The sequence below is a fragment of the Plecotus auritus genome, assembly GCF_963455305.1.
Source record: "Plecotus auritus genome assembly, chromosome: 1".
Classification (NCBI taxonomy): Eukaryota; Metazoa; Chordata; class Mammalia; order Chiroptera; family Vespertilionidae; genus Plecotus; species Plecotus auritus.
Window position 1 is genome coordinate 25,519,130 of NC_137770.1, and position 72,089 is coordinate 25,591,218.

Genomic DNA, 72,089 nt, shown 5'->3' on the forward strand with positions numbered 1-72,089 from the left:
CAGAGCTGCAGCAGGGGAAGGAAACTGATTCTTAAAGAAGAGAATAAGAATAGGGTTTATGTCAGCTTAGAAACCAAGGGACTCAAAAGCACCCAGTGTGAAAAGCATAAGGACTTTGTCCTGGACTAGCAGACAGACCCTGCCTGACAGACTGCCCACACTTGTGAAAACTGGCTTCAGGGGGCCTTGGGTTTGGGAGGAGACCCAGACTGAGCCGCGGGAAGCACAGGGAGTGGCGACTGCTTCTGCTTGTCTGCCCAGCTATTATGTCCTGTTATGGCTGAGCCTGAAATCACTCAGCAGCCACACGTTTCAGATTGAGGTAACTCCTCGCTGCCTTAAAGGTCAGGAAAGTCGCTGTGCTGACACAGGCCCATCTTCCCCTGCCAGTCTGCCCCACATCGACTCTTGAGTCATCACATCTGGATGACTAGGCTGATAAAAACAAGGTTTCATGGCGTGAGTTGAACTTGTGGGGGGGGGGGGGGGAGAGTTGGGAGGCAGGGCAGAGTGGTGGAGCAGGAAGAACACTGTACTTGGGGCCTGAGGATCTGGGTTCAAGTCCCTGCTCTGTGAACGTGCGCATGCTGTGTTGATTTTTTTGGGTCTCAAGATGAAATTATATAATGCAAGACCAGCTGCTTAACACGGTACCAGGAACATATTAGCACTAGGTGCTCGATGAAAGTGACCGTGCAGGACCCACACTGAGGCAGAAGCCTTGGCTGGGAGGTGATCAACCCTGATCTTCTCAGTAAAGTGTCTTCAGAGGTTGCCTGTTGATCCCTGCACCTGTGGAGATGTGCATCCTGGTCATTTATTCCACAAATATTTCTTCAGAGCTGTGCTCTGGGGTAGGTGCCAGATTACATCTAGGGGTCCGTTCTCTGTATCCAAGCGTCTTCTGCCAAAACACGTATTGATTGGCTGTCAGAAGTAGAACTCAACTGTCTTGGTCTCTCTTAAACTGGAAAGTGGGGTGGAGCCTGGAGGAGGCAGAAGGTAGAGAAAGGTTTGTCTCCACATTTCTCTGCCTTGTCACTAGGTGGCAGCACCAACTGGGAGCTGCTGTGTCCACCATCCTGGCAGTAGGGCACTCAAGCTTGGTCTATTGCTCCAGCTTAGGCAAGCCAGCAAAGGCAAGTTTGAGTCCTGTCTCTGAGGTGTGACCTCAGGCAAACCCTTCAACCTCTTTTTTCCTTTAATATGTTTTTATTTATTTATTTTTGTTGTTGTTGTTGTTGTTAACCCTCACCAGAGGATATTTTTCCATTGATTTTTAGAGAGAGTGGAAGGGAGAGGGAGAGACATAGAGAGAAAAATATCAATGTGAGAGAGAATCATCGATCGGTGCCTTCTGCGTGCCTTCTACTGGGGATCAAGCCCACAACCCGGGCATGTCCCCTTACTAGGTATTGAACCATGACCTCCTGATTCATGAGTCGATGTTCAACGATGGAACCACACAGGCTGGGCCTTTTCAACCTCTTTATATGTAAAATGGGGGTAATAATAGTTCCTAACGTAATAGTGAACAGATGATGATGTAAAAGTTTGATAAAAGGCAGCCACTGTCATCCCTGCCCCCAGCAAGATTACTGTACGGCATAGTCCCCTCACTCTTTCAGACTTCACCCTCATCTTGCACTTTTTGTCCCCTTTTTCAAGGTGTCCCTGATGCTTATTTAAAGTGAGCACTAGAGCTGGAGGGGTGGCTCAGTTGGTTGGAGCATTGTCCTCCCTACCCCTCCCCATGCCTCAACCCCCGCCCATATACAAAAAGGTTGCAGATTCGATTCCTGATCAGGGCACATTCAGAGGCAACACAATGTTTCTCTCTCACATCAATGTTTCTCTCCCTCTCCCTCCCCACCCTCCTTTTCTCTCTCTCTGATATCAATTTAAAAAACAAACCAACCATATTCTGGGTGAGAATTAAAAAAATAATGAGCACTAGATAAAAATTTCGGGGTCGGGGAGTGGGAAGGCAGAGGGAAAGTCCAAAGTATGATGTTTTTAGAACAGACCCAACTTTTCCCCTTCCTTCCCTGCTTCTACCCCTGTCTTCCTCTTCATTTTCTTTCTTCTGCCCTGGGATGGTCATTTTTATTTACAAATGTATATTAGCCACCTGCTCTGTGCAAAGCACTTGGCTAGGCAGGAGAGATGGGGAACAAAGGGAGAGGAGAGCAGAAAGACACACAGTGGAGAGAACCCCTCCCTCAGAGCTCTCACTGTCCTGTAGGCACTGAGCCGATATCCAGGCGTGGTGCACCCAGTGCAATTGAACTGGTTGTTAAAAAAGTTAAGTATTTACGTTCTGGCTGGTCACTAGCCCCCTCCCTAGTGCCCCTCCATGCTTCAATGCAGAGCATGCCTTGACCCTGCTTCAGCTCCAACACCCATTCTGATGGGCCAGTGCCTGCCCTGAATTTCAATATTTCTCTCTCTCTCTCTCTCTCTCTCTCTCTCTCTCTCTCTCTCTCTCTCTCTCTCTCACACACACACACACACACACACACACACACACCCCACAGCAGGTTGGCTGGGCTCCACACAGAATGGACTAAAGGGGATAGAGAGAGCAGCCTGGAGGCTGAGCTCACACTCCCAGTGATGGTTTTCAAATTTAGATGGAGCCTGGGGTTTTTGCCAGAAGCAGTAGTGGGTCCTCCTCAGGTCAGGCACAGCAGAGGCTGGTGCAGTGCTGGCGGAATGCCCAGTTTCCGATGGGACACAGGGCATCCAGAACCCTCTCAGAAAGCAGTCCACTCCCGTTGGCCCTCGAGAATTAGGGTCCAGTAGCCTCCCAACGTCCCCTTCCTGGAAAAACCCGGTATCATTCATCATTCCTGGGTTTTCGGTTCTTAATGAAACTTACTCTGACTGACTTACGGGGAAGTGACTTTGTTGGAAGGATATTGTGTCCTCACAGGACCCAAAGGAAGGCTGGAGAATAAGGCAGGAGCGAGGGCAGTTCTCTACCACAGGAGTTCCCTGCTCAGGGCTCCCAGTTGGAGTGGAGCTCCTACCATGTTTGCTCTACTTGATGCAGGCTTTTCGGAAGTCTGGGGACTCGATGGTCCAGTCTGCGACCCACTAGGGGTCTTGGCTTCTCAAAGGAAAAAATTCAAACTGAACCAGCATGGAGTTTAAAGGAAAAGTGAGTTCGTTAGTGAAGCAGTGAGATAGAGAATGGGCTGTTCCATAGACAGAGCAGCCCCACTTTAGCAGAATTTGCTTCCTTTATCGAGGTTCATTTACTTGGGGCTGGTGGGGAGTAGGGTATTCAATAAGGGGGAGGAATATTCAGGATCTTTTCAGGAAAGAAGTGGAGATTTCTCAGAGGAGCTCTGGTAAGGAAGGGGGTCTTACTATCTTCTTGACATTTCTGTAGTTGCTTCACCACACACCCTATCTCATACTCAAGAGTCAAATTCCAAGGAAAGAGTCTGATTGGCTCAGCCTGGGTCACATGATTGTACATTGTACCACATAAGGCAAGGCACCTGATTGACAGCTCTACACATGAGAAAGAGGCAATTCTTGAAAAGGAAATTAGGGTGCTTTATCAAAAGAAAAAGTGGATTCTGGGTGGTGAGAAATGACCCCCTCTAATCACCAGCATCCCAGTTCTAGGTCACAGTTCAGTGAACCTTGACTTTAGCCCCCAGGGATTAGACCCAGACAGAACTAGACCCCCATCCCAAAAGTACTATAAACTTCCTAGGGCCCACCAGATCTATTCAGTCAGCCCTGGTTCCTCAGGATTTGGGGCTCCTACCACCTGGGGAAAAACAGTGGGACACAAACATCTGAGGGAGCCATAGATAACTTTAACCTGAAGTAGACAGTTTACTCTAAGAAGTCCTCCCTCCCTCCCTCCCTCCCTCCCTCCCTCCCTCCCTCCCTCCCTCCCTCCCTTCCTTCCTCCCTCCCTCCCTCCCTCCCTCCCTTCCTTCCTTCCTTCCTTCCTTCCTTCCTTCCTTCCTTCCTTCCTTCCTTCCTCAATCCCTTCCATGGGCCATGGACCATGTGCTAGTAGACAATTGATAAGCATTTGATATAAATAATGCTGACTTCCCTTGAGAAGATGTGCTAATGGGGGTGGGACCTGGTACTGATATGACTCTCTAATGTTACTTCTCCAACAGCACAGCTATGAAGAGCTGATCTCCAGGAATGGGGACCTGCAAATGGTTTGGAAAGTTTAGTGTCAGTATTTTAAAATGCCACAAGATAGGGAAATGAGGTATGATATTTTCACTCGTCATGCCGGAATGTTCTCTAGAAAAGCAAAAAGGAGAAATTCCAGGGATGCTCCTGGGCTTTCAAACTTTAGTATTTACACTTTGTATTTGCTAGGCTTTAAAATATACATATATGCACTTTTAAACAAAAGAATAATGTAACTGGTCTTGGTTTGGGCCAACACAGATTTTATTCATCTCTTTATTACCCTCTTCCTCCTGTCTTCTGTGAACATTAAAAAGCAACAACGTACACATCAGAGCAAATGTTTACATACTGGGTAAGTTAACAAAAGTGGTGTTTCCTAAGGTACTGTAGTTTTTAGCATATGTTTCTTTAAATCAATTCACTTTTTTATGAAAGTGTATTTACTTGTAAAGGAACATGAATAGCATTTGTTAATCTAAAAATAAAAAGGCCTTGACCTAGCCGGTTTGGCTTAGTGGATAGAGCATTGGCCTGCGGACCAAAGGGTCCCGGTTTTGATTCTGGTCAAGGGCACGTACCTCCATTGCAGGCTCCACCCTGGCTGGGCTCTGGTTGGAGCATGTGCAGGAGGCAGCCAATTGATGTGTTTTTCTCACATTGATGTTTCTCTGTCTTGCCCTCTCTCTTCCACTCTCCCTAAAAATCAATGGAAAAATATCCTCTGGTGTGAGTTAACAAAACAAAAATGTTTAGATCTCCCCGGCCAAAAAAAAAAAAAAGCCTTTCAAAGTATGAGAGACAAAAAAAGGTTTGAGATCAATAAGAATAACTATTCAGCCCTGGCCAGTGTTTCTCACTGGTTGTTAGAGCATTGGACAGTGCACCAAAAGGTCTCAGGTTCAATTCCCAATCAAGGGTTTCCAGTTCGCTCAGAGACCCTGGTTGGGGCGAGTGTGGGAGGCAACCAGTTGTTGTATCTCTCTCACATCGGTATTTCTCTCACTCACTCTCTCTCCCTCCCTCCTTCTCTCCCTTCCACTCTCTCTGAAAAGCAATGTAGAAAATATCCTCAGGTGAGGATTAACAAAAAACAAACAAACAGAATAGCTATTCTGGAATCATTGATTCAGGCAGAAGCCCAAATAATGTTCTGATTAGGAAACAAAGGTGATGGATATTTATGAGAAAGGGAAGGGGAACAATTAATCCATAGAAAAAAGGCATTGCCCTGGCTGGTTTGGCTCAGTGGATAGAGCGTTGGCCTCCGGACTGAAGGGTCCCAAGTTCGATTCCGGTCAAGGGCACATGCCTGGGTTGCGGGCTCGATCCCCAGTGGGGGACATGTGGGAGGCAGCCGATCAATGATTCTCTCTCATCATTGAGGTTTCTATCTCTCTCTCCCTCTCCTTTCCTCTCTGAAATCAATAAAAATATTTTTAAAAAGATAAAAGAAAAAAGGCATTTCTATTGGTGCAGATAACATAACATAGTGATGCTCATTCCAAACAATGTTTTTAATTTTCAGTCCAGTAGTCATCTGTCCAGTAGCCATAATATATGCTTTCTTGTTATCTTTGCAAACAGTATTTTTGGGACACAAGTTTGCTTAGGCTCTGTCCAAAGTTTATTTTGCCCTGTTTTAACATTCCATGAAGTATATGATGTACCAGGCTGTTTCTCTGGCATGGCAGTTCTGGCTCCATTTTAAAGTGTTTTTGTTTATATTATTGTTTACACATTGTACAAAGTGGAAAACCCCTACGCTTATTGGAGTAAATATATACCAACTAAATTAAATAACTATTATGCAAGTATCGCCTAAAGTCATCCTGCATCTGTGGCAACTGAGTTGGATTTTTTGTTTGTTTGTTTGTTAATCCTCAGCCAAGGATATTTTTTCCATTGAGAGAGTGGAAGGAAGGGAGGGGGGAAGGGAGAGAGAAAGCAACACTGATGTGAGAGAGACACATCGATTGGTTGCCTCCTGCACAGGCCCCGACCTGGGTCAGGGATCAAACCTACAACCCAGGTACCTGCCCTTGACTGGGAATTGAACCCGCAACCTTTTGGTGCACAGGCCCATGCTCTATCCACAGAACAACACCAGCCAGGGTTGGTGGTGATTGAGCTGCATTTTGAAAAATGGGTAAAATTTCAAAAAACTAAAGTAGCATAATAAAGTCATGCATCTCCTGCCACTTAGATTACAAACACCTCATGCTACTTATGTCAGAATCACCAGGGAATCTTATTAAAAACTAAAGACCCTGTGCACAAGATTCATGCACTGGGTGGGGGGGCGGGGTGCAGGGTGGTGTCCCTCAGCCTGGCCTGCACCCTCTCACAGTCCGGGACTCCTTGGGGGATGTCCGCCTGCCGGCTTAGGCCCGATCCCTAGGGGATCGGGCCTAAGCCGGCAGTCAGACATCCTTCTCACAGTCTGGGGCTCTAGAAGTCCGGGACCCCTCGCTCCTTACTGCCCGCCTACAGTGGAGGCGGGAGAAGCTCCTACCACCACCGCTGTGCTCACAAGCCATGAGCCCGGCTTCTGACTCCCCCTGTGGGAGCGCAATGACCACCAAGGGGCAGCTACTGCGTTGAGCATCTGCCCCCTGGTGGTCAGTGTGCGTCACAGTGACCCATCAGTCTGCCATTTGGTCGATTTGCATATTACGCTTTTATTATATAGGATGAAGATCCTGGGCCCCACCTAAAGAACTACTGAAAAGATAAGAGAAAGATCCTAGGCAGAGGAAACAGCACATGAGCAAAGACTTAGTGAAAGGAAAATGCAAATTATGGTCAAGGACACGAATTTTCAGCCTGGCCAGTACATGGGGTTTGTTTCCAAGAGTAGAGGAATGGACAAGGGTGCTAGGGTAGGTTAGTGGGTCCAGGTCTAGTGCTCTGGAAACACTGGGGCTAGCTGGAGGCTCTCTTCCCCTCTGCACTACGGATGCTTGGGGCTGGATAATTCTTTGTTGTGGAGTCGGTCTTGTGCACTTTAGGATGTGTAGCAGTATCCATTGTCACTACTCACTAAATGCCACTAGCACCTGTCTTCCAAGTTGTAACAACCAAAAATGTCACCCAACATTGCCAAGTGTCTCTTGAGGGACAAAATCACTCCCAGTTGAGAACCACTGAGTTTGGGGGAATAGTTTCAATTCCCTGTTCAGCTGTTTGTTCTCCTGGCTTTTGAATTAGGCATAATTAGTAAGCAGCACTCAATAGTGCAATACATAGTAGCTTCACCAAATAAACTCTTTTCCACTTTCACTTAACAGAAACCCAGAGGCAGGCCTTCCACAGCTGGTACCATCACATTTCTGCAGCATTACCAGGCACCCAGCGCCCCTTTTCCTCCTTATACACATGCTCCTGAAGTGGTTGTCCCACCTCCAACATCACACCTGCCTTCCAGACAGAAAGAAGGAGACCGGCATGTGCCAAATGAAATGGCCCCACCTTTTTAAAAAAACATATTTTATTGATTTCAGAGAGGAAGGGAGAGGGAGAGAGAAACAGAAACATCAATGATGAGAGAGAATCATTGATCGGCTGCCTCCTGAATGCCCCACACTGAGGATTGAGCCATAACCCAGGCATGTGCCCCGACCGGGAATCGAACTGTGACCTCCTGCTGCATAGGTTGATGCTCAACCACTGAGCCATGCCAGCTTGACAAAATGGGCCCACCTTTTAAAGAGCTTTCCCATAAGCCCTACCCAGCAATTTCTGCTTATATCTCACTGGCCTGTGTCACATGGCCATTCCTAGCTGCAAAGGAGTCTAAGAAATGCAATCTGTTAATCTGAGCACATTGCCATCCTAGACTCGGTGAGGATTCTGAAGCAAGAAAAAAAGGGGAGAAGGGCTTTGAGAGGTCTATGGTCAGTCTCTGCTCTTAACTTTGGTTTCTAGGTACAGTGACAAGCTCAGCAGCCTCTCACCAGTAATTTACCAGAAGAAGCCAGACGAATCTCCCAGGCAGCAATAAAATTTGTTTGTGCAAATTTCCCTAGTGAATTCCCCTAAGGGACTTATTTCTGCCTGCTGGTAGATTCTTTAAACCAGGATCAAGTTTTTAGACTGTATTCCTGGCAGTGAATAAACTAAATCACATATCAAGCAGTTGAAAAGCAAGATTTTTAGGAGGCATATGTCCCTATTTCCTTCCCGACCTCATTTCCCATTCCCCTGGAATCCACACTAGGCCAGTGTAGTAGCCAGTCATCCACATAGCAAGAGTTCCATTAAACATCTCCTCTCCACACTTGTTACAAAGCCTAAAATGCCACCATTAGGCCCTAATTTCTTTGGGTCAGGCATTACTCTGCTAAGGTGCCTCTTAAAATGCCAGTCCCCTTGGGCAGAGATAAAAGATGATTACATCTCTACCACCTTAGTGTTGTCTTGGTTCACCAGCCCTCTCCCCCTTTGGAATTCCTGAGCAGCGTTGGCCACTGAAACACGTGAGGTGGAAAGAGGCCAGGGCTGCAGAGAGAGACACAGACTGTCTGTCTGGAAAGAAGTGGGGCACCCAGCTGGCTCACCTCCTTGACTGTAAAGCCACAGTCACAACTGGGACATTGGCTGGAGATATTAATAAACACTGCTGGTACATTTGGGTCTAGTAGATGGCAACCCCGTGACCTTTAAGTTGACTTTGCCTCCCTTTCTCTCCCCACCCACACTTCTCAACTTGAAGACTGAAAATCTGGCTTTCCCATAATTTGCTTTGACAGTAACTCAGGGAATAACACTGCTAGCAAGAGATAAACACCAAGGCTGGAAGGTGAGGAAACAAACATTCCCCAGGAGCATTCACATCAAAGCAACAGATAAGGATGACGCTGTCATGTACCATTTCTTGCCACACGCTGCCTGGGCTTTCCCGGGAGACAGTGTTGACCTAGATCAGGGTTGCAGACTGGCAGACCTCTGCAGTGCCACCCTCAGATTGGGCAAAAGAGGTTCCTGTTCTAGACCCCCATGTTATAGGAGCTGGCAGTGGTCCTCCTCCTACCATACCCTTCCCATGGGGCAAGGATTCCTTAGAACCAGGGGTACATGCCCACCCAAAGCCTCACACACCCAGGACACCAGAAACCCCTGCCCAAGTGGCTCTGAGCTGGCTCCCAGGAGCTGTAGCCCCCTTTCTCCTTCTCCGAGGTAGACCAGACCACTGGTATGTGTACCCATGGATTCAAGGGGTGGCCCAGGGATGGCTGGCTCTGTGGGAGGGTATGCATGGACCCCTGTCTCGCAGGCTGGTTGTTTACCAATGTAAACATGAGGAGGAGCCAGGGGAGGGACAAGAAGAGGACAGGCTGAAGTCTGGGGCTATTTCTCTCTGTGCTAATATAAGATTCTGCAGCATGGAAGAATTCTAAATTCAAAACCTGCCTTCCAGGTTGTTAGGAAGATACTAGAGGCCTGGTGCATGAAATTCGTGCACGGGTAGAGTCCCTAGGCCTGGCCAGAGATCAAGGCTGATTGGGGCCTTCCAGCTGCCAGCCAGGACCTTCCTTCATTCCACGCCAGCCCCTGGTGGGTCATAGTGAGCAATCAAACTCCCGGTCTCCCAGTAGAACTCCCGAGGGGACACTTTGCATATTAGCATTTTATGTATATAGATATCTTTCAAGGTAGCAGAAAATAGTATATTTTGTTTAAAATATTTAATACATTTTATAAACTTCATTTATAATGTGTAAACATTTAGACATATGGTATTTGGCTTTTGTTTGTATTCTTGTCCCAGTTCCTGCAAATTTTAGGGGTAAACCCTAAATATATTTTGTTTGGTTTGCAGAGTGTTTTAGAAATTGGAGGATTTCATGTAGAAATTCTAATTTGGGCTTTTCTTGACAAATGAAAGATACGGTTACAGTGGGCCTGAATTTCACATGGCAATGAGGGACAGCTGCCTGCTTTAGACAGATAACCGCTCACTCCTCAGTTTGCCACACTCCCCACCACTCCCAATTGTCCTATGACTAGTGAGCCTGGTGTATTTACAGTGCCTGCCTGGGCCCTGGAGACATTTGAGTGTAAGTCAACAGCCCATCAGCCTGAGGGAGCTATTCCTGTCATGAGTAGGAGGCTGGGACAGAACCTGGTTGGTGAGACATCCATAGCCAAAGCTCTGGATGTTGAAATCTACTCATAACTGCCCCTCCAATTCCCCTGTGAGGAGATGAAATCAGCATTAGCACTTATCCTAGGCTCAGCCTTCTGCTGGCTCTACCAGGCTGATCAGAAAGGAGAAGTAGAACTGTCTGGTGTCATTAGAAAGTGGAGAATAAAAGGAGAAGAGAAGTCCTTGCTGAGAGATGGGAATAGCACACGTAAGCTCTGCATTTCTAGTTCTGGCCCTGAATGTCATTCAGAAGATGCTCAGCCTAGGTCATATGTCTTCTGTGGGGGTTTCTGGGGGGAAATCACAGTGCTAGAGCAGGGGTGGGGAGAAAAATCTCTGATTGGAAGCAAGCCTGCCCCAGCCTCCCAAGAGAGGCCAGGCCCTGGCAGAGCTAGCTGTAGAGAAAGCAGAGCCTAAAGTTCTAGTTCTTAAAACTGTGAAAAACAAAAACAAAAACAAATTATTTTCGGTGCATGCAACATCTGAAGTGACCACTGGCTTCTTTGATCTGCATATGAACACATGGAAAGAGCCACCTAGCAGGGGTCCTCAAACTTTTTAAACGGGGGGGCCAGTTCACTGTCCCTTAGACAGTTGGAGGGCAGGACTATAGTTTTTTAAAAAAACTATGGACAAATTCCTATGCGCACTGCGGGCCCGGGATGAGTCGGCTGCTAAGCGGGACAGGCAGCGGCACCCGGCGGGCCGGATAAATGTCCTCGGCGGGCCGCATGTGGCCCGCGGGCCATAGTTTGAGGACGCCTGAGAGCATTAGCTACCGAAACCAGGCCCTGGAGGAAATGGATGGGAGAGATCCTGCTTTTCACAGCCCCTCATCACACACCCTCTTCTACACTGAGTCCATTAACTGGGAGAAGGACCCCATTTACCAAGTTTTGTTGGGAGACCAATGGCTAAAATGCCAGATTCTTTTTTTTTTTTTTTTAATATATTTTATTGATTTTTTACAGAGAGGAAGAGAGAGGGATAGAGAGTTAGAAACATCGATGAGAGAGAGACATCGATCAGCTGCCTCCTGCACGCCCCCTACTGGGGATGTGCCCGCAACCCAGGTATATGCCCTTGACCGGAATCGAACCTGGGACCCTTCAGTCCGCAGGCTGACGCTCTATCCACTGAGCCAAACCGGTTAGGGCAAAAAAATGCCAGATTCTTCATTGGAAGCAATGCTGATACTCGGGGAAGGTCTTCTGGGCTGTCTCCCACAGGCTCTGAGCCCAGTTCCCCCACAATGGGCATCCATGGGCATCAGCTTCGGGGATGAGAGGCCCAACAGTGGCAATGTGCCTTCAGAGGTCCTTGAATTGGACTCCTCCCATAGATAGGCCACAAGCAGGTCAGCTTCTCCAGGCCTCTAGAGGTTAGTGATAATCACACTAGCCCAGCGATTTTCAACCTCTTTCATCTCATAAACTAATTACTAAACGTCTGTGGCACAACAAAAAATATCTGACAAAAAAACCCAACCCACCAGGTATAATTTTCATGCATTCACACCAGATGGCTATTGTTGTGTTGGGTGTTGTCATTTTTTATTTGACAATCTAAGGGAAAAGAGGTCTGTGCCCTGACTAAATAGTCAGGGATTGCATGTTTTAAAAATTCTCATGGCACACCGGTTGAAAATCATTCCACTAGCTTAATACTGGCATAATTCCACGAGGCAGGGAGATTTGGGCAGGAGAGGGTCTAGAGTTGAGACCTTGCCTCCAACCAACCAGAACTGTTGATCCTGGTTGAGGAGGTTCTGGCACAGGGAACTCGCCCTGCTCCCTTCTTTTCCATCTGGTCACCACATCCCAGACAGCTGCCAGCAGGGAGGTAGCGGGCAGTGGCCGTGCCTTTGAAGGACCAAGGGATGAGACAGAGGGTAGCTGCTGAAGGGGCTGAATCAGGCGCCTCCCATGTGGGTTTTGTCCCCAGCTGGCTCAGCAGGGACTGTGTGTGTGTGGCGGGGGGGGGGGGGTGGTGCAGGGGACCCTGCCATTGCTCTTGGACAGGGGTGTGGATGTGGAGCATGCAGGCCAGCGGCCACTTGGCCTGGGGGTCTCTGAGGAGCTGGGGGACACTGGAGCAGGGGGACCAGAGCACACTGGTTTCAGGCTCAGCCAATACTGTGAATTTGAAGTTCTGAAGGCAACACTGTGTTACCCTCCAACTGTGCTCAAAGCGGGGGCCTGCGGAGCCTCATGGAGACAGACCAACATGTGCTCTATCACAGCTCCCGGGGGAGGTCTTCAGCAGGACATGCGGACCTGTTGGTAGGAACATGCCTGTGACCCTAAGCTACATGTTGCCCCATGAGGGCATGAGGAAAGCACTGCCTTCCATGAGGGGTTGCCCTTGTGTTACTGGGGGCTGGCACCACCCGGGCACGCCGCACCGGCCAGGGCTGGCTGCTGGACAGAGCTGAGGAAGTGTCGTTGTGTGGGTGGGATTGGGGAGCATCAACGGGAATGACGGTTGCGCTGAATGGCATCTTGCCCTGGTCCTTCTCCATGACTAGAGAATGCCCCGCTGACAATCTAGAAAGCGTGGGGCCATGAGGAATGGAAGGGGAGGTCCTGGTGAGGTGATTTGGGAAGGAAAATCAAGAAGATGACTTGAAGGAGGATTGAAGAGTCTTTGAAAACCCCAGCTCACCAAGTAGGTTAACAAACGATGGAAAAGGAGAGATATTAGCTGAGTCTCCAGAGCTTTAAGGGCTCTTAAGGCCAAGAACAAAAAAAGACCCCAGCCCCACAGAATTGAAGGTTTCCAGGGAAACTGCCTTGCCAAATGGATTTCTTTTTAAGACATTTATTAGAAAAATAACCTTTCCCTGCTTCCTCTCTCTTGTGCTGCGGCACTTGTGCGGTATAACTGGTACAACTCTGGGTTGGGCCTCCCACCCGCATGGGGTCCAGCACACGCTGAGGGGCTGCCACCCGCTAGGAGGCCTCACCCATTTCTTGCTTCAGTCCTGTGTTCAGTACTTGTCAAGGCCCCTGTCTCCACATCTCCAGGTGGAGAGAGGCCTCTGGGGGACGAGGGCCACCTGGCCACAGTCTGTGTGCCCCTCCTGAGGCCTGCGGAGCAGCCAGGGACTGGGGGTGTCAGCTCTGCTCTCCCCCATCACTGGAAAAGCTCAGGGCTGGAAGCGTGGGGAGCTGACGTGAGGCTGGTGGAAGGCATGGGGGCTGTACACCACCTCGGGGGGCGAGGGCGCGCTGGCGGCCAGCACCGAGCACAGGGGTTCGTGGCTGCTGAGCACCGACGTGAAGTACTTCATCTCCTCTGTGAGCTGCTTGATCTCCTTGCGCAGAGCTGCGTTCTGTTTCTCCAGATCTTCACTCTCCTGTGAGGGGGAGGGATCAGCATTGGAGATTAATGTCGGGCCAGGCCCCAAGATCTGAGGGGTGGGGTGGGAGCAGGAGGAGCCAGATTAGATTGACAGGCACATCCGTGGAGCAGGGCATCGGGGAATTTGCACATGTGAGTGTGTGCACATGTGCGCATATGTTTGTAGCGCTGTATGTGTGTATCTGTATAAGCACATGTATATACTTGCATGTGTATGCATAGATATTAGGTTAAACCACATGAAATTGCTGATAATTGTCTGTTTCGACCTATAAGAATGGCAGTTTCATATGGTTCCAACCAAATAGGGGTGTATGTGTGAATGTGCATGTGAATTTGGGTGTGAGTGTGCCCCTTTGTGCATGTATGTACATGGGTCTCTATGAGTGTGCATATGGGTTGAGAGTGGCAAGTGTATGTCAAAGGAAACCGGCTGGAAGGCCAGAGCCTGAAAAAATGGAAAAGAGTTTATGAGAACATCTGATACTGATTTCACTCTTTTTCACTCTCTGTTATACTATACTAGTAGCCCTGCGCACGAATCCGTGCACCAGTAGCTCGCTGCCGCCCTCCTGTAGCTCCCCCCTTCCTCCTCCCCCCTCATAGCTTGCTGCCCTGCCCCCTCCTATAGCTCTCTGCACCTGCTTGTAGTTCGCTGCCCCACCCTCCTGCAGATCCGAGATCCAGTCGTTATGTGGTCGGTCGGTATACCTCACGGTATCAACAGATAATTAGCATATTCCTCTCTTATTATATAGGATATTTTCCAAGAGGTCCCAGTATTTGCATTTAGTCTTATTGATGGGGAATATAAGACGTTTTTGGAGGCCTAGCAATTTGAATCTGTGCCAGTAACCTAATGTACATTCCTGATAGCCTTTAATTAAGTCACTGCCCCTTTCTAACAATCTGGTCTAGCAAGATCTGTTTTCCTAATTACTCCCAATTTACAAAGGGGCCATAAACAAAGAGTGTAACAGCTTAGCTGGAGGGAGTTCACTAGCACCACCCAGGCCAGGCATTTCCTAGTAGATACAACCTAACTTCTCCATTCTAACGGACTCGGGAGGGGCTGTGGAAGCCCACTATAAAAGCCTGGTAGTTAGCAAACAAAGAAACCAAAGGGTATAAAGGGAAAGCTTCCTCCACAGTCACTCACTCAGGATTTGGACAACTGACCCCCTGAATCACTGTACTAGCACATCTGAAAATAAGTGGGTTTATCCTGAGTCTCTGAGTACCCGCTGTGTATTTTTCAGTTGCCTGGTAAATTCTGTAACATTATGAATGAAATCCCTGGTGAACTGTCTGTGTCACCCAGGTTATTAAATGGTCACTGTCCACCCGTGTTTGTTTTTGCTTAGTTCTGCTCACCCAGGAGCCTGTTACACAGCATTCTGGGTGTGTCCCAAGCCCCTGTGCTTCCTTTTTTCCAGAAACACCTTTCCCCTGTTGCTCAGATGAACCATCAGATACGTGCCGATCAGGAAAACTCAGGGTAAAGAGTGCTGATGACTGATCACATTATTATTTTTTTTTTCTGAGTTCATATAATTTATTGCAGTTAGCACACAGTTTAAAAATTCACCAACACACCAACAGTACAAAACTAAACAGCATTGTAAGTTATTCTCCCCTCAGGAAAATAAAACATACTATGATTGTCAAAGCTAGATGTCAGTCTAAGTTTTAGAACAAAGGAAGAATGTGAAACTAAGAGGAAAAAGTAATCACTCACAATGACCACAAAAAGAAAATTCAAAAGGAAGTCTCTTTTCTCACAGACGTTGATTGTCTTCTCTAAATTAATAAAAATTACTTTAACATAAACTGTATTTTTAAAAAAAAAACACTAGAAACTCTTCAGGTAACTAAAGATAATGCTCCAAGGCCATTTTCACAGCTTTTTGTTTGTTTGTTTGCTTTAAATGCCACTACAGCCAAATTAACACACATTTGACCAAATATTTCCAAAACAGTCCAGCAACACACAGTGGAGTTTTCCATTCATTATCTTAAGCACAAAAATAGGCTATGTTTACAGTAGTTAAGGCGATCAAATTTTAAACAAAAGCAATTTTTTAAAAAAGGGAAAAACAGCAAACGTTTTCCATGCTACTCCCATAGACCTTATTTGTAAGTGCAAGACAGGAAAACAAACACTGTGCAAAATGCTCTCGCCCGTGTGCCGGTCACCACACCGCACGCTGGGCTGCAGCCTCTGCGGCCACCACATAGTCTGCTAACTGATCGCATTATTAATTAACCAACAGTGGCACTCTGGAATTAGCATTTGCTGGAGAACAATCCCACCTTCAGAAAACTCGGGGGAATTTCATTTCCAATGTGTTTTTTGCAGTTCACAAGCCTTGACTCAGTGAAACAGACCTTTTCCACTACATTGGTGCCCACAGAGGAAGGGGAAATGGCACCGAAGATGCAAATAAATTGTAATTTCAGTTCAAAAAGCAAACGAATATTTGGAATCGAGGCCTTATTGTGCTAGTTTTGTGTGATTTAGGTCAGCATTTTCCAAACCTACCATGTCATTAGAATTAATTAGAGGGCTTGTGAAAAATATAGTTTCAGGTGCTTCCTGGAAATCTAGAGGTTTAAACTCAGTGGGTTTGAGACTTGAGGTGAATTCAGGGAATCTGAATTTTTTAAAAAGACATTATTTTTTTTTAACTTATTGATTTGAGAGAGAGGAAGGGGGAGGGGAGAGAGAGAGAGAGAGAGAGAGAGAGAGAGAGAGACATAGATTGGTTGTTCCACTTGTTTTTACTATCATTTGCTGATTCTTGTATGTGCCCTAACCAGGGATCAAATCTACAAATATGGCATATTGGGAAGAAGCTCCAAACAACTGAGCTACCCAGCCAGGGCTAGGAATCTGAGTTTTTAAGAAGTGCCCTAGGTCATTCTAACCATCAGACAAAGTTTGAAAATACTAGTTAAATGTGATATTAAACTTGTTTTAATTATTCTAGCACGTATTAAGTACCTGTACACAGTACATATGAACTCAAATGTTTGTTGATTGACTGGCTGATGACATCAACTGCTGGACTAGAAGTTAACTCAAAATCATGATGGGCAGTGGGGAGACGTAAGATAACTTGACACTGAAAGTTTGCCTTAAATAATCCACTGGGAGCATGAGCTGCAGGCTGGTGAATTGCCAACTGCCCTAACACTGCACCCGGCACCTGCCATTCATAAAGGGCAGACGTGATCGTGCACAGCTTCAGCCTGGCATTTCCGGTATGTGGGTCTGAGCTAGAAAATGTGCCTAGGTAAGTACAAAGGAAACCCCCATCTCTAAAATGGGGTGGGGGGTGGGGGGGATGCCAAGAGTCAGAGCCACTGGCTGCTGCTTCTGTAAGGTGTGGCTCAATGACCATTTTAGTTGTTTCCAGGCACATCCCAGAGGCAGGGCATCCCCTCTTTACCGAAAGGGAAGATAAAACAGTACTTAGACCCGGAGGGGTAGGGGGTGTTGGTAAGACGGGAACTGGGTGCCTGGAGTGCTGGTCCCTTCCTCTAGCCCTTTTCCTCGCCCCCTCTGAGAGTTTCCACTGGTGACAACACTTACTGTAAATTCTGTGCTCCGAAGAGCCTGGGCAAACCCCAGGCGGCAGGGAGGGGCAGGGTAGGCGGCGCAGGGACCCACTGCAGCGCTCAGACCTTCTCCCCGCCTAGAGGCAGGCCCAGCTTTCCGGAAGTAACAGCAGGTTCTTCTGAGCTCAGCCTGAGCCAGCTCGGCTGAGCTCCCTCTGGCTTTCTCATCTCCCTCTCCCTGCCCCACTGGCTTGCAGACCCCAGAGCTCTAGGAGGGGGCTCATAACCAGTGCTGCCTCTAACCAGAAAACCACCTCCTAAGACAACAAACTTGCCTATACCCTGGGGAGCAAGACTGCTTCCTGCTGTTCCCCCCACCACCACCCCCCACCCAGGGGCCATGCAGCCAGCCAGACGCGTACAAGAGGAAGAGTTTGACTTCCCTTGAGGGAGGATGCGGCTGATCTGGGGCTTCCTCTCTCCACACCCCCACCTCCCATTGCTCAGTCCACTCTGACCCTCGCTGGGGCACTCATGGCAAACATGGTCATGGGAGTAGCCGTTTACACAGAGGTACAATGATCGCCTCCCCTACCTTCCCAGTGGGGGCTGGAAACTTAGAACTCAGTGAGGGGGAAGAGGAGAGGAATATTTGGGAGGAAAATTTCCGCTTCTTTTATGCATGTCTTCTGCGACAGTGGGGGAGGGGTGGGCTTGCATTTGTCCTCCATGTAACCTGCTTTCTACTTTTCGGAATTCATTTAGGCCCTTCAGGCTCCTCACAATAACCCTCCAAGGTGGGTATGGAAGGCCAGCTATGATTATTCTCCCCACTTTACAGACGAGGTCAACTGAGCCCTGGGACAAACCTACTCCTCCCTCCCCCCAAAATGGCTGTGGCAGCAGCTGCTGGGAAAGGGGGCTATAGGATAGACCTCAAGACACTTAGCTTCTAAGAGCTCCATAATCTTCGAATGAGTGATTGGTCCAAAGCCTCATAACCACAAAGGAGCAGAGCAGGGCTCCCCACAGCTCAGCCCTGGGCTCTCTATAGCACACCCAACAGATTCTCCTGAGAGACTGGTGACTCAGTTGACTGAACGTCTATAGGGATTACTAAGAAGCCCTTGGCTGCCCTATAGTCTCCCAAGAGAAAAGTGGGTCTTGGTTTGGGTGATCCTTAAGCAGCACAGTACAGGATTCCTGAGTCGGTCACACTCGTCCAATCAACGAGCTGGGCATCTGTCTCCTGCCCTGAGCTGGGAGGCAATCTCCTGTCCAGCTATTCTGCTAGAGGGCTAACTAACTCCAGGCAACAGTGGGCGCCATCAGTGGTAACTGGGGTCAGGGGTCCTGGATCTTGATCCTGGTTGGGTGACCCTTACTGAGCCCATTGCCTCACTTTGGGACAGGAAGACTGGACCAAAACAATGAGTCTCAACCTTGGACACATTGGAATCAGGGGGATCTCCTGGGGAGCTTTAACAATACTGATGCTTGCCTCTGATTTAATCAGTCTGGGGTGCAGCCTGGGCATTGCATCGTTGAAGCTCCGCAGGGGATTCTAATGTGCACTGAATGTTAAAAAACATAGGATTAGAAGATGTCAAAGCCCTCTTCAACTCTACAATATTTCAGATCCCAAATTGACTACCTGAGTGTATTAGCAAACTAGAGCTTCTAATCCCCACTTGTTGAGAAGGGGTCTGTGTGTGTGTGTGTGTGTGTGTGTGTGTGTGTATTGGGGACAGAGGTATGAAAAATCAATTTATATTAGAAAGATTAGTAGGAACCAAAGTTTTAAAAGAATAATGCAGCGTGACTTAATAACTAACATTTATTGAATGCTACCATGTGCCAATCACTCTTTTAAGTACCTTACAGTTATCATTATGTGTAATCTTTGCAACAACCCAATATGGTAAATAACATTACTACACAGAAGAAGAAAATCTAAGGCACAGAGAAGTTAACTAACTTGTTCAAGTTGCAGCAGCAGTATTTGAATTGAGGCAGTCTGGCTTCAGAGGAGCCCGCCATCCTCTCTTGACTTGGAAGTCTGTTTAAATCTTATTGATAATTATCTCCTGTAAGGACTCATCCCTGTTGTATTTCCAATTTAATCTTCCCTCTTTTCCTATCTCATGCAAATCCAAATCCTAATGTTCACAATTCACCCTCACCTGTGGGCTTACTTGATGCCACTCCTATCATGAACCACAAGCAGCTTGGGGGTGGCTAAGAAAGAGGCTTTATGGGGGTGTGGGAACATTCTGGGGAATTCCCTACTGGAGGTTCCAAGGAGGGGGTCACTCAAAGAGTTCTTGAATGATGGGGGAATCCCCAGGCAGGTCCCTTACCACAGGGAAGCCAGCTGGGACCAAGGCTAAGGACAGGCTCTCGCCCAAAGCTCTGGCAGGGACTCTCCAGGCATTCTGAGCAGGGCTTGGGCTCCTTCCTGCCAGCTCTGGTTGAGTGCCTTGACCTTCTCCTTGAATATTTGAATCACAAATTCCAGAAAGGGAAAATAGTCCCTGTGCGTTTCTTCATTAACAGAACATACAGTCACTTATTGGTAGGGTGACATTTTAGCTCTCAACCACACTTAAATACGAGAATAGTGTGTGAAGCTTATATCCCTCACACCCAGTTATATGTTCTATCTCCACCAGTTGCCAACCCCCATCCATCCAATGCACATGCAGGGCAGGCCTCCCTCCCCCCACCTACCATTCCTGGAGAAGTCTGCAAATTGAGAGATGGGACATTGCCCCAGCCATCGTGGGATCTATGCCTACACCTCCTACTAGTCCTGGGGAAATTAGCCCTGACTCCTGTTCCTTACCTGAGGGGGAAGGAGAAGAATCACAAAACCACAGGTCTTTGCACTAAATAATGTATATGTCTGATTCTGAGAAATCTTCACTTTCATGCCTTAAAGCTGAAGTGCTAGGACCATCAGCACCCTCATCATCACCTGATGCTTAGCCACATCAGCCATGCCCTCCAGACCCTGTCTGGAGTCCAGTCACCCATTCCTTGGCTTTTAGGACTATGAGTTCATTGACCTCATCTGTGAGAAACACTGTAGGTTGACCCACTCAGCATCTATCCCAAACCCCTTCCCCTTACTTTGCTCTAGAGAGGATGGGGAAAGAATTCCTCAAATACCCAGCTGCTCTAAACCATGTGACAGATTCCGACCAATGAAATATAAGCAGGAGTACCTATGGGGCAGAGCATTCCTTCCCAACTAAAAAGGCAAAGCCTCACCAGGACAAAGGCTCCCTCCCTCTGCACAGATTGATGCCTGGAGGTCCAGCAGCCAGACTGCAGCCTTGAGGATGAGAGTCACACACTGAGGATGGCTGTGCAGACAGAGAGAGGGAGCTTGGTGCTTTGATGACATCCTCGCACTAGCCCTAGTCTATCCACTTTTGAATGTTTATTATGAGAGAAAAATAAACCGTGACTTAGGTGTGACTCTGTTTGACAGTTTTATTATTTGTAACTGACTGCACTCCTGACTGATACCTCAAGTTAGCAAGGTTATCACTAGCAAGCCCAGTCCTGAGAAACAAACACAACTAATAATTGCCTTCAATACATAGTTTGAACTTTGTTTTGTTTTTGTGGTTTTTTGTTTGTTTATTTGTTAATCCTTACCTGAGGCTATTTTACCATTGACTTTAGAGTGGAAGGGTGGGGGAGAGACAGAGAGAGAAAAAAAATCGATATGAGAGAGACACATAGGTTGGTTGCCTCCCGCAAGCAGTCGAGGTACGTGCCCTTGATGGGAATCAAACCCACGGGCCTGACACTCTACCCACTGAGCCAAACTGGCTAACGGTGTTTGTTTGCTTAAGCTGCCAGGGTTCTGAGACTGAGCGCTGGGGTTATACACATATAGTTGCCCCACACTCACTCCTCACATTCTACCACCTGCTCCTGACAAAGTTCAAACGTCACTGCTCCCAACTCTCAACCATGGCTGCACACTGCCATTACCCAAAGAGCTTTAAAAAACCTTCATTCACGAATTCACCCCTGAAAGATTTCCATTTCATAGTTCTGAAATGGGTCTCAGGCATCAATATTTTAAAAATACTTCCCAGTTGAGCTAAATGAGCAAGTAGTTTGAGAATCACATCAATAGCTGATTTATCTTTAAAATAATGTAAGAATATAAAAAATATATACAGGGTTGAATTTTATTACATTAATTTTATTATATATAAATAATCTGTAATAATAAAAGCATAATATGCTAATTAGACCGGACATCCTTCTGGACGAAGCCGGGGCTGCGAGGGAAACCCGGGTCCCAGGTGCCAGAGGGAAGCTGGTGCTGGCAGCCAGGGGATGGAAGGCCTACTCTTGCACGAATTTCGTGCATCGGGCCTCTAGTATAAATATAAAGAACATCAAAAGGGTGGAAGAACATTTCTAAGTAAAAAAAATTTCTGAAAGTTAATGCCTGTTTAAGGCAAAGTGCCTCACTATTACTATTACATTATACTTAGTGAAAACAATTTCAAATAGCCCAGAATAGTTCATTTTTAAGATGGAAAGACAAGAGGTAGGGCATCTGTTAGAATCTCATTAATTACATTATCAAACTAGTTCTGAACTATTGAGCTCCGTGGGGGCAGTGACGATCATTGTTTTCACTGTTTTGTCCTCAGTGACTAGGACAGTGCCTGGCAACTTGGAATCGGTAATCATTTACCAAAATCTGAGACCTGCAAATGGAGAGTCCACTAAAGAAATTCGTGATGCCCATGAAACTTCCCAGGAGTGTTTAACCAACCATTTAAGTACTTGAATAGCTCCCACTTTGCAATTCCAGGATAGTTACAAATAAGCGTAAGAGAATCCTTTTTTTTAAAGTCCAAGTCAAACCCCAGCTTAGCAACACTTTTGTTCCCCAAACTAAAGCTATGGGGTGCAAGCAGCAGAATTACACCACCTTAAGAACGCTAGCTCAGACTTGACTTTCTGAAGGAAGGAGATTTGACCAGCTGCAATGAAAAAACAAATGAAACAGATAACTTCATCTTATTGATTTGTAAGAAAATGCCAGGCTCTCTGCATTAAACAAATGAGTAAAGACAACTTTTCCCACATGCAAAACAAACAAACATAAAATAAAATTATTACTTTGTTTTTGTATTTGCTCTCTCATTTAACTCTTAAACAGCCCAGTGAGGTGCTATCACTTCCGATTTTGTAGGTCAGATTTGTGTTCAGATATCTTCCCCTGCCAGGATTTGAAGTAGTTTTGTTGACCACTCCTCTGGCCCCCAAATCTGGTTCCTGTTTCCTAGAGCACAGTTGCCTTTATTCCTGAGTCCTCCTCACTCCCTCACGGACCCCAGCCCCACAAAGCCTCTGCCTGACCCTGGACTGGCTCCACCCAAGGCTCTTCTGAGAACACCTTTTCCCCAGATCTCCCCAGGCTCCTCTTTGACCCATATTTGATCTCAGATGTTCAGCGCTTCAGAAAGGCCATCCCTGATCACTGTCCTCATCCCCATCCCTTAGAGTCACTGTCACCATTAATTACACTCTTTGATTTTCTTCAAAGCCTCTTCGTGTGATTCGTGTGTTCATTTGTCTGTTTTCCAGTCTGACTTCCAATTGAATGTAAAGTCCATGAAACCAGGGACTCAGTCTGTCCCTGCTGTATTCTCAATGCACCTGGCACATAGGAGGCCATCGTGTACTTGTACAGCAGAACGAATCATCTCTGCTGACAGTAGCACTAGTACTGGGAGTGTGTGTGATTTCCTGGACCACCCTACCTCCTTAGCAATAAGGCATGTTCTTGAGGGGGTGTGAGTTCAATCCCCAGTCAGGGCACATACCCAGAAAATATTTTAGTTACAGGGTCCTCAGGTCCAGGAGATGACATTTTAGTGCTAGGACTCTAGTCCCCTCTGCTTGGCCTTGACATTTATCACTACTCTTGAATTTTCCTGAGAGCTCCAGGTCTCCCTTCTCGGTTCCTCTAAATCTAGGATGACCAGATGTTTACTGGGACAGTTCCAGTTCGTACTTATTGTCCTGGCATAGTTGTTTCTAGTGCCCCCTTTCACTCTCAAAAGTGTTTCCATTTGGAGGATAAATGGTAAGACCTCTCAAAACCTGACCCCCAAATTCCAGGTCAATGACATCTTCTCTGTTCCTATCTATTATTTCATCCAGAGTTCACTTCGCTATTTGACCATTTTCTTATGGTTTTAAATAAAAAATAGACAGCATAACTACCTTAAAGATATTTTTTAAAAATTCTACAAGACCATGATCCTAGTCCTCTAACAAGACTGTTTTCATTTGCGCATGTTGCCATCTTGTCCTTTGTAACAAACATAAAATACCTATTTTTATAAATCTCAATCATAGTACAGATACAATAGGTATTTTCCTTCCTGCCATAATTTTGTTATAATCACCACAATTAATATTTTTAATGTCTATATCATCAAACAGATGATCCACAATTTACTCAAGATGGTCTTCTAATGTCAGACATGTGGTTCTATCAAAATGTTGCTATCATGAATCATGATATAGTTTTTGTTTGTTTGTTCAAATATTTCCTAGATAAAGTCCTAGGAGTGAGATTACTGTGGCACAGGGCACAGCCAGGCTTCCAGTTCCTGGTAAGTATTACTGAGCAAGCTGTATTACTGAAAAAGGGTAACGTAAGATGTGCAACATCACCAGCAGTGAATGCATACATCAATTTCCTTACAACCTAATTTTAAATATTTTATTTGGCCAACTGGCTTTTTGAAAATTTCTTAATAATATTACAAAATATTGATTACTACAGAGGAAGAACTTGCTATGTGTCAGTTTGGTACAGCAGCAATTTTGCCTCTCAAGGGACATTTGGGGGTGTTTGGAAATATTTTTGATTGTCACAACTGGGGCTGAGGGGATGCTACTAACATCTCTAGTGGATAGAATTTACATGTTACAATGCATAGGGACCCCCCCCTACCCCGCGCACACACACACACAACAAAAACTTATCTGACTCAAACTGTCAGTAGTGTCAAGGTTGAGAAACCCTTTGTGTGTGTCATTTTCAAAATCAGAATAGAAAATAGGGTTATTTTCATTTTGGTAGGGAAAATGTTACATAAGCTTTTATGTCATAGCTTCTGTCCACTAATCTTTTGGAGTCTTGATGTTTTTCTTAAAAAGGATGTTCTTTTACAGCATAAACATTAAATTTGCATTTATTTCATTTGATGAAAATATTTTCCCCAATATGTCATTGTCCTTTTAATCTTGGGCTACAACTTTAAGACCTTTTAAAATAAAGGAACACTTAAACATCAGGCCCTCTCAATCTTAGACTCTCTCCCTTTCTGGTCTCTTGCTGTATGCTTGGCTTCTGTTGCAGAAAAGTCTCTAAGGCATTCAGACATACTGCCTAATTCTTGGTTTACTCTTTGCAAAAGGACATGTGCGAGCAACACCATCTGCATAACAAAGTCCTGTTTAGCAATGTGGCACAAAACAAAGCTAATGGTGTGGCCCTGGCCAGGTAGCTCAGTTGGTTAACCGTTAACACATCATGCCCATATGCCAAGGTTGTGGGTTCAATCCCCAGTCAGGTCACACATAAGAAGCAACCAATAAATACATAAATACGTGGAACAATAAATGGGTGCTTCTCTCTTTCAAATCAATAAATAATTTAAAAAGTTTTTTTAAGCTAATGGTGAAAAGTCAAGAAGTTTGGGTTCTTGGTTGCCCTTGAGAAAGACGTCAGTGTCCTCATTGGTAACACAGTAGGTTGGCCCAATGCATCTCCTTTTAATTCTGCAATTCTATAGACAAGGGAGTCTGATAGTCATTATTGTTACTCCCTCTGTAAGCTTCCATGTGGACCCCTGATAGGACTCTCTACAGATAACCCACCATCTGAAGGGGACTTTGTCCTGTGGAATCAATCTATGCTTCCTAGGAAGCCGGGGGCCTGACGGAGTCCTACCGAGAAGACTAAGAAACCCCCCAAGCTGCTTGGGCATGGGCTCTTTGGCAAGACTCTCCCATTCTTTTTAAGAGAAAGAAGGCTGGGTGCTGCTGAGGACAGCTTCATAAAGAAAAGAGTTTAATTTTTTAATCTGATTAAAAATGGTATATATTCATCATAATAAAAAAAAAAAAAAAACAGAAAAGTGCTAGGTGTAAAGTAAGCTACTCAAAACTCAGCCACTCAGAAATAACCACTGTGAGGCTTTTAGAGAATATCCTTCCAGACATCTCTTTATGCATGCAAACATGACCAAACCCACACATTTCACATTAACGAGACTGTGTTCTGCATACCCTTTGTCACTTACTTTTTTTCACTTGGTCTATGTCATTGACATCTTTCTGTATTGATAAATACAATCTTCACAGTCATTTTTAAAGCCAGCACAAATGATAGTGGATGAGTGTTTCATAATATGTATAACCCCCTATTTTGGGCATCTGTCCAATTTTATAGTATTGATAAATAATGATGAATTGAGCTTCTTTGTGCAACATTTTTTCTTCAAATTCTTGTAAGTGAAATTGCTGCTCCAAAGGGTAATCATAGATAAGATGTTAATATTCATCCTTACACAGCTTTTTAAAAAAATATTGTTTCAGTGGAGATATTGATATATTTCATAGAGACATCTTTACTTTTTTGACCAGGCCTAATGATGGAAGGGGAAAGTGAAATTTTGGAGGATGTTGCTTAAAGAACAAAAAATAAATTCGGGAAGAGATTCCAGGAGGATATAGGCTATGGAAGATGAATACATCTTTATGAGAGTCTGAAGAAAGAGGCAGTATAGCTTAGTGGTTAAGAAGACGGATTTTGAAGTCAGACAGGTCTAGTTACAAGCTCTGTGAACTTGGACAAGTTACTTAACCTAACCTAGGGCTTGCAAAGTAAAGTTTTTGTACTAATTAAATGAGGTACAGCAGGTAGCACACATAACATACAGTTCCTGGTACACAGTCATGTGTTCAATATGTTTTTGATAAAAAAATCATAGCAATAGAAGCCAAGAGAAATGTCTCTTGTCCACAGATGGTTCACTGATTTTACACTGAAATTTTTAGAGTAGAACTAGTCAGAACATTGCTTCCTTGTGGTTTTGGTTATTGTTGTTTTGTCTTACGAATTTTTTATAACTTCTCAATGCCAATAAAGTATGGAATGCTTTCCAGGAGAGAGCCGCAGAGCTCTGTGAGTGAAAAGGGACTATAGGCAGACCTGTCTTTCAGGCCTCTCCAGAAGACCAAGATCCATAGTGTTATTCTGAGGAGGCCTGGGAGGTTAACATCTTTGCAGAGCTTCTTTTCCTTTATTACTCAGATTTCTTCCAGTTATAAATATCTTATTTCTCATAGCATCAGCTTAAAGCTTAATTTAATGCATAATTTACACTCTTGATGTTTGCTATAGACGGCATTAAAGATCTGCTCTGGAACCTGTAAACCTTCCCCTTTTATTAAACTAGTGCGAGACTCCTTCAGGAGCCGGCCCCTGGCAAGCACCTGTCCTGCCCTATCAAAGGGAGTACCTGAAGTTTCAGCTTTCAGATTTGGTCCCGTTACTCTACCTTGCTTCCAATTCCACTCTCAAGGCCAGATCTGACTTTCCAACAGCACAACTCTGAGCTCTTACTACTGTCTGCCTGACATCTCCTCTACTTCTCGCCTTTTTGTGAACAAAGCTTCTCAATTGGTCTCAACTCTCTTTCCCACTGACTCAGAATCCTTCCTGCTGCAAGGCACCTGAGAGCCACTACAATGAACCAGGATGGCCACACAAATGAAACCAATTTGCCATCCCTTATATGGCCTGTCTAGTCCTGTAGACATTAGGGTTCTTCATTATAAATCTTAACCAATGGTTCTCCCAAAGGACTGAGATATTTGTGGGTGTGCAAAGGATGGAAGACTATTCAGTGCCTAAAATCAAAATTTGATAAGAAATCATCCTAATGCATATGTTGTAATGATCGATGTTGAGAATTTAAATATCTATATTATAAAAATAAAAACAGGTGATAAAAACATCCAAACTATATTTTGAAAAGGTAAAAAATGCAAAGTATTTCTCTTCTGCTTTAGACTTTTCATCCTACTTTTCAGAAATAAATACCATTAACAGTTATTTGAAAAATGTTAAGTTTACACATATATATGCACAGATAAATTTTTGTCTTTATTAGAAACATGCATGGGCGCAAACTATGTGCCATGTTCACACCTTTTTCACTTAAGAGTATAGAAGTTTGGTAATCTTTTCAGATTAGCACAGACAGATGTAACCTGTTCTTTTAACAATCCCATGGTATTCCACTGAACGAGCAAATTATAGTTTAATTAGTCCCCTACTGATGGGTATTTGACTTATTTCCAGTCTTTGCTATGACTAACAATGCAGCAATGATGATCTTTACATGTACATAATAGTGTAATCTGTGGGTATGTTTGTAAATAGACTCCTATATGGAAAATTGCCAAGTAACAGGGTGTGCACTTATAAATTGGATGGACATGGTCAAATGCCCTCTACTGGAGTTGTACCAACTTATATCCCTACTAGTAATGTGTAGTGGTACCTGCTTCTCTAATGCTTTGGCAACGTCGTGTATTAGCAGCATTTTCGTCTTTGCCAATCTGGCAGGCGACTTTCACATTGCTTTACTTGTCATTTCACTAACTATTATGAAAAGAAGCATCTTTTCCATATTTATTTGCCATTTATTTCTCTCTTCCTGTAAAATGCCTATTCATAATCATCGCTCGTTTTTTTCTTTGGGTTGTCAATCATTTTATTATTCATAAGCGCTCTCACATATTAACTAAATATGCCCTTTTTTGGTCATATGTGTTGCAGATGTTTTTCCCAGTCTGCCATTTGCCTTTGATCTCGCATATAGTAGCTTAAGCTGTATAGAAAATTTCACTTTTATGTATAAAGGTAATGTCTAGCAGTATTTCCCTTTATGGTTTCAAGGTTTTGTTTTATGTGGAAAAAACTCCATTCCAAGATAAATTTTTAATGCTAATTTCCCCCAAATTTCTTTAGTTTTCTTTTCTTTTTTTTAAAAAAAACAAACATTTAATCTATATGTAAGTTGTATAAGAAATAAAGATCGGGAGAGAAGGAGACATACGTAAAACTCTAGACAATAAAAAAAAAAAGAAATAAAGAAGGTAGCTTCTTCCGCGCCCACCCCCTCATCCCCCCTCGCCAAAATGGCTAGCCAGTTGTCCCAATTCTATTTATTGAATAATTGCTTTCACTCACCCGTCTGAAATGCCACCCTACTCATTTTGCATTTGAACTTGTGTCTTAGGAATTGACATATGTGATTGCGTCTTAAATTTCAATTTGTTTGAGGTTTATTTCTGTATTCTATTCTATCCAATATTCTGTCTTTTTCATATTGTTTTTATTTCTACATTTGTAATTCCCTTTAATATCTTATTCAGGTAATCTTTTCTAGTTGCCCTCCTTCTTTAGAATTTTTCTGGAAATTCTCACATGGCTATTTTTCTCTGGGAACTTAGAATAGCTAATCTAGTTCTCTTCCAAATCCCAGAAAGTCCTATTGGGCTTTTACTAGGATCACATTAAATTAAATTTTAGATTAATTTAACAAAATTGCTATCCTTATATAAGATATACCTTTCCGTTTATTTTGAGTGTTTTTAAGTCACTTAGAATAATTTTATAGATCTTAAAGATTAAGTTCTGTATATTTTTTGTTAAATGTATTCCTTCCTTCAATTTGCTGTTGTTGGTATTATAAATGGAATCTTGTCTCCAATTAAATTTTCTAATTGGTCTTGGTTTACATATAGGAAAGTTATTACTTTTTGTGTTAAATTTGGAAGCTGACTGGATTCTCTTAAAATTTTTAAGTTTTTCAATTTTTAAGTTTATTTTGGGTCCACTTATTAACTACTGATACCTTTTGAAAATGAACTGGTCAAAATATGCCCTTCTCCTTTTAATCAATGTCTGTACTAAACCTAATGAACTCTATAGTTGTCTGTTGCAGGAACTTAGTGTAATGTGTGCTGTGTGAGACACCCAACCAGAAGAAAATTAAAACAGAATGTGTAGCACTAGCTGGTTTGGCTCAGTGGATAGAGCATCAGCCTGTGGACTGAAGGGTCCCAGGTTTGATTCCGGTCAAGGGCACATGCCCAGGTTGTGGGCTCAATCCCCAGTAGGGGGCGTGCAGGAGGCAGCGGATCAATGATTCTCTCTCATCATTGATGTTTCTACTTCTCCCTCTCCCTTCCTCTCTGAAATCAATAAAAATAAATATTTTAAAAGAGAATGTGGACTCTATTGATATTACGAGAAGAAGTACCTGATCCATTTTGTGTGAGGGATAGTCAATGCTGGATGTTGTAACATTTGCATGAGATTAAATACAATCATCAAAAGAGGGTCTTTCCCTACTGTGTTGTTTTAAAAACAATTAATGTACAGTGTCTTGATGTAAACCACTATAGATAGATATGGAAAATGTTAAGTAATAAGTATCCCCCAATTTCACAGGAAAAACAAGATCATTCTTTTGGTAGTTTAAAGATAGATAGTAGTGGTGATGTTGAAATTGAGAAGATGGCATTATCCTAGTATATACGAGCCTAACACACTAATACAAATATGGTCCTTATGTGCTGCTGTACTCACAGTAGTTTCTAAACCCTGGTCTTTAAAGTGTTGATAGGTGAGTCCTATGACTATGTCAGAGGGCCAGAGAATAGTTTCAGAACCTCAGCATGTAGAGCCAAGCATGAAAAGGAGTCCAGGGCAAACCAGGCACTCAACCCTTAGGATGTTGGTGAAAACCGGAAGATTTTCTACCTGAATAACAAACGTAAGAGGCTAATGGATGGAGAAGATGGGTAATTACCACTTGAGAGGAAATAAACATTTAGACCAGAGCCAAACTTTCCGTTTGATGGTGACAGATTTATATGTTGTGGCCAAAAGATTCTACCTGAAGTCAAAAAACATCAGTTGCATTGGCTGCAATCCAAGCTTGCTATGTAAACTCTGATGTGACCACTCATTGGGCAAAAAGTGAACATGAAATCTGTGGTGCTCAAAAGAAAGGAGTGGGGAGGAGTCTGTGTCTAGGTGTGGAGAAGATGGGAACATTCTAGAGACTGAGGCTGGGGTCAGGGTGTTAATGTGTACATGATTGGAGGCTCCACAGACTCCAAGCCCCAGGGATTATCCTAATCTAGTCATGACTAGTATAATCAGATGGGCTAAATCTTTTGGTTCTAACTCTTATAGAGTGAGAGAGCTGAGTCAGCACTGAAAACCTGACCACAGCAAAGAAACATACAGAGCACCCTCACTGATATATCCCCAGTGGGTTGAATGAAGACAGTGGGTTGAATGTACAAGGAGACAATGGTGCAGCTCAAGATTGGAAGACTCCTTTGTTCATGCTAAGTGAGCTGGCATAAGTTTGGAACCATTTCCAGGGTGGGGGAGTGTTGTAGAGGAGTCTGAAGCATCAAAAGTGTGTCTGAACGTTCCAGCCTTGAAGACATCTTTCTGTGAAATTCTATGATCTATAGCTATAACATACTTTATTATTATAAGAAGCAAAATAAATCATCATAACTAACTATATAAATATATAAAATATATAAGTATGATGACTTATTTTGTTTCTTATAAAAACTATTAATATTACTCTTATTATCCTTAAATTTTTTGAATATTTGTTATATGCCAGGCACCATGTTGAACTCTATATACACTATTTCTATAAGGTAGTAACTGGCATTTTCCATTTTAATCTGAGGGAGGTGAAGAGCGTCTCTAAGGTTGCTCACACAGATTGCAAGCAGTGGGGCTGAGATTCAAACCCTGTCCTTTTGACTGCGGAGCTGCTGAGCTATACTTAGTTTCCACATTTTAAAAAATTGCAAACTTAGAAAGTTTATAGCCGTTTTCCAGTCTCAGGACATTGTCTACTTGCACAAAAAGGAAGGTTTTATCCTTTCTGATTTTTATTTCTTTGTGTGTTTTTTTTGTTGTTGTTGGCTTGCTCTAAAGAATATTGAATTAGAATCAGACTCTGATAGAGACAAAGTGAGTGATCATAGATTTTCAAGCTTAAAATAGTAAACTGCAGTATTGTGAGATCCTAAGCCATAATGAAATCATGGAGAACATATCAGTAGCAGGATCAACAACTTAACATTTAGACTGCTGGTCACAGTTATCAAAGAGAAGGACAGACTTGCTGCTCATTCATTCTTTTTCTTTGTTATTCAACTCAACAAATATTTATGAACTTAAAACTATATTAATATGCAAAAGAAGATACGCTGATTACATTTCCAATAAAACACAGGCATCCCATCAGAGATGTGGGTGCAGCCTGCTTTCTGCTTCCTCACAAAGCTTTTCTCTAAAACTGCATCTTGCTTTTTCTTTTTTTTATAAATTTATTTTTCAATTACAGTTGACAAACAATACATATTTATTTCAGGGGTACAGCATAGTGATTAGACACTTATATACCTTGCAAACTGATCACCCCAATCAAGTCTAAAACCCATCTGACACCACACATAAATATCTTACTTTTTCTTGATAAGATGGAATCAGCTATTCTGACTGGCTGATTTCCATTGCTAATCTTTCAAATAAACACAAGCATATTCATTTTTGGTGCCAATTGCTCTTTTACCATTGAAATGAGTTACTAGGATACTGGAGGTTTGGGAATGATTCAGGAGGCAGGGCAAAAAGGCAGAGTTACTAGAGAAAGTGGAGTGGATGGAAGAGGAAGGAGCCGGTGAAGTAAGAGTTATTTGGACAAGGACCAAATCAAGGGGGAGAGTGAAGAGAGGCCAGGTGATAAGGTATGACAGACAAGGAGGGAGTATTGCTGACAAAGCACACAGCCAGAATCTAGAAACACCATCTAGGGTCTTGGGCTGCTGGTGGAATTGCAATTCAGCATTGAATTGCTCAAGCCAGGGGTCAGGGCCTTCTCTAGAAAATTTGAGACTAGAAGCAACTCAATCAGGATGGTGAGCATCCCAAGTAAGTGCACCAGAAACCACACATTTCACAGGCCCCCTTGGGATATGGTTAAAGAGAGAAGTTTCAAAACAAAACCTTGATGTTCAGAAAAAAAGAAGTAACGTGCAGTACCCTATGGACCTCCTTGCCTCAAATGCAGGGTGGCTGCCCCACTGGGCTCCCAGGGGATGGGACGATATGAGATCCTAGCACTGTGGGATGTTGGGTTTCCCCAAAGCTCTTCATAACATCTAAATTCCTCCCAGAGACAGTCCTCCCTTCTGCTCTCTCTGGCTACCCCATCCCTTAGCAGGTGATCTGCCTTCCTTTCAGCCTCTGGGCTTCCCATGCTCAACTCATTTACCCCTCATTCCTCCTCAGGGGTCAGCAAGAAGGACTCCTTTCTCTTTCAGCCTTCTGGCTCATTCCCTGCCAGAATCTTCTCAATACACTACAAGGAGAGCCTCCTCTCCCACCTCACCCCACAGCCCTCACCCTTCTTCTTACTCCCCCCACATCCAATTCCCCATGCAGGCAGATTCAAAGCTGTGGTCTAAGCATCCAGGGGTGGCAGGGAGCAAAGTCTAAGGCTCAAGAGGATGAAGAAAGGTCTGAACACTCACCAAGTGCAGGGTGTCGGCTTTCTGTGTCTGCCTCTGTCGGCTCTTCTGGGCAGCAATGCGATTTTTCTCCCTCCTCTGAACTTTCCTCACATCGTCAGATGAGTCCTGGGAAGAGGATATGATGAGAATTAGGCACATCTTGCTTCTCTCTTCTGAGCTATCGCAGGCTCTCCTGCTGTTTGACGTCCATCCAGCCATCCTCCCATTTCTTCATTGTTCCACTCCCTATTTACCAAAAGGCCAAATACAAAAGGGAACTCTTCCCCACACTCTGTTATGTTCCCTTAGGTCTCTATAATTTTTTTGGCCAAAGGTTACAGGAAGAGGGCAAAGACCTTAAGGCCTCAATAGAGCTGTATTTGGAAAAGATGGTTAAGGCGATGAAGTGTGTTTTATCACCTCTCCCCCTCTTCAGGGCTGCTCCACCCTTACTCTCTCACTTTTTGGCTCAGAACTTTCTTGCTATTTCTTTTCAAAACTTTTTGAGCACCTACTATGTGCCAGCTTCTGTAAAAGTGGCTTGTACCCCATGTGCCTTCTGCTGCATTCCTGGGCTGAGGTCCCCATCCCAGATCTGTCTCTTCTTTCCCTGAATTCCCTTCATTATGCACAGTGACCTTGACATTCCCCATGACCCTGAGCTCAAGAGGTCAAGACTGGCTTTAATGGTGAAGATTACCTGGCCGTGGCAGGTAGTGAATGGACACTTAAGAGAACGAGGGGACCTTGGGTGTTCTCTAAGTACATCTCACAGATGGGCATGTCCTCTGCTTGGGCAGAGAGGTTAGCTCCAGCTTTTGCCCAGATGCTGCAGGATGAATGCAGGAGTCTGAGTGAAACCTTTCTGCAAGTCCCCACAGTCTAGAGGTGTGCCGTTCCTAGGGCAAGACTCTGTGCTCACCAAGCATATGCCTCACTAATTTGCCCAACACTTCCAGCCATTGCAGTAGGAGGGCATTGGGTTAGATAGGAAGGAAGTGCTCTTCCTCTAAGGGGCATGGGGACCAGGTTACCATGGAAGCCATGAGTAATTTCCTTCCTAAGAAGAGTACAGACTTCCAGGCAATCTGAAGCACCCTGATACCATCTCGGGCAGAGGACTGGATTGTTTGCCCTCTAGGGGTCTCTACTAGGACTCCTCCCAACCTGCTCCTCTCCTGTTAATGCGTGACCCATGTTATATTACTTTTATTTTGGCAGCAGCATTTTGAAAGCCCTTTTGGATATCTGTGCTAAGAAAAAAATGGAAGACATTTTAATCCAATGATGTATTGGAAGAGAAAGAAGCCTTCCTGTAGAGAAAGATGTCAAGAAATGTGGTAAAGAGAACACCCCAGAAACTGTGAAGCAGGCAGACTACCCCATTTTTGGCAACCCCCAAGCTGGAAACTTTGAACTTAGAAGTCACAATCTAGACTCCAAATGCCCCAGAGTCTCTACCTCAATCTCTCTGGTTTCCCTGGAGCTGAGCTGAGCTGCTAGGAAATGTCTCCAAGTCTCCAGTCACCTCCTGATTTATCTCCTTCCTCCTGTCCAGAAGCCACGGGGGAGAGCGGTATTGGCTGCAGCCAGCATCCCTCTGCTGGCTGTGCTAGTGACAGGGGCAGTGCCCCAGTAAATAAGATAGCAGATAGAGCCTTCCATACTGCCCTGGTTCCCCTTCCATTTAACTTCTTTTTTTTTTCTCCTTTTCTCTCCGTGACCCCTTTCTCTCTTGCCCTGATGGCTGTCTCCTGGAACATCACATCTCTAGCCTTTGGGTCATGCCTGCCAGCAGCCCATTCTGAGGCTCCTCCTCTTGTGATTTACTGCCTTGGAGAATATAGAGCCTTTCCTGTGAGAGACCAGAGTTCTTTGATGTTCATTCTCCTCTGAGCTTCCTAGAAAGCTTCATGGGGTGGGAATCCAGGTGAGGCGGAGGCGATGGGCACCATTGGAGGACGAGGAGGAAAGGGGGCTTTGGCAGAATGGGCAGAAAGATTAGGGTCTCTGCCAACAGGCTCAGCTTAATTGCAAATACCATGTCTCAAGTCTAACAGACTGCTTATGCCACCAGCTACTCCCTCGCTCCTCAGCAACCTGGGCAGGACAAGGAAGCCTGTCCCTCTTTGTGTCCCCCAGGAGAATCAGACGGGAGAAGGGAGGAAAGGGGGACTCTACCTGTTTGCCAGGAGGGGGAGAGCGGCTGAAGCTGGAGTCGCTGCTGTCGGAGCTGTGAGGCATGGCTGCAGTCTTCTGGGCTCTCCTCGCAGCCCCAGACACCTCTGGGCTCTCTTGTCACCAGCTGGCTCCCCTTCCTGACTGTTCCCAGGCCACCAGGCCGCCAGCCCACCCCCTTGGCAGGTCCCTCCTCTGCCCGCCCGGCAGCCACCTCTGACCCCTGTGTCCTCCTCACTCTGGGGTGCAGAGGCACTGCTCCCCACAGGGACATGTCGTTAGCTTTGGGGCTCTCACGCTCTCTCTCTCTTGTGGTTTCTGGTAACTCACGCTGGAAGTCACATGGGCGGAAACTTAAGTTAGAAGTTAATTTAAGATAAAGTACATATCTGGGAAAAGACCCACAGAATTATGTGAAAGAAAGAAAAAATATACACAAAACCCCAGATACCTTCCGACAGTTTGAAGCTCTCTTTAATTGATGAAGATAAAAGAGAAAAACACCAGGGAGGGAAAAACCCCAGCCAGAATTAGCAAGTCCGTCTACTGTCAACACGGGCAGAAAGGAGAGTCGAGAGCAGGGAAGGAGTTTCCATTGTCACCCGACTTGATTTTTTAAACCAAAATAAAACAGAGACTGGGATTTCTTTCTGGTTTTTGCCTGAAAGCAGCTGCCCACCCGTCCTCACTGCTCTTCCAGTTCAGCCAGCATTGGGGGGTGGGAGCGGGGGATGGGGTGGGCTGGGGATGAAAAGTCCCCAGGACACAGTTCTTCCCTGACTATCACACAGAAGAAGCTATGGTCCATCTGAAGCCACCGGGGAGGCATCGCCTACGCCTCTTGGCAGGGTGCTCTCTTTTAGGGAGAAGGTGCCTCTCAGTTGAGGGTCTTTCAAGAGCTCAAACTTAATGATTCAAGAAGTTCACTAGAGCCCTGGCTGGTTTGGCTCAGTGGATAGAGCGTCAGCCTGCAGACTGAAGGGTTCTGGGTTTGATTCCAGTCAAGGGCACATGCCTGGGTTTCGGGCTTGATCCCCAGTAGGGGGTGTGCAGGAGGCAGATGATCAATGATTCTTTCTCGTCATTGGTCTTTCTATCTCTCTCTCACTCTCCCTTCCTCTCTGAAACCAATAAAAATGTACTAAAAAAAAAGAAAGAAAGAAATTCACTAGGTCAGAGCCCAGAATGAAAAAAAAAAAAAAAACAGCAAAAAATAAAAATAAAATGAGCATTATACTTGGAGTCAAACCAGCCACGATTTGAAATCTGGCTTGACCACTTAGTACATCTGTGGCTTTGGGTAGCTCACTTGAGCTCTATGCCCTCACTATCTCCAGCTGTAAATGGAGGAAGATAAAAGCTGCCTTACCCATCCCTCAGGACTGTTTTGAGAAGCAAATAATATAGCTCGGATTAGAATGCCCATAGCAGATTGTAAAAGATGCTGCAAATGGCTGTTACTTGTAGTATTACTAGCTTTGTAATGTTATTAGCCTTGCCATCAGCACATTTGTAGAGTTCTCAGTAAGCAATCCAACACTCACCTGGGCATTTTGGCTTTTTAAAAAGAACTGGCCTTAGTTCTAGTAAGGCTAAAATCCAAATGCTTGCCTTGCTTAGTTTTAGGATCAAACAGCAGTTATGGCCCCTAAAGGATTTTGTATCCACTGGCTGAATTTCTGCCCTAAGACAACATTGTTCTAAGGGTAAATTGAGCAAAAGAAATTTCTTCTCTCCTAGAAGTTGTATTTGAGTCCAGGAGGCAGACAGTAAATTAAGACGTTACTACATAATGCATCAGATGGCATCAATTGCTATGGAGAAACATAAAGTAGGTAGGGGTTTGGGAAATTTGGGGGTCAGTGGGTTGCTAGTTCTACAAGGTGATCATGAAGGTCTTACTGAAAAGGATCACCTGAGTAGAGACTCAAAGGAAGAAAGGGAATGAATGGTGTGGGTGTCTAGGGGAAGAACATTCCATCAAGAACCTGAAATGGGCGTGACTAAGTGGTTGAGGATCAACCTATGAACAGGGAGGTCGCAATTGGATTCCCGTCATGGCACATGCCTGGTTTGCGGGCTCCATCCCCGGTGTGGGGCTTGCAGGAGGCAGCCGATCAATAATTCTCTCTCAACGTTGATGCTTCTGTCTCTCCCTTCCTCTCTGGAATCAATACAAATATATTTTTTTAAAAAAACCTGAAATGGGAGTGTGTTTGATGTGTTAGAGGAACAGCAGGGAGGCCAGATTAGGTGGGGCAGAGAGGCAGTGAAGGGCAGGAGATGAAGTCAGCAAGGTATCTTGCAGGGCTGTGGAGGCCACTGGAAAGATTTTGGCTTTTGTTCTGAGAGAAATGAAGACTCCTGGAGGACCCACCCTCCCACTTCCACTCTGTGATGCTCTATCTCAGCCACCATTTATTTCCTTCATAGCACCCACCACATTTTATAATTATTTTCCTAGTTTATTAACTTTGTGTGTGCGTGTTTTGATTCCACCATTAGAATGTTAACTCCACTTACAAATTTCATTCAGCAAATGTTTATTGAGCATTTACCAGGTATCAGGCAATGTTCTAAGTACTGGAAACACAGTTAGTAGTTGACTTTTTCTCAGAATGAGATGATGAATCAGTTTAGCTTTTGCTGCCTAACAACCCACAAGAAACTTCAATGTTTTAAAATAATTGTTTGGCTTGTGAGTCTGGAGGTCATCTGGAAGGTTCTTCTGGTAGAGATTGGGCTAGGCGGATCTCAGCTGGACTCTGTCGCGTATTCTCAGACAACTAAGGTTGGCCGATAATTGGCGTATCTTAGAATGGTCTTGTCTGGGATGGTCCTGCTCCAGGTGGTCTCTCCTCCCCCAACAGGTTTGCCTGGTCTTGTTTACACAGCAGCTGCCGGGATTCCAGGAGTAAGAGCAGGAGCTTTCACAGCTCCTGAGGCCCAGGCTCACACTCTGCACGCTGTTCCTTCTGCACATGCTTTCGGACAAAGACCATCACAAGGCCAGCCCAAACTCAGTGGACTGAGTAGCAGACTTCACCTCTTGATAGGACGCATGTCAAGAACTGTGGCCATTTCTGCGATCTCCCGCAGATGAGGAGCCAGTGGAGGCTTTAGAGCAGAGGAGTGGCGAGCTCTAACTTGGGTTTAACCGGACCTCTCTGGATGCAGTTGAGATTTTACAAGAGAGGAGCAGAGTGTAACTGAGGAGGCCAGTTAGGATTATAGTATTGAATTATTGCAATAATCCAAGTGAAAGATATTGGTAGCATGGACCATTGAGGAGGTGATGAAGGTGGTGAGAAGTGGCCACATGAAAACCAAAGACTGTATTTCTCTCATCTATACTAGTAAATATATGCCCAGTGCCATGAAATGCCTAATAAATAGTTGTCAAGTGAATCAATGTATAAATAAATAAATGAATTTTCCAAGAACTTAGCTCATAACTTACGGTGCTTATCATGACTCATAATGTCTTATATCTTTTCTCACTCATTATATCGAAAGCTGTATAAGGATAAAAATGGTCATATTTATGTTCTATTAAGTTTAATTTAACATTTATTAACAACTATTATGTAGCAGAAATCATAATTATGAATAAGACAGAGATCCTGCCCTCATAGCAAGAAGGGGAAGTAGCCAACTAACCGAATAGGTTATTATAGTGTTATAATATTTACATGAAGTTCTTTGTCTTTGAATAGTCTATCATTCAAGCAAATACTTGTTGAATGGATAATTGCTTGATTCTGTGGTTTCACATCAATACACTTATTTAATATGTAACAGAGACTAATGAGGAGAGAAATTAAAATATTAGCTGACATAGAAAGATGGTCTCTTTCAATGATATTCCTGGAATTATTTTTAAATATTGAAGATTAAGGAATACCAGTGGTTGAGCACCGTCAACCTATGAACCAGGAGGTCACCGTTCGATTCCCAGTCAGAGCACATGCCTGGGTTGCAGGCTTGATTCCCAGAGGGGTGGGGTGGGGGGGGGGATGCTCCTGGCAGCCAATCAGTGATTTTCTCTCATCAGTGATGGTTCTGTCTCTCTCTTCCTCTCTGAAATCAATAAAAAATATTTTTAAAAAGATGAATAACACACACTTGTGTATCCACTATTAAACTTAATACATAAATTATGAATAGAGCTGAAGGACTCTGTCCATCCTTTCCTAATCCCATTCACCACCCCCACCCCCAGGCAACTATTTTCCAGAATGTGGTCCTTATTCCTATTCACTTCCCTATGCTTGAACCATATTTATATGTATACCCAAACAATACAGTGTTGCCATGCATGACTTTAAAAGTTTCACATTGTCAATATTTTCACATTTAACTTCTATTAGTATTTTATAGTATAGTATACTAGTAGCTTGGGATACCTGAGGCATCACATTAGGTTATTTGGAGAACTCCACAAAGCAACCAAGTACAGTTGTAATGCAGCCAGCACCAGTCAGCTAACATCAGCCCAGAGCCTAAGAAGAATGCTAAGGTGGCATTTGCGGAACACTCCACTTCCTTATGCTGACAATGAACATGGTGTCAGGACAGCTGTTGGCTCACACATAGCCCTGGCACAAATTAGAAAACAGTGCCACCTCTTGGTCGGCAATCCCAGGCCAAAGGGCATTGGCTGGTTGGTGAGCACCTATTTGATGGGGGCTCTTGAACAGTGAACAATTTGCACAACAGTTTCCAGCCTCCTTGGTGTATACCCTTGACTATGTGCCAAGTATAGGAATTAATCCACCAATTCTCACAACAGTCATAGGAGGTAAGTACTATTCTCCTCCACCCCAACTTTTTGGATGTGGAATACTGAGGCACAGAGAGATTAAGTAACTTCTTTTCAGGGTCACTCTTGGCAGCTGGCTTCCCCCAGATCAATCAGTCTGGGAGAGAGGGAAAGAGAGAGAGAGAGAGAGAGAGAGAGAGAGAGAGAGAGAGAGAGAGAGGGAGAGCCTTCACAGTGCGTTTTATGACCTAGTCTCCCATCCCTTCTGCTTTATTCTTTTCATTAGAAGCGAAGCTCTAAGTCACCCAGCCCACACTCAAGGAGAAGCAAGTAAGGCTCTACCTCTTGACCGGAGGAATATACTGATTTCTGAGGGGACACAGAGCTGGATGAGGGATGGTCTGAGATCAGGAGGGAGGCACGAGGCAGCATTCTGCTCCCAGCTCTGTCTCCAACTGTCTTTATCACCATAGGAAGGTCTCTTTCCCTCTCTGGGCCTCGGTTTCCCCAGGTGTTAATTTGGTGGAAGGGAATGGTAGAGAGCCTTAGGACAAGCTGCTTTCACGAGTAGATTTAAATGACTTATAATCGAAGGTCACATACTTGACAACCTGTGTAGCATGGGCACTTATCAGTCGGAACAGATCCTGCTGTAACGAGTTGCTGGATTGTGGGAGGTGGGAGAGGGGGTGGTCTTGAGGGAGGGGGAAGGAGAAGTTGAGGAGGGGGAACCCCAAGAATTTAGGGCAGCAGCTGTTTGCCAATCTGTATTTCAGCATTTTAATAACAGGTAACATAACACCAGTGCCTACGGGATAAGCCTTGTTTAAAATTAGCAGGGTACATTGTAGGTAAATGGGCTTCTTAAGACAATTGAAAATAGATGGTATTTTTAGAGCCACAAACCTGCTAGATTCATACCTATTCAGTTTCAGTTCTCCTATTGGTTTGCTATTCCAAGTACTAGGACAAATATATACTTCAGTCCAATGCCTGCTGACTCAGCTCATTTCCAAGACTGTCTTACTAGAGCATAGATGCTCTGACCAAATCATTAAGGAAGGGTTGAAACTTGGGAGAAACCTGAGTGACTGTGGTTCCCCATGTGGGGGGCAGGGAGGGTGCTGACTGCAGAATTAGGTACTTTTCCTTCAGAAGCATCATTTCAGAAATCAGGCTTCCGTCCCTGGAAGGAGATGCAAAATCTCTCAAAGCCACAAAGAAGGAAGGAGATACTCGCTTGGGACCCATCCTCAGATAATCTGATTTAGTTGGTCTGAGCAGAGGTATTTTTCACAAGCTCCCCAAGCAGGGATATAGGGGAAATGGTGGTGCCCACTTCTCCGGGAGGGGACAGTTTGTGTCCTCAGAGTCAAGGTCATTGCTGGCCCAGAAGGAATAGACATCACTCAGCTCTCTCATCTCTGTTCATTCTCTCACCTTCCCGGGAACACAAAGGCACCCACGTGATTCCAGTGCCCTGGGCTTAACTGCTCCAAATGTATTCTCACTACCTGTTTTGAGCTGGTACTTGACCTGTTGGAGTTGACCCGAGTCCGGCTGTCTGCAAAGCATCACAAGCAAAATGGGGTCCCGGGAGGGATTTAGGGTCCGGAAGCCCTCCCCTCTCCTCGTGCGTGAGCTCTCACTGGTGCATTCAGTGGCTACACGGGCCGTTGGCTGAATTTAGGCCCCTCTGCCTTTTGCCCTGAGAGGCAATTTCACTAGAGCAGCTTACATTCCCTAATAGCCCCCTCTCTAGTTAGTAAAGATGAAACCCAGGTAGAAGAAAGGAGAGAAGAAAAGACTCTCCTGAGAGTGCAGGCAAATGTCCCCGGATTCCCCAAGGGCCCCACACTGAGGCCGCCTGTGACTGGGGTAGGACAGGGGAGGCCTTCCCCCTCCCTCCCCCTGCTGCCCACCCGCCAGGCTGCCCCCCATCCAGGTCAGAATGCCTAGGTTTTCGCCCCTCCCCCTAGTCTAGACCATTAATTCATTGATACTAAACCCCTTCTGGCTCTCTTCTTCCAGAGCTCCATCTGCATGCCTTCTTGAGGGCTGATTGGTGGATGAACCACCTTTGACATCTTAATGGTTGACTGCCACTTTTTAGTTATTTGAACTAAAATAATAAAAATCCCCTAACCACCTTAATTTTTTTTGTGTGTGTGTGAAAAAAGCATAGCATGGTACATCTTCATGGCTTACAAGGTGGCTAAAAGGGGTTTTTTCTAGAAGTTACCCAAACAAGTTGGGAAAACGTTTACCTGAGGACAGAGCTCTCCAGCAAAGGGGCCACAGGGGGTGGCCAGGTGATGACAGGGAAATTCCGCCAGTGAGCATGGCCTGTGTCCGGCCCCCTCCAGCTTTCAGTCCAGATACAGACTCCAGGGCAGCTTCTTAGGAGGGCGTGTTGTGTCCCGGCCCCGTTCTCAGCTGCAGCCCTCTTGATGCCTGGGATGGAGGATTCTTTGCTGGGAAGACTGTCCTGTACATTGTAGGATGTTTAGGAGTATCTTTGGTTTCTGCGCACTAGATGCCAGTAAACCCACCCCCCAGTTGTGAAAATTAAAAACTATTTCCAGCCCTTACCAGTTGTCCTCTGGTGTGGGGGTCAAATTACCTCAGGTGAGAACCCAAAATAGTTATTTCTTGGTTACGACCCCAAGACAACTGTTCCCCTGGAATCAGAACCTGGCGGCTTTCTCACAAACACCTCAAATCTCAGAACACCTCTGGATGGATGTGATCTGTTCCATGAAGCCTCTGAGACCCCAGGTTTTTGACAGACTCCAGCCTGTGGCTACCATGCTGACAGTGGAGACCCCAGCACCTCCCAGAGGGAGCATCAGTTGCTTCTGGCATGTTCCCCTCTTACCTGATCCTTTCAGACAGGTGGGGAGGGACTGAGGCCTCTCAAAGGCCGAGAGTGAGGCCATTCCATTCTTTTTTTTTTTTTTTTTTTTTTTTTAATATATTTTATTGATATTTTACAGAGAGGAAGGGAGAGGGATAGAGAGCTAGAAACATCGATGCGAGAGAAACATCGATCAGCTGCCTCCTGCACACCTCCCACTGGGGATGTGCCCGCAACCAAGGTACATGCCCCTGACCGGAATCGAACCCGGGACCCTTCAGTCCGCAGGCCAACGCTCTATCCACTGAGCCAAACCGGCTTCGGCCCATTCCATTCTTTAGTGTCCCACCAGATTAAAAAATTGAGATGTATCAATATGAGGTAACAAAAATTAGGGAGTATTTTAAAAGCAATGGACTTGTGCTAGAATCTGTAGTAATAGGATTTACACAGTTATTAATTCACTAGAGGCCCGATGCACGAAATTCTTGCTAGAGTAGGCCTCCTTTCCCCCGGCTGCCAGCACTGGCTTCCCTCTGGCACCCGGGACCCGGGCTTCCCTCCAGTCCCGGCTTCGTCTGGAAGGACGTCTGGAATGATGTCCAGTCTAATTAGCATATTACCTTTTTATTATTATAGATGGCTCTCTGGAGCGGGTACTGTCAGGCAGTGGGAAGTAACTTTGAACCTGGTGAATCCCCTCTTCTCTCAGGCCGGGCTGAGTATCTCTGGCTGGACTTATGACCTCATTTGGAAGTAAGGGGCTTTGGGAATGTGAGGCCTGAACCCAAATCACTTTTTTAGCACCCTCCCTCACCCACCCTATCCTCAGAAGAGGGGAGACCGTTGGTCAGGGAAAAGGTGAAAAAGGGAAATTGCTCCTTAGCTTTGGGTTTGAATTTGCAGTGGAATATTCTGGCTCTGCCACTTAGCTACCATGAGATCTTGGACAGAGTACTTCAAACTCCGTGCCTCAGAGTTCTTATCTATATAATGGGAATAACAGTACCCACTTTGTAGTCTTGAATGTATGTAAATTGCTTAGCACTGGTACCTAGTAAGCATATGGTACCTATAGCTATTTCTGCTGTTACATATTTTGCAGCCCAAACTGAACTGGGCCTCTCCCAGTACAGTGTATCATCCAAAAGAAACACTGAGAAGAGGAAATCACATCACATACCAACTTTCTGAAAATCCTCTTTATACATTTTCCCCAAAAAAGTCACCCTCTTTGGATAGACTATTGTGTCAGTCTATCCATTCTCTTTCTGAGGTCTTTCTCTTTTCTTGCTTCCCAAATCTCACAGCCCTGTCTGTGACCTTCACTCTTATCTTGCTGAACAACTCTAGTCTCTACCTCCCAACTAAATATTCTTTGTTCCTCAACTAACATCTCCAGACCAGATGAGTATCACTAAGTTTTCATCCCACTGTCTTCTTCTCCATCCTCTCCTGACTCCACAGAACAAAGGTTTAGTAGCTACCTGGCAGAAACAAAGATGCCTCTACCAAAGTTATTTATTGACCCATTGTTGGACAACTGAGGTATCTTCAGATTTTAACTTTTATGAATAAATGCATATTCATGTATAAGTCTTTGCGGGGACATATGCTTTTATTTCTTTTGGGTAAATATTTAGAATGGAATACCTGCAATCTCGCTAGAGTCATTTATTAGTTCTAGTAACTTTTATGTAGATTCCTTAAAAATTTTTAGATGATTGTGTTATCTGTGAATAAAGACAGTTTTTCTTTTTCTTTTTTTTTTTTTTGCTTGCTTGATTTATTGCATTTGTTTTTTGTACAAGTGTTGAAAGTAACATTTTTGCCTGATTTCTAATCTTAAGAGGTAAGCATTTAGTCTTTTATCATTAAGTATAATATAAGTTATAGGGGTTTTTAATAGATTCTTTTTTATGAGGTTGAGGAAATTCCCTTCCATTTCTAGTTGTTGGGAGCATCTTGAATGTGTGTTGAATTTTGTCAAATGCCTTTTTTTAATCTATTGATATGATTTCTCCCCTTTTTTCCATTACTATGATGAATTACATTAATTGATTTTTGAATGTTAAACCAACCTTGCATTCCTGGGATATACTCTACTTGCTCATACTTTTCAGCATATTTTTCAATTGCAATGTAATTCACATACTATTAAATTTACCCTTTTTAAAAAATATATTTTTTAATTGATTTCAGAGAGGAAAGGAGAGAGAAAGATAGAAACATTAATGATGAAAGAGAATCATTGATCAGCTGCCTCCTGCATGCCCCACACTGGGGATTGAGCCCACAACCCAGGCATGTGCCCTGACCAGGAATCAAACCGTAACCTCCTGGTTCATAGGTTGACACTCAATTACTGAGCCATGCTGGCCAGCACTTAAATTTACCCTTTTAAAGTACAAAATTTAGTGGAATTTGTAGCTATCACTACTATCTAATTTCAGAACATTTTATCACCCCTAAAGAAAACTCTGCACTGTTAGCAATTACTCTTCATTCCCTTCTCCCCCCAGCCCCTGGCAATGGCTAATATACCTTCTTTCTCTGTAGATTTGCCATCTATGGACATTTCATGTAAATGGAATTATGCAATATATGACCTTTTGTGACTGACTTTTTTCACTTAACATAATGTTTTCAAGGTTCATCCATGTTGTAGCATGTATCGCTATTTCATTCCTTTCTATGGCCCAATAATATTCCATTGTGTAGAAATACCACATTTTGTTTGTCCACTCATCAGCTGATGGATATTTGGGTTGTTTCTACATTTTGGCTATTTTGAATAACATTGCCACAAACATCTGTGTACAAATTTTTGATATATTCCTCAACTAACATCTCCAGATGTTATATGTGGACATATATTTTCAATTTTCTAGGGCATATACCTAGAAATGGTATTGCTGGGTCAAATGTCACTATGTTTAACTTTTGAGAAACTATCAGATTGTTTTCAACAGCAGCTTCCCCATTTCACAGTCCCCAACCATCTATAAAGTTTTTAACTTCTCCACATCTTCACCAATACTTCTTGTTCATCTTTTTTATTATAGTCATCCTACTGGGCATGAAGTGGTATCTCATTGAAGTTCTGATTTGCATTTGCCTATGACTAATGACTTTGAGGATCTTTTCATATGCTTACTGACCATTTGTATATCTAATCTTTTGTTTATTTAAAAAATTAATATTTTTTATTGTTGAGTTCTTTATGTATTCTGAATACTAGTTTTTTATATTGTTTACAAATATTTTCTGTGGGTTGTCTTTCACTTTTTTGTGTGAAATTTATGCTATATTCTGTTTCAAATTTGGGGTGTAGAGGATTTTACCTGATTTATATTCTAAACTGGAGTTTTGTTGTTGTTGTTGTTAATCCTCACCCGAGGGTATTTTTCCATTGATTTTTAGAGAGAGTGGAAGGGGAAGGGAGAGGCAGAGAGAGAAACATCAGAGACAGACGCATGGATTCGTTGTCTCCTGCACAGGGCAAGGGATTGAGCCTGCAACCAAGGTACATGACCTTGACTGGAACTGAAACTGGGACCCTTCAGTCCACAGGCCGACACTCTATCCATTGAGCCAAACCAGCTAAGGCTAGACTGGATTTTTATTGAGGTTTTGGAGGTAGGTTGTTGAACATGGCATAATCATTTCATGATAGCTGAGACAAGATTTTGAAATAATTTGAAATGGCTGGTTTTAATTACAAATCTGTAGGAAGATGAACTCTTCTTCCAATTAGGATTATAACTTCTGCTGTGCTCTTGCTGAAATTAAAACTGAATCTGAGATTGGTGACTTACTTTTTTGTGTGGAAATAATATATTTTAATTTCTTGATGTTATTCTTTTAAACACAAAAGTTTTTAATTTTAATGAAGTTCAAATTGTGTATTTTTTTTCCTTTGGTTCCTTGTGCTTAACCCATGATCACAAAGATTTGCAACTGTGTTTTCTTCCAGGAGTCTTATAGTTTCAGATCTGATAGTTAGGTCTCTCGCCCATTTTGACTAAATTTTTGTATGGAAGGGTTTTTTTGTTCTTTTGTTTTTGTTTTATTTGAAGAATTTTTGTGAGTTTGAGCCAAACTGTCAACAAGTGCTGGGAAGCAGAATCTTAATGGGATAGGAGCAGCATGAGATATAGGAATCATTCTCAGGAACATTATATTAATAGTTACTTAAGAAATAATATCAACATCAGTCTTTCCCTTACCCAGGGGGTTCAGACATTGGGGCAGAAGGGAAGAGACCCTGGGACTCCACCACCCAGCCTAGAATCCAATATGCCCCCTCCTCCAGGCAGCCTGGAAGGAGCACCACCACTCCCCCAGGAGCATGCAAGTGAGGACAACCATTCCCCCAGCCAGGGTGCAAAAGAGGATGGCTATTCACCCAGCTGGAGTGCAAGAAGGATGACCATTCACCCAGCCAGCCTAGAAAGGAGGTCGACCATTCACCCAGCCAGGGGGGAAGCATGGACAGCTCCCCGATGCAGCCTAGAAACAAGCACTGACACCCCAAATCCAGCCCTCCAGTGTGACCCTAGGGGTGCCCCCACCACCCACCACAGCAGCAGCACCAGAGCAGCAACACCAGCAGCTGTGGTGGAGCCCCAGAGGGGATAACCAATGAAAACTGCCTTCAAGCTGGGCAACCTCATGAGAGGACCAGCCGGATGTGGCTAGAAGAGTCTTCAGATTTTTCTTAAGATTCCTATACTGTACGCCATCCACTGACCAGCATCGTATCAAAAGGACATGAATGAAGCTGATATTTACAATAGTGGACAATGGACAGCCAAGCCCAGCCAGTGTGGAAGGGAGGAATTCCATTCACCAAGACATCTTTATGGATAACTTTCCATCCCTTGAACCAAGGCATATTAGCACTTGGCTCCAGCATGTTGTCACCATTCCAATCAGAAACTGGCACAAATGCTACTGTGTCAGGGTTGTAGCCAATTTTCTTAATGTAGGTGCCGACTTCTTTAATAATTTCCTTGTATCTTTTCTGGCTGTAGGGTGACTCAATGGAAGCCATTTTGTTAACACCAACCATCAGCTGTTTCACACCCAGTGTGTAAGCCAGAAGGGCATGCTCACGGGTCTGCCCATTCTTGGAGATGCCTGCTTCAAATTCGCCAGCACCAGCAGCCACAATCAGGACAGGATGGTCAGCCTGAGATGTGCCTGTAACCATGTTTTTGATAAAGACTCTGTGTCCTGGGGCATCAACGATGGTCACATAATATTTACTGGTCTCGAATTTCCACAGAGAGATATCGATGGTGACACCACGCTCGTGTTCAGCTTTCAGTTTACCCAAGACCCGGCATACTTGAAGGAGCCCTTCCCCATCTCAGCAGCCTCCTTCTCAAGTTTTTCAATGGCTCTTTTGTCAATCCCACCACACTTGCAGAGCAGATGGCTAGGAGTGATAGACTTGCCAGAATCTATGTGCCCAATGACGATGATGATTTTAAAAATTATTTTATTTATTTATTCTTTATTGTTTAAAGTATTACATATGTCTTCCCCCCCCCCCCAATTGACCTCTCCCTGGTCATTCCCACCCCCAGCACATGTCCTCACCCCCCTACTGTCTGTGTCCATGGGTTTGTTTATATGCATGCACATAGTCCTTTGGTTGATCTCTCAACCCCTCCCAGCCTCCCTGAGCCCTCCTCCCGCCCTTCACCTTCCCTCTGAGGTTGGATGGTCTATTTGATGCTTCCATGCTTCTGGATCTATTTTTAGTTCGTCAGCTTATATTGTTCATTATATTCCACAAATGAGTGAAATCAGGTGATATTTCTTTTTCTCCGACTGGCTTATTTTGCTTAGCATAATGCTCTCCAGGTCCATCCATGTTGTTGCAAATGGTAAGAGTTCCTTCTTTTTTATAGCAGTGTAGTATTCCATTGTATAGATAGATGTACCACAGTTTTTTAATCCACTCATCTGCTGAAGCACTTAGGCTATTTCCAAATCTTAGCTATTGTAAATTGTGCTGCTATGAACATAGGGGTGCATATATCCTTTCTGATTGGTGTTTCTAATTTCTTGGGATATATTCCCAGAAGTGGAATTACTGGGTCAAATGGGAGTTCCATTTTTAATTTTTTGAGGAAACTCCATACTGTTCTCCACAGTGGTTGCACCAGTCTGCATTCCCACCAGCAGTGAAGAAGCGTTCCTTTTTCTCCACATCCTCGCCAGCACTTGTCGTTTGTTGATTTGTTGATGACAGCCATTCTGACAGGTGTGAGCTGGTACCTCACTGTCGTTCTGATTTGCATCTCTCGGATGGTGACGATGTTGATATGAATCTTTCCTTTCCCATTTGGGGTTTGATTTAGTGGTGGTTTTCAAGACACCTGTGTTCTGACTGCAAACCCGTTGATTAATTTTTACATGTTGAACCAATCTTGCATTCCTGGAATAAATTCCACTTAGTCCTATTGTATAATCCTTTTTAACTGTCGTTGGATTTAATTTAATAGTACTTTATTGAGAATTTTTATTTTAATCCTCTCCTGAGAATATTTTTTATTTCTTTTTAGAAAGAGAGGAAGGGAGAGAGAGAGAAAAACATCAATCTGTTGCTTCCCCGACACACCCCAACTGGGAATCAAACCCGAAACCTAGGTATGTGCCCTGACTGGAAATAGAACAAGCAACCTTTGGTGTATGGGACAACTCTCCAACCCACTGAGCCACCCAGCTAGGGCCTGTTGCGGAGTTTTGCATCTATATTCATAAGGGACATTGCCCTGTCTTTTACAGTGTTGTGATTTCTTTCTCTGGCTTAGGTATCAGGGGACTATTGGCCACATAGAAAGAGTTGGGAAATATTTTCTCCTCTTCTAATTTTCGGAAGTGTTTGAGAGGATTGGTGTTAATTCTTCTTTAAATATTTGATAGAATTCACCAGTGAAGCTATTTGGTCTAGGCTTTTCTTTGTGGCAAGTTCTTGACTACTAATTCAGGGTTGTTATTTGTTTTGTTCTATTCAGATTTTCTATTTCTTCTTGATTAAGTTTCAGTAGTTGTGTCTTTTTAGGAATTTTTCTATTTTATCTATATTATCCAACTTGTTTGGCTACAATTGTTCATAGTATTCTCTTATAATTCTTTTTATTTCTCTAAGATCAATGGTAATGTCCCCCTGATTTTAATAATTTGAGTCCTCTCTCTCTCTCTCTCTCTCTCTCTCATCAGATTAGCTAAAGGTTTTTCAACTACATTGATCTTTTCAAAAGATCAACTTTGGGTTTAATTGAATTTTTAAATTGTTTTTCTATTCTCCATTTGATTTATTTCTGCTATAGATTTTTTTCATTCTACTTCCTTCAGGTTACTTTGCCTTTTTTTTTTCCTTTTTCTTATGGTGGAGGGTTAGGTTATTGATTTGAGAATTTTCTTTTCTAGTATAGATATATACAGCTACACATTTCCCTGTAAGTACTGCTTTACCTGCATCCCATACTAGAAAGTTTTGGGTTGTTATGGTTTTTTCCATTTACCTCAAAGTATTTTCTAATTTTCTTTGAGTCATTGGTTATTCAGGAGTATGTTATTTAACGTCCATATATGAATTTTTAGCATATTCACAGACTTGTGCATCCATTTCCACAATCAATTTTAAAGTATTTTCATTACTCAGTAAAGAAATCCAGTACCTCTTAGACATCATTTCCTAAATCTCTCATATGCCCATCCCCTGAAGTCTTAGGCAATCATTAATCTACTTTCTCTCTTTATAGATTTCCCTATTTGCTGATTAACTGATCTTTTAAAAGGTCTTTTAATTTCATCAATTTTATCTATTATTTATCCATTTTCTCTATTTATTTGTCTAGTAAGTGTAGTTGCAGTGTAGCCCTTCTAATTGCTGTTGATATTCCTGTGAATGAATATACTATTATTGCTGTTTTCAATTGTTGATGGAATTTGGGGTTGTTGGCACATCTTTGATGCTATGATTTCTAACATTTAAGTTCTATTATTTATTTTTCTCCGTTACAATTGACTATCCAGTGAACTGACTTGCATCAAATGGGTAAAGACTTGCTGCTCCCAGCGTGCTCAGTGATTTCCATTTTCGGGTCTCAGTTGCTATAAGGTTAAAAGATTTCTTGTGATTTGTATTAGGACGTTCCTATATCTAGTCTTTTTCTTTTCTTTTTTTAAGGAAGAAGGCACGGTATTAGGGTTCTCCAGAGAAACACAACCAATAGGATATATCTATATCTATATATGTGTAAATGTGTGTATATATACATACTAGAGGCCCGGTGTACAAGTTTGTGCACAGGTGGGGTCCCTTGGCCTGGCCAGTGACTGTGGCCAATGGGGGCTGTCTCACCCAGTCCAGGGGGAAGGATCGTGGGAGGTTGGCCGGCCTTGGGAGGTTGGCTGTGGGAGCACACTGACCACCAGGGGTCAGCTCCTGCATTGAGCATCTGCCCCCTGGTGGTCAGTGCGCATCATAGCGACCAGCTGGTCTTAATGGTCACTTAGGCTTTCATGTATATAGATACAGAGAAAGACATATATATGTGTATATGTACATATTATGTTTCTCTGGAGAACCCTGATTTTATATATGAGAGAGAGATTGATTAATGTACTACAAGAGAAATTGAAATAGAGAAGTTTACTACCCTCAAGGTCCTGGAGGATGTACACAGCATGCTTAAGGGGCCACACAGGGAGGCCAAGGCAGAGAGAGTGACAGGACCTGGGGCACATGCCTTTATTAGAGTCCATGGATGAAGTGCTTTGAGGTTCCTGGGCTAAAGCCAGATTGGTCAATTTAAACCCAAAAGAGCAGGTTTTTGATAAGCTTTATGGGGTCTTGTCTAGGGGCACTCAAGGGGAAAACCCTGGGAGGTGGGGTAAGCTGTTAATCACAAGAGCTGATGGGGGAGTCATATAAGGAACTTACATTTGCTTGTGACTCTGCTGTGATCTAGGGCATGTGTTTGCATGAGGGGCTAGTGTCATTTTAAGGTTACTTGGCCCAATACATTGTATTGTACTTTCTAAATGGATGTCAAGGCAGCAATACCATGGGCTACTTAAGTACACTCTTGACAGGAGGGCAATCTGCTTTAATCAGCCCATCAGTGAACATGTTAAACTCATCCAGACACCCAGAATAATGTTTGATCAAATATCTGGGCCCCCACCTTCATCACACCCTATTGCAATGACTTGTTCATACTCCTGTCTCCCTCATGGACTGAGTTGCTTAATGCTAGGGACTAAGTCTTATTCATCACTGTGTTCCCAGTTGCTTGTAGAGAGCTTGACACATAATAGATGCTTAGTTAATATTTGATAGAATGGTGAGGCTTTTTTCAGTCTCCTGCCCTTTATTCTTTATTAAACAAACAAACAAACAAACAAACAAACACCATAAAAAAATATCAGGGCCCCCAGGGCCTAGTAAAGTTGATACACAAAATTAATCATTATAGACACTGTGCATTAAAATACTAAAGAATTGCACAAAAAGTCTGTTACACGAAGAGGCAAGGCTGCCGAAATTGAACATGCTGTCCAGCTAAGAGAACCACCAACTATCCCACGCTTCCCCAATTCCCATCGACGTGACAAATGCAAAAATGCAAAGAAGTATGTTTACATAAGGAACTGCCTCATAGCATAGCTGAGGGAGGAGAGAACACCCACAGACCAGGGTTTCTCATGTATTTCTGGAAGACTTAAAAAATACCCTCTGGTAGCAAAAAAAGTGTTGGAAATGGGAGTTCTTAAGCTGACGAGCAAACGTCCAATTTAGCTCGTGAAAGGAGACTGACTAGAGAGACAACAGTATAATAGAGAACTATGTAGCCATTAAAAAGGGTGTTGCAGCTTGGCTGGTGTGCCTCAGTGGTTGAGCGTTGACCTATGAACCAGAAGGTCATGGTTTGTTGCTGGTGAAGGCACATGCCCAGGCTGTGGGCTCAATCCCCAGTGTGGGGTGTGCAGGAGGCAGCCGATCAATGATTCTCTCCCAGGTTAAGAGACACTATGTTTAGCATGTATCTATTTCTCTTAAGAAAATGCTTATGTATTTCAGTGGGAGACTATACTCCCAAATCACCAGACACAGGGGTTTCTAGAAGTCTAGGCTGAGGCAGCACAGAACCTAGGCCGGCTCCTGAGGTTTTCTGATCTGAATCACCAGCACAGAGACTGTCAGCTCAAGACACAGTTACACACCTGGCTGATTCTGACAAGGGGGACGATACCCAGGCTCTCCAGGGCTCCTGATCATGCCTACAGAGCAATTCTCCATAGGCACGCCTCCGTGCGGGTGCAGAGAACATTTTAGAATTTCTGTGTGTACTGATTTTTCAAAAGTTAATCCTTAACATATTGGCACAAGAATAAATATCTACCTTGTACAACGCTGCTTTGTAAACAATTGTACATATGCTATATATTTATGTTGTAAATATACACATACAATATTCCTTGCACGCTCAGAAAAATTTAACACATAGAGCGCACACAGAGGTTTGGGGATCACAGGTCTATAGGACGAAGCCGCAGCCCTAACATGGACACTCTCTTCCTGGCAAGCTCTCTTACCAGAACAGGAGGCAAACGTCACGCTCCAGCTGCTTCAGCCACTTGGGCTTCTCGGCAGCCGCTCGTCTCTCTCTCTCAACTCTGCTCTTCTATTCTTGCCGCTTCCTCTGGTTTGTCCCTTACCCCTTCTGGCCAGCCACCTCCTGCTCACTTTAGGCCTCCACTCAGTTTTTGTCCTGGCTGGGACACAGTCTGTGACCCCCAGGTGTTGCCTTTCTTTATCATGACCTTTACAGCTCACTGTCATGAAATTCTAGCCACATGTCCACCTTACTCACTCTGAGGCGGGAAGGTCTTATTTCCTCTCTGCTCCTCTGTACCTGACACAACTGACCACGGGCCCTCTCCTCCCCCATTCATGCCACTGTGAAGATGACTGACTAAAAACCTTCACACACAAACACATACACACACACACACACACACACACAGAGACACACACACACACAAGGGTTAACGTCTTCTCCAGAGTCCGTTCCTCCGGGAGCGTGGGTCAAATTGCAAACATCAGGCCACGAGTCTCCCTTCAAGAAAGAGAAGAAAGGGGAGAGATCAACCAAAGGACTTGTGTGCATGCACATAAGCCTGACCAGTGGTCACGGACAACAGGGGGGTGGGGGCATGCGTGGGGAGGGGTTTGGGATGGGAATGGGGGGATGAGAACAAATATGTGATACCTTAATCAATAAAGAAATTAATTTTAAAAAAACATTATAACTCTAAAAAAAAGAAAGAAAGAGAAGAAAGTTCCCCTTCAACAACCTGTCCCCCCACACACACACCCCGCCCCCCTTTGGGACTGTGGTTCTTCCAGCACAAAGCACAACCAAGGACTTCCCCTGGTGGCTCCGTCAGAGACCTGGCTGAGCGAGCTCCTTCTGCAGAAACTCGATAACATCAGAGTACGGTAAGGGTTCCAGGCAACAGACTGTCCTTCTTGGGTGATGGGAGGAGGGGCCTTCAAAAGAGGTGAAGTCCTCCTCGGAGCAGGGGCCTCCCAAGCACAGGGCGATTGGCTTCTCGGGGTCTCTCCTTGGGGTCTTGGGGTTTCTTGTTGCTGTAGCCTCTGAGCCTCAACTTCACCTCCCTCCTTCTCTGCACTGGCCTTCTCCGTGTCTGAAGATGGACATCTCCCAGCTTCTGAGCTAACGTTGCCTCTGTTCAAACCATCGAAGGAGCCCCACAAAGTTGAAATTCCAAACTGGGGGAGAGGCTCTAATGGGCCCAGTTTGAGTTGGGGTCCGCCTTGTGTCACTCAGCCACTCACAGCGGTCAAGGCTGGCTCATACACATACAGCTGCCAGGGCCCATTCTTAAGGTGGGTGGGGCTGGATAATTCTCAGACTATGGCTGGGCACACTCTCAAAGGTGTCTTCCATAGGAAATAAAGAAGGAAGCACGAAGGAAATATAAGCTGAGCTTCTACTCGGTGCATATGCTTTTGCAAGTATCTTAAAGCCAAGAGTCCATTCTCTAGAGAGGATGTGAAGCAGGTCTCATTCCGCTCCCAATATGCCAGGCCAGCCCCACACCAGGGCCTCAGAAAGAAGGCAGAAAGGTAAATGCTATATTAAAGGAACTAACGGTTCGGAAAGGAAAGTCACCAAGGAGCCTCAGACGGCTTTCGGAGGCCTGCCCCTCCTCCAAGCCCACCCACACCCTATCCATTCCTCCAGGCCCAGGGCACAGTTCTCAATGAAATCTTCCCTCTCCACACCTACTTTCCTGTAGAGAGGGACACAGTGTGGTGTGGCTGAGAGACCCAAGAACTGAGCCTCAGTCACCAGGGACCTGGTCCTACTTCTGTGTGACCTTGAGGGCCCTACTTCTGTGTGACCTTGGTCCAGCCTCTCTTGCCTCATCTATGGGCTGAAGATGCTTGATCTACTGTAAGGAAGCTTTGGTGGGTTTTTGAAGCTAAGAATCTAGGACATTTTTTATCTCCTCCCCCTTGGAACGTCTTTAGAACGCAATGCCTATGTGACATGATTCCTTTTGCAAGTGTCTCATTGTGAAATGTTTCGAGATGAAAATGTGGCGGTGCATTGGTTAAGAGCATGGGCGCCGAGGATGCAGCCTGCCTGTGTTCTGCAATCTTCTCATTGCAGAATGAGCTGCAGTGGACTGTCTGGATGCTTCCTGTGGCATCATGGGCTTTGCAAACACAGAAGGCCTCGCACTTTGAATGGTTTCCCACACCTGGGAGCATGTCCTGGACGGTCCAAGTAACATCTGTGCTGTCCCAGCTACATCTGGGATCTTCGCTGGCATTATGGCACAGGGTTCTGCAGCACTGGAAATTTTAAACTGCAGCCTCTACTGCTGGTACCAAACTTCCTATGATAATCTATATAATAAAAGTGTAATATGCTAATTAGAACAGACGTCCTTCCGGATGTCCTTCCTTACGGACAAAGCCGCAGCGGGCAGGGGCCGAGGCAGAGGCAGCAGAGGTCCCCCCCAACCCCCCACCTCCCACCATGGTGGCAGTGGGCGGGGGCCGCGGCAGAGGCAGCTGCCGTGGCGGCGGGAGCCAAGGCCCCTGCACGATTTTCGTGCATCGGGCCTCTAGTGTCAAATAAATCCCATCGATGATATCATGGGACCGTTTGAACTGCTGTGGGACTGGAAATCCACCAACTTCCATTCATTGAATGTATGAAGAGAAATGAGAACAGAGGTCCTAGATGTTTTCCAATATCTTAATACCTTATAGAAGAAGAGGGTGAGGAAGAGGAGAAAGAAGGGGCAGGAGGAGAAGACATCGAAGGAAAGGGAGAGGGGAGGAGGTCAGAAGAAGGAGGGGCACTGACATTTGAGACAAAGAAATAAAGCGATCACTAACCCCTCCGGACCGTACAGTGACTGCCACGCTGGGCTACTGCCAGCTCATGCAGCTGGCTCTTTGAATAGGGACGATGCCCCTACTTTCTGTGCCTGCAGATGAAATCCCCGAGGTTTCAGATGACAGTAAGTTGGAAGGGCCTTGAAACTCTTACTCCGAGGAATAAGACAAAAGCAAACCCTTTTACGCTGAGATTTGAGCCATCTCTTATGTCCATCTCTGCACAGGCTTAATTTGAAGTTGTGTTAAATGAAATCAAGGAAGTTTTAGTATAACTAAAAAAAAAAAAAAGGTGGGGGTGGTGAACATCTAGTTAGACAGAGAGAACTGCCTCACAGGTGCACCACTTGCTGGCTCTGTGACTTTGGGCAAATTATTTTATGGTTCGGCACCTGAGAAATGAGGGTGTTCCCAGCATGTGCATCATGGAGCTGTTTGGAACGCTGCATGAGGTTTTGCTCTTGGTGCACTTGGTGACCAGCAGCATTGTCATTGTCCAACTCTTCTCCGGAACTGACGGCGAGCCCCCACGGGCGGGGCGCTGTCACGGTCAGCGTTGGCGCTTCCAGCAGTGCCCAGCGCAATCTAGGCACAGAGACTCTTTCCGTGGATTGCAATGATGAAGCCCTGGACCAAACTGCTGCCTCTAAGGCCCCCAACTTAGAGTGTGGGAAGTGAAGAGGGGTTACATCGAGAGACAAGTCTTGAGAGCAGATGTCCAGCGCCCTGGACAGTGTCCGCTCCAGAACCAAGAACAGTGTAACTCCAGGCATTTTCACAGACTGAATTTCTGTGAATTTTCTTGGGTCTTACATCCAATATCTGTATATTGTTTTCTTTTTCCCATTAGCCTCCCAGATATGCCTGTGACCCCACTCACCCTTCCGTGGGCTGGATATGGCAGCAGGGACACCTGCAATAGACATCAGTCCTGGGAAACTCGCCAAAGACACACTTTACATCAAAAAGAGCATCGGCAGCCTGCGTCCCAGCTCAGCCTCGCGCCTGTGCCAAGATGCACCACTTAACGATTTCCCACGGCGGCCCTTTCCCTGCCCCGTGATAAAGAGCCCAGCGCTTTGATTTCTCTGCACCAAGGACAAAGTTCACCTCTCCAAGAACACACAGTGAGTGGGCAACGGAGCTGAGATTCCTAGGGACTGTGGTTCTCACGACCACTTCACCACATGGGGTGGTGGGATCCGTATTGGAAGAAAGGCGACGTTAGCATGGCCTGCCTCCCGAAAAAGCCTCAGCTGTAATGAGACCCCAGGCCTCACCTCAGCCCCAGCCCTTCCCCTGGGGCATCATGGGAGTCCCCTGGCCTCCTCTCCAGGAAGGGACCCCAGCCAAGTGACCCTGCCCTGCTAGTCCCCTCTCCCGCCTGTCCCAGGCTCAGGGCCCCACCACCAGCTGGTTCTGACAGTAGTAGCCGATACACGTGTCCCCTCTGTTCAATTACAAGGCTTGGAAGGGTTTTTTCCCTTCCCTTTTATGAATCAGCACAGAATTGGCCTGTGCGGGCCAAAGAAGGTTCTAGAATACAAATCTTGCTGAGGTCTAGGGCTTCTCTGCTTGCCTCCGGACTCTCCCTCCTCCCCCAGAATCACTGGCTCCAGGGTTGCTTCAGCCTAGGCCCCAAGCTGCCTCCTGCCCACCCTGCCCCCAGGAGCTGGGCCCAGAGAAGAGACTCTGAGTCCCCCTCCCACTCTCCCCCCCCCCCCCCCCCGCATCCTAGAAGCGACCTGGGGGTCCCTATGATCTACATGCCTTACAGCAGCATCTTCTCAGGTCAAAATGAGCCTATGAACAGAGACTGGGTCCCCTAGTTGCAAAAGAGTGGGGCACATGCACACCTGCTGATGCAAATCTTTAGAGGCTAATCATACGTGATATTTTGCTCTGACCAGACTCCTTTTAAAATAAGTAGTTCCAATTTTCTTTACCACATTTGTACATATAAAAGTTAAAAAATTCTAATAGTGAAGCCTGACCGGCGTGACTCATTGATAGAGTGTTGACCTGTGAACCAGGAGGTCATGGTTCAATTATTGGTCAGGGCACATGCCCGGGTTGTGGGCTCGATCCCCAGTGTGGGGCATACAGGAGGCAGCCTATTGATGATGTTCTCTCATCATTAATATTTCTATCTCTCTCTCCCTCTCCCTTCCTCTCTGAAATCAATAAAAAAATATATTTTTAAAAAATCTAATAGTGCAGAAGAACTTATCATGAAAAAAAAAAACAGAAAGAAGTTTCCAGAAACAATCACCATAGCTACTGTTCACTATGCACCTACCATGTGCCATGCACTTTATATCATTCAAGGCTCATGCCCCTCTGTGAGGTGGGTGCTGTGAGGATCCCACTTTACAGATGAGGAAACTGAAACTTGCCCAACATCACATGATGTTAAGAAAGAAAAAAAAAGTTAATATACTAAGTGCAGTGGCGCGATGATTAAACTATGAAGATGGGGATGGAAGGAAGCCCAGGAAAATGAAAGCAGCTGATTTGATGGGGTGATAAGATGACGGGGTTTTTTTCTTCTTGGTAAGCACCTCTGTTGTTTTCCTGCAGTGGAGGGTGTGTGGTACTACAGGGCAGAGGGTGGCATCCAGGAAGCTGGCCCGGAAGGGGCCTTGGAGGGCCTGCTGCTGGGTGCCTCCTCCCCAGCTGCCCTCCCCCTCCCTCTGGGCTCACCTCCCAGCACTTTCTCAACATCTTTGCACTTTGCACTGGCTGAGCATGTGGAGGGAGAGTTTGGGGGAAACCCCTTCTCCCGCTCAGATTGGCGTTGGTTCTTCTTAAAACTTACTGCAAATTTGCTCCTTTGGAACCTAGGGGTTTTTTCCCATCCCTTTTATGAATCAACACAGAATTGGCCTGTGCGGGCCTAAGAAGGTTCTGGAATACAAATCTTGCTGAGGTCTAGGGCTTCTCTGCTTGCCTCCGGACTCTCCCTCCTCCCCCAGAATCATTGGCTCCAGGTTGCTTCAGCCTAGACCCCAAGCTGCCTCCTGCCCACCCTGCCCCCAGGAGCTGGGCCCAGAGAAGAGACTCTGAATCCCCCTCTCACCCTCACCCCCCCCCCATCCTAGAAGCGACCTGGGGGTCCCTATGATCTACATGCCTTATGAAGGGAGAAGTCAGCAGGGAACCGGTCCTCCTCCCCACCCCCCAACTCACCTTCCCCTGGGGCATTGTGGGAGTCCCCTGGCCTCCTCTCCAGGAAGAGGCCCCAGCCAAGCGACCCTGCCCTGCTAGTCCCCTCTCCCGCCTGCCCCAGGCTCAGGGCCCCACCACCAGCTGGTCCTGACAGTAGTAGCTGATACACGTGCCCTTGTTAAGGTGCTCCTGCTGTAATGCGCTGCCCTCCGAGGGCATTTTGTGTCGTCGCGAATTCTCACGCCCACCCAGGGTAACTTGGTTCCGTTATCCCATTTCACAGATGGGACGATAGTGTCTCAGAACCGCGATGTGACTTGCCAAGGTCCTCAACCAGAGGCTGGGATCCTCGCCTCGTCACCATGCCAAACTGTTAAGTTAGGGGTGATTCTTGTATCACATAAGGACAGTTATAAGACATTGGGGCCATGCTTTTGTTCATGGATACCACCATCATCTTAACGTCAGGCTGTAGCAGGGGGTTTGTAGGAAGGGAAGAAGAGCAGGGATGAGCTCAAGTGTTGGAGCTGAAAAGGGGCCTGCAACCCTGAACGGAAAGGCCATGAGCTGACTGTAGTCCCTTCCCCACCCCGACCTCAGCTACAGGCCAAAGTCATGAATACCAGTCACTCAGGCACAGAAGAGGGAAAGGAGGACAAAAAGAGATCGATGTTTTAAAAATAAACAACACCGAACAGTGTCCCAAAACAAAAGACTTGGCTCGTAAGGCCCAAACACTTACCTTGTTGCCTGGGGCCACCAGATTTTCAATGACCTAATATCACTTTAGCTGGGCTTTCCCTGTTAGCAAGTTTCTTTCTCTTACCGTGTTCATTTTGTAAGCCTCTGCAAAGGCTTTTGGGAAGTGCACAGGATATAAATTGGAAACGAATAGATGAGTTGTATCGTTTATCGTTAGGGTGGCAGTTTGTCTCCTGGTTCGAAGCCAGGCTAGCACAGACTGCGTGGGGTCCTCCTGGGGGCAGGTGCAGAGACCCAGACAGCCTGTGACCACACTCAGCATCTCAGTTCCACTCTTAAAGAACAGACGCCCCAACCTCAACCTCAGTGGGCTTTCTAGCCCTGTTCCGGGATTAGCCGTCCGTGATTCTGAAACTTGGTGATGTCGCCGGGAAGTGGGAGGACAAGAGACCCCTCCCAACCACTTCCTCTGCCCCTCAGTCATTCGCCCCTCAGTCATTTGCCCCAGACACCATTCAGCAATTATTGGGCACCTACTGTGTGCCAGGCTCCATATAAGCTGGGAATTCCACACTGAGCCAGACTGGCATAAACCCGGCCCTAATGCAGCCCCCAGAATAATGGAGGCGGGGGGAGATAATTATAATTGCATGCACTGGATGGCACAAGATAGGAGGCACAGAGAAGGGGCATCTAATCCAGACTCCAGGGGTCAGGATTTCTTACCAGAAGAATTAAAATTTAAACCCAAATCTCAAGACTGTTTAGACATAAGCCATTTGTGTCAGAGACTGGCTTGAAGGTCGAATTTTCTTTGCCTCCTGGACACAGAGCAAGACTAGATTTCCCAGCCTCCCTTGCAGTTAGGTGTGACCATGTGACTGAGCTTTAAGTTAATGGAATATGGACAGAGTTGATAGATGCCACTTCCTGGCCTGGTCCACTCACCAGCTAAATGCAGAGGACTCCCAAGCCCCCGGGCAGAACAGACCATGAGATAGAAGGAGTCTGGGTTTCTGAATCGCCCAGGGAAAGCCTGCCCACGAAATGGGAATGTCCTCATGAATTACTGCAGCCGTGGGAAATAAAGTCCTACTGTGTAAAGCCATGGAGATTTGGGGTTTATCTGGTATAGCAACTGGCTTCAATCTAACTTATAAACAAGTAAGAGTGGGGGATAAAGTATTCCAGAAAAAAAATATTAGTCAGAACAACCTAACCTTAGGAGGTAGCGGTCAACAAATAGACAAAAAGGAACAGAGGTTCTAGAGCCAAACCAATGGGATCAAACTCTGGTTCCATATTTCCTAGCTGTGTGATCTTGGGTGAGTTACTTAACCTCTCTGAATCTTAGTGTCCTCCTTTGTAAAATGAAGATAACACCTTCCTTGAAGGGTTGCAGTGAGTATTCAAGAAATAGTACCTAGAGTGGTTCCTAAGACATAAGAAGCTTACCAAATACTAAATTTCTTACTGCTAACTACATGCATTCTTAGAATGACACTTGATTAATAATATGCTTGGTAACTGGTAACAGTAACAATAATAATGAATATATATTGATAACTAATTATGTCCCGGGCACTGTTCTAATATTCACATATATTAATTCATTCCATCCTCACAGCTCTGTGAATTAGGCACTGTTTTCCCCCCAATTTGACAGATAAGGAAACAGACACGGGGAAGTTAAGTAACATGTCCAAGGAGAACAGCGGATAAGCGATAGAGCCGGGGTTTAAATCCAGACAGGCATGGTTCCGATTCCCATGTTACAGATGAAGGAACAGAGAAGTGACACGATTTGCTTAAAGCCACAGGATCTCAAGGCGTCACCCAGGCTGGGGGCCCTGGAACTGCCATTACTGATTGTGATTCTGTGAGGGTTCAGAGCAGCACTCTCGGACCGTGAGAAGCCGTCCTGCTGCGTCCCAGCAGGTGTGCTGGTGGCTTTGGCCGTGATGATGCTGACAAAAACCAAACCTGCTTCAGTCAACTGTGAACGAGCAGCAGGTGAGCGCTCCAGAGCTCCTCCCAGCCCACCCGTGACGAAACTCTGGCTGTGGAATCCAGGCTGAGGGGCTTTGGTTTTTACAAGAAGGCCATCTCCACCAGAGCAAGCCTCAGAGTTTAAAAGGATGCTTAACTTCGGGGGGCATGGGGGAGCAGTTCTAAGAAATGGGACTTGAGGGTAAATCTCAAGTAGAAGTCACTGCCCTCTAAGAAAGGCTGGGCATTGGACCTGCTGAGGTCTCAAATGACCACCAGGGGGCAGCAAAGACATTGGTCAGAGAAGGCAGAGTTCCCTTTGAGGTTCTTCCTGGAATCTTGTTCCGAGGACAGGAGATAGACAGGAGAAATGAGAAAGGGCCTGCCTCCTCCATCACTCAAGGAGCGTCCCCTAGACTTGGGACCCCAGCCATTTAAAGGAGACTGGGCTTTTTTTTAAAAATATATTTTTATTGATTTCAGAGAGGAAGGGAGAGGGAGAGAGAGACAGACACATCAATGACGGGCTGCCTCCTGCACGCCCCCCACTGGGGACCAAGCCCACAACCCGGGCATGTGCCCTTGATTGGAATCAAACCCAGGACCCTTCAGTCTGCAGTCCTATGCTCTATCCACTGAGCTAAATCGGCTAGGCTGGAAAATGCAGAAAAACATGTCAATCCAACTGTGATAATCTCACCACCCAGAGAAAACTGCCATTAGTTAACATGTTAAGGAATATTCTTCTGGAGATATGTAGAAATAGATGGATATTTAGATACACAAACACATGTAGATATACATTTACATATTTTTTGGTTTGGCAAACTGACATCGGTCAGCATACACACATTGGTGGGTCCACTTTTAAAAACCCAACTGCAACAAAAATATGTTCATGGCATTATTTGTCCAAGTGTCTCTCACTTGCTCACCTGTGAGCTTCTCAAAGATCAGTCTCCACTGCACCCAGCAAAGGGTGATGGGACTGGCCCTGGGACGGGTGACCAGGTAGGCGCAGTGACCCCTGAGGTCCGCGGGTCACTCTGATGGGTCTCTTCAACCTGGGTCTAAGCCTCCTGAAATCTTGGGGGAGAGGCGTTGTGGAGCCTTTTAGTTAAAAAAAAAAGACTCCACTTAATGACCAGGTGCAGGTTCGTTGAATTTCATCAGAATGAGTCACCCTGAAGGTGTGAAGGAGTGACAAGGTGGACGAAGTTACCACTTCCTGGGCACACACCAGCACATCATCCTTTTTTTTTTTTTTTTTTAATATATTTTATTGATATTTCACAGAGAGGAAGGGAGAGGGATAGAGAGCTAGAAACATCGATGAGAGAGAAACATCGATCAGCTGCCTCCTGCACACCTCCCACTGGGGATGTGCCCGCAACCACGGTACATGCCCTTGACCGGAATCGAACCCGGGACCCCCCAGTCCGCAGGCCGACGCTCTATCCACTGAGCCAAACCGGTTCCGGCAGCACATCATCCTTTTACCAGAGACAAAGGCGCATCCAGAATGGGAGGATCCAGGCAGCAGTCACAGGCACTGCTGCTTTATCTCCAGGTGTGACAGTGTCTTCCCCCTAAAAAAAAACAAAACACATCCGTATTCTTACTTTCCGACCCCCTCGATCATTGTTGAATGAGCTTCAAACCTTAAACACACACACACACACACACACACACACACCTGAAAGTGCGGTGGTACTTGAGTTGGGTCTTTAAAAAGACGCTGTTCACCAGGTGAGAAGAGGGGGCGTCCACAACCTGGACTGATAAGCAAGACTTGTTTAATTCACATGACCAGATGGCACACCGCTGACCCCCTGAGGAAATTCTCTTTGGCCTGTGCTTTGTAGCGAGACAAATCTGGTTGTGAATCAACTCTATCACTTTCTAATTGTGTGTCCTCGGGCAAGTCACACAATCCCGGGCATTCTAGGAGAAGGCCAAGGAGGAAATGGTGGAACCGTTTAGGGGGAAACATCCGTTGTTCAGTCTGGCGAGAGCATAGGATGAGAGGAGACAGAGCAGGAGGGAGCTAACCTTGAATGCCACACCAGGAAAGGCCACCAGGAGCCATGGCACTGGCATCTTCCCTTCTATCTGGGTGACCATTATTGGCTCCCAGGTACAGCCTGGAGGGTTCCCCACCCTGACTCTCCATCCCAGTCATGCCCAGGAAACGTTTCCAGTGAACATGGTCCGCTCTCTCAGATCCACGTGGTCACACTCACAGCTCAGATGGTGCTTCTCAGCCATGCTCAAGCCTAGCCAAGCTGGGAGAGTGGGGTGCAGAGGGAGAGAGAAGTAAGCCAGAGGGAGGAAAGGAGAGTTCTCCTTTCCTAGCAGTTGGGGACATCTGGACCCTGATGATCAGAGGCAACGTCTCCCGAAAGCTCAGCACACCCGGGCACCCACCTGCTCCGCGGGCAGGGAGAGTTAGGGCGGAGCATTTTGCTCATGCCTCTGCTGCAACAGGTATTCCGTTCTGCTGTCTCTGCTGCAGTTGGGAGGCAGCTCCACAGCCAGGGAAGAAGCCAGTCATACGGGTCGAAGACCAGGATCTGAATCCTGCCCCTGTCCCTGCCAAGTCCATCACTGTGGGTGAGCGATGCCAACCCCCTAGGCCTCAGTTTTCTTGCTTGCCAAGTGAAAAATGATATTATTTACAAATTCTTGGGTTGTTGAAAGACTTAAATGAGATAAGCAGCACTCATTACATCTACACTAGGATTACCATGACTCATATCAGTTGCTTTGTTTTTCTATCTCTTCTACTGGACTGGAAGCTCCTTGGAGGGCCAGAATCATATCAGATCCCGCTTCCTGTGATAAGTAGTGTGGACAGTAGCCAGGCCCATGATACTTTTAGGAGACCATGAACATGTTTTAATTTCTTCTAATATCAGAAGGAAAATATGAATATACCCCAGCTTTGATTACCTTTATCTATGCCCATGCAGTTGTAAAAATATGATTTATGTATATATTTTTTTAATGGAGGAAGGGGCCCACTAAGGTAAAGTGCCTTCAGCTCAGGAATGTCACCGTGTGACCTTGAGTGCAAGGGCATGGATTGACACAGACCAAGCTTGGATCCTGCTCTACCACTCAGCTAAGAATGTGTCCTAGAGAAAGGCACTTAATATTTGGGGGCTCCAGTTTCTTCACCTGGAGAAATGGTCATCTGAAAAATCCTACCTGTTGGTTCATTGAATTCCACTCCCTTTTTTAAAATCACTCATTACATCTCTAATTATATATTCAGGGTCCATCTTCCCCCACTAAGCTGTAAGCTCCATGAAGGGAGGATCTGTCTAACTTCATGATTCCAATGCATAATATCTACAAGGCTCCTATTATGCACTGTGCATTGCTCTAAATGAGTGACAGTACCTATGAAGAGTTTTAGCCCCATTCTACAGAAGAAGAAACTAAGTCTGAGTATTTAAGTGACTTGGCTAAAACCACCTGATAGGAAGTGGCAGTGTGTGTGTGTGTGTGTGTGTGTGTGTGTGTGTGTGTGTTGGAACCTGGGACCTGTGCCCTTGGTTACAGCCTCTAAATGTGAAGCTCAGCCTAGAGCCTGGCAGACAAAAGGGGGAAAGAAGCAGGTACCTGGGCTGCCTGGCCCAGAGGAAGCCACCACTCAGTGCGGTTCTGATAAACTGAAACAGAGCTTTGTTCCTGAGTGGGTGGCTGTGAAATCGAGAGGGTGGGGAGTCATCAGGGAGAAGTCTTCCTAGCAGACAGGTGTTTTCCATTCACGATGACGGAAGAGTCCAGGTGGAGAGAATGATCTGACCACATCAAGCGTGTTGGCGGTTCTTGCCACAGTGGATCGAAGGCTCAGTCACCCTGGGAAGCCGATCACCTGGGCTCTCCCTGAGGTTGGGGAACTAACAAGAGCAGAGGGGACTCCCCAGAGTTCAAGTGTCATCCAGGCTCAAGCTGAATGAGCAGCACATGCTGCTCAGCTGGTCCTCCCTGCCTGCTCACTTTGTGCAGCTCTCACACATATGGAGGAATTGGATTTTTGGTTTTTATAATAACTATTTATACTATTTTTATAATTATCATCTTGATTTTTATAATAATATCTATCCTATCTAATAAAGAGGTAATATGCAAATTGACCCTCATGCCCTTGTACAAGATTGCCATCCCCATATGGTCAAAGATGGCCGTGACAAGATGGCTGACAGGGGAGGGTAATTGGGGCAATCAGGCCAGCAGGAGAGGGCAGTTAGGGGCAACCGGGTCAGCAGGGGAGGGCAGTTGGGGGCAACCAGGCTGGCAGGGAGGGTAGTTGGGGGTTACCGGGCCAGCAGGGGAGGACAGTTGGGGGCGATCAGGCTGGCAGGGAGGGCAGTTGGGGGTTACCGGGCCAGTAGGGGAGGACAGTTGGGGGTGATCAGGCTGGCAGGGGAGCAGCTCGGCGTCGATCAGGCTGGCAGGGGAGTGGTTAGGGGGTGATCAGGCTGGCAGGCAGGCAAGCGGTTGGGAGCCAGCAGTCCCAGATTGTGAGAGGGATGTCTGACTGCCAGTTTAGGCCCGATCCCTGCCAGCAGTCAGACATCCCCCAAGGGGTCCCAGATTGGAGAGGGTGCAGGCTGGGCTGAGGGATACCCCCCTCCAGTGCACGATTTTCATGCACCAGGCCTCTAGTTTATATAATAATTATCTTTTTTCTGGTGACAAAATAACACACAAATCTTCATCTTAGAAAATATAAATAGACACGCACTGATCATCTTACCGGGCAGGAATAACCTTGTTTAATATTTTGGCATATTTCTTTCTGATCTTTATTCATGGCATATGAATACATATTTCCTCCTGCACCATTGAGATCAGGTATAATATAGTTATATTTTTGTAAAAAATTTGGTAGAAGCTTTAAGAAAAATAATGAACAAAATAAAATGATCATTACAATTAAAATATATGAAATAAAATGTAAATTTGGGTTTAGCATTCCTTACTTTCTCCTGCATGTCCAAGGCTGTGGCCATGCCAATGAAATGGGCAACAACAGGGAGTCACAAGTGAGACCTCTGGCTCTTATCACGTCTCCTGAATTGATGGAACTGACCTTGGTTTCTGCCAAGAGCGAGTGGAATCCCAGACGTTACATGTGGTGGCAACAATAGTTAGCTGCTCAGCAAACCCATTTCCCTTTCCTCTTGGGGACATACCAAGACTATATTTTCCAGCCTCTCTTACAATTAGATGAGACCATGTGACTGAGTTTTGGCCAATGACATACAGGTAGAAATGTGTTTTAGTTATCTATTGCTGTGTAACAAATTATCCCCAAAGTCAGCAGTTTAAAACAGGAGTGGGGGACCTTTTTTCTACCAAGGGCCATTTGGATATTTATAACCTCATTCGAGGGCCATACAAAATTATCAACTTAAAAATTAGCCTGCTATATTTGGCCACACATTTAATTAACTCACCCCCAATGCATTGGCAGGGCCAGACCAAATGATTTCACAGGCCTTTTATGGCCTGTGGGCTGGACCTTCCCCATCCCTGGTTTAATACAACAAATAATTAGCTCACACAGTTTCTGAGTCAGGAACCTAGGAATGGCTTCCCTGGATGGTTCTGGCTCAGGTGACAGGTAGCAGGCAATCTATTGGCAGGACCTGCAGTCTCTGAAGATTGGATTGAGCCTGGAGGTTCTGTCACATGACTGTTGTGCTCAGTTCCTCTCCCCATGGGTTTCTCCATAGGACTGGGGGAGACATGGCTTCCCCCAGAGTGAGTGTCCAAGAGTGACAACATCTAAAGTGGGGTTCAGGAGCTGAAACATAACTTACTAGTAGGTCAAGATGTTATCTTTACTCATAGATACAGAAAACATGCTGACAACTGTCAGAGGGGTTGAGGGCTGGGTGAAAAAGGTGAAGGGATTAAGCAGGAAAGAAAGAAAGAAAGAAAGAAAGAAAGAAAGAAAGAAAGAAAGAAAGAAAGAAAGAAAGAAAGAAAGAAAGAAAGAAAGAAAGAAAGAAAGAAAGGAAAGGAGGGAGGGAGGGAGGGAGGGAGGGAGGGAGGGAGGGAGGGAGGGAGGGAGGGAGGGAGAGAGGGAGGGAGGGAGGGAGGGAGAGAGAGAGGGAGGGAGGGGGGGGAGAGAGAGAGAGAGAGAGAGAGAGAGAGAGGGGAAGAAACTCATAGACACCAGAGGGAAAGGGGGTGGGGGGAGGTAGAAGAGGGTAAAGGGGGGATAAATGGTGATAGAAGGAGACTTGACTTGGGGTGGTGAACACACAATACAATATAGGATGATGTATTATGGAGTTGTACACCTGAAACCTATATAATTTTATTAACCAACTAGAGGCCCGGTGCATGAAAATTCTTTTTCAGCTGATTTACTGAAATAAATGACACATGTACAGTCCATAACGTAAGTGAAATAAACAAGTTGCAGACTAGTATATAAAACATGATTTCTTCTTTTCTTTTTTTTTTTTAAGAGAATTTTTATGACTTTGCTTGAACCAAACTGACAATTGCCAGGAAACAAAATCTCAATAGTTTGAGAAAATGATTCTCATCTCTGTGTTAAAATGTGTGATGCCAGAGAGATAGATGATAGATGGATAGATAGATAGATAGATGATAGACATATTTGTAGAAACTTAAGAAAAAAATCAGAAGGCACACACATCAAATTATAAATAATGGCTGCCTTATTGGGGATGTGTACAGTGGAAAATGAAATGGGCTAGAATGTTTACTTCTCACTTTATGTGATTTAAACAAAAGACAGTATTATAGATCTTTCAAAAAATGAATAGGCTTTATTGTTTAGAGCAATTTTAAGCTTACAGAAAAACTTAGTCAGAAGTACAGACTTTCCGTAAACTCCATCTTCTACCCCTTACACACCCTCCTCAACACTTTCCCCCACTATTAATATTCTGCATGAGGGTGGTGCATTTGTTACAACTGATGAACCAATACTGATATATTATTATTAACTAAAGTTCACTTTACATAAAGGATCACTCTTTATGTTGTATAGTACTTTGGGTTTTGTGTTTTTTTGTTTGTTTTTTTTAAAATATATTTTATTGATTTTTTACAGAGAGGAAGGAAGAGTGATAGATAGTCAGAAACATCGATGAGAGAGAAACATCGATCAGCTGCCTCTTGCACACCTCCTACTGGGGATGTGCCCGCAACCAAGTTACATGCCCTTGACCGGAATCGAACCTGGGACCTTTCAGTCCGCAGGCTGACGCTCTTCCACTGAGCCAAACCAGTTTTGGCTAGTACTTTGGGTTTTTAAAAAAAACATATTTTTATTGATTTCAGAGAGGAAGGGAGAGGGAGAGAGAGATAGCAACATCAATGATGGGAGAGAATCATTGATTGGCTGCCTCCTGCATGCCCCCTACTGGGAATGGAGCCCACAACCCAGGCCTGAGCCTTGACCAGGAATCAAACCATGACCTCCTGGTTCATAGGTCAACTCTCAACCACTGAGCCACGCTGGCAGCACTATGGGTTTTAACAAATGTATAATGTCACATATACACCACTACAGTATCACACAGAATACTTGTACTACCCTAATAATCTCCTGTGCCCCTCATTTATCTCTCCCTCCACCTCCCTGAATCTTTGGCAACCACTGATCTTTTTACTGTCTCTATAATTCTGTCTTTTCCATAAAGTCATATAATTGAAACCATATACACTAGGAAGCCTTTTCACGCTGGCTTCTTTCACTTTGTAATATGCATTTAAGGTTCCTCCATGTCTTCTCATGGATTGATGGCTCATTCCTTTTTATTGGTAAACATTTCATTGTCTGAATATACCACCGTTTATCAGTTTACCCACTGAAGGACATCTTGGTTATTTTCAACTAGAGGCCCAATGCATGAAATTCGTGCACGCAGGAGGGGGGTGTCCCTCAGCCCAGCCTGCACACTCTCCAAACTGGGATCCCTCCAGGAATGTCTGACTACCTGGTTAGGCCCGATCCCGGGCAGTTGGACATCCCTCTCACAATCCAGGACTGCTGGCTCCCAACCACTCACCTGCCTGCCTACCTGATGATTGCCCCTAACCACTTCTGCCTGCCAGCCTGATCACCCCCTAACCACTCCCCTGCCAGCCTAATTGATGCCTAAGTGCTCCCCTGCTGGCCTGATTGCCCCCAACTGCCCTCCTCTGCAGGCCTGATCGCCCCCAACTGCCCTCCCTTGCAGGCCTGGTCCCTCCCAACTGCCCTCCCCTGTTGGCCTGATCACCCACAACTGCCCTTCCCTGCCGGCCATCTTGTGGAGGCCATCTTTGACCACATGGGAACGGCCATCTTGTGTGCTGGAGTGATGGTCAATATGCATATTACTTCTTTATTATATAGGATTTTTGGCAATTGTGAATAAAAGTGCTATCAACTTTTGGAGGACATAACTTTTCAACTCATTTGGGTAAATAGCAAGGAGTGTGATGGCCGGATTGTATAATATATGTTTAGTTTTGTAAGAAACTGCCAAACTGTTTTCCAAAGAGCTTGTACCATTCTGTATTCCCATCAGCAAAGAATGATGTGGTCAGTGTTTTGGATTTGGCCATTCTGATGGGTGTGTGGTATCTCATTATTGTTTCAATTTGCCATTCTCTGATGACATATGCTGCCAAGCATCTTTTTATATGTTTATCTCCTGTCGGTATATCTTCCTTGATGAGGTGTCAGTTTAGATTTTTGTTCGTTTTTAATTGAGTTGTGTTCTTATTGTTGAGTTTTTAGAGTTCCTTGTATATTTTGCTATATGCCCTTTTTCAAATATTTGTTTGGCGAATATTTTCTCCCAATTTATGGCTTATCCTCTTTTTTTGTTTGTTTTTTGTTAATCCTCACCCAAGGATATTTTTTCCATTGATTTTTAAGAGAGAATGGAAGGGAGGAAGGGAAAGGGGGGAGAGAGAGAGAGAGAGAGAGAGAGAGAGAGAGAGAGAGAGAGAGAGAGAGAGAGAAATGAGAGAGATACATTGGTGTTGCTTCTCACACGCACCCCTGACCGGGCTGGGGATGGAACCCACATGTGCCCTTGACTGGAATCGAACCTGAGACCCTTCAGTGTGAGAGCCAATGTTCCAACCACTGAGCCAAACAAGCCAGGACTTAGCCTCTTAATTATAGACTATTTTAATCATTTTTGTATTTTTCAAGTAAATGTTTATGTAAAGAAGATGAAGGTGAGCAGGAATGACTCAGCTTAGTCCGCCTGACCTGGCTAGATTACTCCTAAGAGGAGGAATTGTCAGCAAAATGACATTCACACCTCTGTGTAGTACTTGTGAACAGTTTTTGTGTTTATGTAACTGATTTAGTAAATTCCATGGTTTACCTATAGTTTGTGATCAAAGAAACCCCTTTTCTTGCAAGATCCAATTAAAGAGGCACAGTCCAGTATGTGGCAGGCATAGAGACTGTAGACTCCAGGGGACCCGCGAGACTCATCTGCTCCTTGGTGGGGAGCCCGGTCAGGGGTGGAGGCCAAGTGCAGGGGCTGCCTGCACCCCCACCTACCTGACGCAGAATGGAGTACCGACCAGGCCCCGAAAACCAGCTCCCTGAGAAGCGGAATGCTTCACTCGAGCATATTTCATGAGGCAGCTGTGACCTTGGACTCCCCTCTACTCTCTAACGAAGGAAGGGGAGCCAGAGTGTGAGCTGGGAGCTCCTTATAAACGCAAAGGCTCAGCGACTTGAAGGGAATGCATCTGAGGGAAATCTCTTCTGGCTTCCCCTTCGCCTTCAAAGAGGAACAGAGCTTCTCAGAAAGGCTGTCCTGTACCCTAGAAAGGCAGGAGGCTCAGAGGCTCAGGTCCCTGGGCCCAGAGGAGGTTGCTCCCAGGCAGTGTTATGCAAATCTGGCTTCATAGACTCAGACAAAGAAAGGCAGCGAAGGAGAATAATAACACCCTTCACACGTGGGCTGTACACACCACAGCAAGGAGGGCTGGAGAGAAAGCAGTTGGGGCCTGG

The 72,089-nt window shown here is 45.2% G+C and overlaps 1 protein-coding gene across 1 annotated transcript; it reads right to left on the reverse strand.

Annotated features, from left to right (window-relative positions):
- Nucleotides 1–13,137: 13,137 nt before the first annotated feature.
- On the reverse strand, nucleotides 13,138–35,412 carry BATF (basic leucine zipper ATF-like transcription factor). Its single transcript, XM_080663349.1, has 3 exons — nucleotides 35,123–35,412; nucleotides 32,963–33,067; nucleotides 13,138–13,682 (listed from the first exon to the last, which is right to left on the reverse strand). Exons 1-3 carry the CDS (start codon nucleotides 35,183–35,185, stop codon nucleotides 13,473–13,475), a joined length of 378 nt encoding a protein of 125 aa, XP_080519475.1. The 5' UTR covers nucleotides 35,186–35,412; the 3' UTR covers nucleotides 13,138–13,472.
- Between the last annotated feature and the right edge of the window lie 36,677 nt (nucleotides 35,413–72,089).

Excerpts from the sequence above, each read along its gene's own strand:
- BATF (XM_080663349.1), bottom strand. The coding sequence starts at position 35,185 with ATGCCTCACAGCTCCGACAGCAGCGACTCCAGCTTCAGCCGCTCTCCC. Across the intron at positions 33,068-35,122 it reads CTCCCCCTCCTGGCAAACAG|GACTCATCTGACGATGTGAG; the intron begins GTAGAGTCCCCC and ends TCCTCTTCCCAG. Across the intron at positions 13,683-32,962 it reads AAGCCGACACCCTGCACTTG|GAGAGTGAAGATCTGGAGAA; the intron begins GTGAGTGTTCAG and ends TCCCCCTCACAG.